At 40.2% G+C, this 72089-nt stretch overlaps 2 protein-coding genes across 5 annotated transcripts; one reads left to right on the top strand and one right to left on the bottom strand.

The window, feature by feature from the left end:
- The first annotated feature begins 20508 nt into the window (after nt 1-20508).
- Nucleotides 20509-36822, top strand: LOC131223318 (aromatic aminotransferase ISS1). Of its 3 annotated transcripts, none has more exons than XM_058218677.1 (10): nt 20509-20956; nt 21865-21952; nt 22555-22602; nt 23457-23585; nt 29406-29465; nt 32213-32369; nt 33240-33352; nt 33541-33599; nt 34352-34460; nt 36249-36822. In XM_058218677.1, exons 2-10 carry the CDS (start codon nt 21890-21892, stop codon nt 36696-36698), a joined length of 1188 nt encoding a protein of 395 aa, XP_058074660.1. In that variant the 5' UTR covers nt 20509-20956; nt 21865-21889; the 3' UTR covers nt 36699-36822. The 3 variants fall into 3 exon arrangements, with proteins under 3 accessions (XP_058074660.1, XP_058074661.1, XP_058074659.1); XM_058218678.1 differs by lacking the exon at nt 20509-20956 and adding an exon at nt 21622-21783; XM_058218676.1 differs by lacking the exon at nt 20509-20956 and having other exon boundaries at nt 21797-21952.
- Nucleotides 36823-38319: 1497 nt separating this feature from the next.
- Nucleotides 38320-56509, bottom strand: LOC131223317 (photosynthetic NDH subunit of subcomplex B 3, chloroplastic). Of its 2 annotated transcripts, none has more exons than XR_009160385.1 (6): nt 56151-56509; nt 55915-56028; nt 52266-52319; nt 41768-41884; nt 40874-40936; nt 38320-38520 (listed from the first exon to the last, which is right to left on the bottom strand). XR_009160385.1 is itself a non-coding variant. In XM_058218675.1 (6 exons), the coding sequence occupies exons 1-6, from the start codon at nt 56373-56375 to the stop codon at nt 38485-38487; spliced, it is 555 nt and encodes a 184-aa protein (XP_058074658.1). In that variant the 5' UTR covers nt 56376-56509; the 3' UTR covers nt 38320-38484. The 2 variants fall into 2 exon arrangements, 1 of the variants encoding a protein (XP_058074658.1); XM_058218675.1 differs by having other exon boundaries at nt 41822-41884.
- Between the last annotated feature and the right edge of the window lie 15580 nt (nt 56510-72089).

Raw genomic sequence — 72089 nt, 5'->3', positions numbered from 1 at the left:
TCTCCTAGCTGCACAGTCTAAGTGAGCGTAAGAAACCTCACTATCCGCCTGGCCAATAGTCTGCCAATACCTATCCGGCACGTCGATAGCGGACCCATTCGCGAGCTGGTCAAACTCAGCCTAGTATTGCCCCTACCCTCGGGCGAGTAAGGCCACACCCCTTTCCAACCGACCACGACACAGTGGGAGACGCGGCCTCCTGGTATTCGGCCCTCGTGCGCTCATATATCCACTCGGTCTCGACATTGGAGTCATCCTCTGGTACCATCGGGTTTAGGGATTTTCACCCAGGGACATCTATGGTGCCCGTATGCTAGAACCAAATGTTTCCTGTCCAATCCCGCCATCCACGATGTATCTGTGGAGGCTATGGCCCCGATGTCGCTAGGGCATACAAGAACTATAATCACACAAATGCAAGTGCATGAATCATACTTATCAATCATGCAACAGTACTGTATATACCATGCACTTATATGAGGCAACTCCGCCTATCGGGGAGTCCCTAAACAGGCTATCCAAAGGTATATGCTATGATCGGTCATTCCTCACATTAGGCATACATATGGTGTGAATGATCATGAATCATGCATCTATACTAAACATGTAATAAGAGATGGGTTCTAGGTATAATGGAGATGGGCCTAGACGGCCTACTTACCACAAGTTTGGGCCTATCAGTGGGCCTTAGGGAGAGCTATAATGCGGACATTTAACCAACATTATCAATGTGGACGTCAAACCAACATCGCTCCCAAGGAATGGCCTTCCATGAATCACATATTGTAATGGACCTATTTACATCTTATTGGGCCTCGTCCCAACGGCCTTAGGTTCATTAAGTGGGCTGCCTCATATGGGCCTTATATAAGTCAAGTGGGCCGCATCAATGGCCTCATGTACATTGCAATGGGTCATACTCCATGGGCCTTTGAAAACATCACAATGGGTCTCGTAACATGGGCCTCGACAACGGGCCACCAATACGTCGAATGGGCCTAATCTCATGGGCCTTATATATATATCAAGGTGGGCCTCCCCAACGGCCAGAAATACATTAATATGGCTCCATCACATGGGCCTAGGGCCCACCATAATATTTATTTGAAATCCAACCTATTCATAAGGTCACTTGGACCTTGGATAAGGCCCACTGAAATGTTCATTTGAAATCCAACTTATTCATAAGGTCACGGGACCAGGGGGCCCACCAGGATGTTTATTTGCCATGCAGCCCGTGGATAGGGTCACGTGGGCCTAGCCCACGGTAATATTTATTTGCCAGCCAACCTGTTTGTAAGGTCACGTGGACCTGGGGGTCCACTGTAATGTGATTTGCAAATCCAGTCCACCCATCATGTGTGTCCCACCTGGTTGACCATCCAAACCAAGTTTCAACCGTATCCAAATTTCAGGTCGGCCCCACCAATTAATTTTATATGTTTTAGGCATATATTCACATGATTTTTGGATGGTGTGGCCCACTTGAGATCAGTATACGGCCGATTTTTTTGGGGACAGACCATAATCAAAGGGGACCCATCGAATTCTCGGTGTTGATGATCGAGAGTCATCACCGTGGGGGCCCACAGCTGGAGCCGTGAGGGTCGCTGCAGCAGCAGCAGTGCTGCCACTTTAAAATTTTTTTATTATTATATATATATATTTTTGTTTTGGGGCCCACCGAATGTGGTTCCCAAATCCAGCCCACCCATTATGTGTGTCCCACTTGAATGAGGGTTCAGACCAAGTTTCAGCCGTAGCTAAGTTTCAGGTAGGCCCCACCAAGGGTTTTTATATGTTTAGACATGTCTTCACATGATTTTAGATGGTATGGCCCGCCTGAGTTCTGTTTACGGCTGATTTTTGAGATGGATGGGTGGTACGTGGGGACCCACCGAATGCATGGCCTTGATGTTCGAAACACATCACGTGGGGCCCACAGCTGGGGCCGTGAGCCCCAGCCCGGTCGTCCGTCAACAGGCAGCGTGCTGCTGCTCGTTGACGTTAGCTCTTTTTTTTTTTTGATTTTATGATTTTGTACGGTTTTTAGTAGATGGGGCCCGCATCAGAAAGATCCACTCCATCCAGTGGTCCCTGTGGCTCGATACAAACCCATAGAGTCCAATATTGAGCTTTTTCAGATATACAGGAGCATCAGGGAGTTAATCAAAGGTAGGAACACTGTTTCCTATACCATGGCCCGCTAGGAAACCAAATCAATCTCATTTTTTGGTTCAACGCCTAGAATGATCTGAGGAAGAGGATGGACGGCTTGGATCTAACTTATACATCAAGGTGGGGCCTACTTGAATGGCCTACCTCAAAAACTTCTCTTTTGCAAGCTCGTTGGTACACTCCATGTTAATTTTTACTGCACTATTTGCCAACGTCCAGCGTCCAGGGACGCTGGACGGCATACATAATCACATCAATTGGTGGGTCCCACGCAAATGTGGCCCACCAACATTTATACATATAATATATATATTATATTATATTATATATATAATACATATTATATAATATAATATATAATACATATTATATTATATATATTATATATATTATATAAAATATAACATATATTTATATATATAAAGCATTTGGCCCACTTAAACGGTGGATGGTGTGGATCATCACCTACAATAAGATGGGCCACACCGTCTAATGTAGATGGACGGGTAGATGTAACACATATTGGTGGGATCTACACCATTACAAAGGGAGAGAGATAGAGAGAGAGATATTCGGTGAGGTAGAGGAACCCCGCCACTATGGGCCCTCTAGATTAAATCACATACATCCAAATGGGTCCCACCAACAAGTGGGCCCTAAAGTTTAAAATAATGGCAAATCACCCACCTTATCTTCCTTCTCCTTGCTCCCTTGAACTCCTTAGCACCTTAGCTTCAACTTTGATGGAGGTTGATGGACTCTTGATGGTGGGGATGAGAGATGGGAGGGTGTAGATGGATGATGGAAGGTGGACCACACTTGAGAGGGAGATGGGAGCTTGGACGTATGAGGCTTGGTTGCTTGAAGAGATTTGAGAAAATGAGAGAGAAAATGAGAGGATGGGAGTGATATGAGGTGATGGAGTGATGGGTGTAATTAATGAAGCATGGGTTTGTTTGAAAAGTGTGTAAAAGAGGGATGGGTGAAGAGAGAGAGAGTTGACTTTGGAGAAAGAGGGATGGGTTGTTGTACTTGAGATAAGGTTGTATTTAATGGTTGATTGATGGGACTTATTGCGTAGAGATTCCCTCGAAATCCGCAATGCGCGGTGTTTCTTCGGAATAAACGCTGATCGGCATCTTCTTGCCTGGGTATCGGTTCGGTGCGCAAGTCACGGCGTTGGAACGCGTTGGACGCGGTCGCTATGATACAACTTTCGGATCAAGCCGACGTCGGTGCGTGGGACCTGGCTTAGGATCGTGTGCAAACACCGGATACGGTGCGAAGGTTGCCGGAATTTGACCGGAAGGACCGCGGAAGCACTGGAACACGCAACCCGTGTTTCATCTCTTCCAAAAAAGCTCCAAGTAAGAATACCCTTCTCAACATCTCATATAAACCACAAAACTTTTCTCTATATTTTCGATGTGGGACAAAGCACACACACCACACTTTTTAATTTAAAAAATTCAAAAAGGTACTTTGGCGGGAAAATCCTGAAATTTTGAAAATTTTGAATTTTCATTTTTTAAACCACAAAAAAGCAACAAAATGATCTGAAAAAATGATGAAAGGAGGGGATGAAACGCATACATCATGCTGGGGTGCACAGAGCATTCTTTAGTAGCTCTTGGAGAACTGTTCAGTAGCCAGTGGCTACTGACAGGCAATCCTCGTCCCAGCGGTTCAGACGTAATAAACAAGGGCGGGGAGCCGATTAGGCGTGACAGGGTAACATCTCAGTGGGCGTTTTCCTGACCGTGGGGTCTACCTTGATATATGTGTTGTATATCTACGCCGTCCATCCTTTTTTCTAGCTCATTTTTAGGGAACAATGTAAAAAATTAAAGCAGATTCAACTCCTAAATGGACCACACCACGTCTGTCCAGATGCATGATCCCCAGCATGTGTTGCCCATGGGGCCCACACGATGCAATGGTCCAACTATCTGAACCATCCATATTCTAGATTTATTGTAATAGGGCGATAAAAGGCAGCTTACACCTAATGGATGATTTTGACCTTTAATATGGATAGATGAATTTAGAACATTATAAAAATAAATAAATTTGAATAGCACGTATTAAGCTTCATAAATCAACTACATGAATTAGTGAATACAGAGCCATTAGGCGATAGTGATTTTTTATGACATCACCAAGTAAATGGACGGTTAAAATCATCATATCATCTTAGCATGTGGGCCGAATCGGTCCCCACCTGCTGCTGGTCCTGAGTTGTGACGGAGGCAATTGGAACGAATTCACGTGGCAGCCCGTAGCAACTGTCCTACGTTGCTCTGGGCCTCACCATAATATATGTGTTTTATCCATGCTGTTCATCTATTTTTTCAGCTCATCTTAGGGCATGAAAATATAAAAGAGGCAGATTTAAATCTCAAGTGTATCACATCACATGAAACAGTGGTTATTAAACGCCAACCTCATCTTTTGGCTTATGCCCTAAAATATTATCTGGGTTTCCCTCCATGTATCTGCGATCCAATCAACAGGTTTGAAGGAAAATAAACATTACATGGACTGTGGGAAGTTTTTAATGGAAGGCCTTCAAATCCTGCTATTTTGTGTGGCATGGTATACTGAAATTCTCTCGTTGTTTTATTTATGCCCAAAAATGAGCGTAAAAAAAATAGATGGATAACATGGATAAAACAAATACACCATTGTAACACCCACGTATCACTGCCCAATAATGAAATGTCCGCATGCAATTTGTGTCTAATGTGCCCTTTGGTAAATTGAAAAATAAGGCCAAGAATTAAAATAAGTTCTAAAATATTAAAATATTGAATTTTAGTATTTACAAATACTCTTGAAGGTACACAGGAGAAAAACATTACCATGGTCACTACAAAGTTTTCAATGGTGGGTGTTCAATGACTACTTTTTCTTTTTTCTTTTTTTTCTTTTTTTAACACACGCACACACACCACCACACACTCACGCCGTAGTGGGATTTCACCACCTATGGCTACTCGAACCCTTGACCAGGTGTTCAATGACTACTTTTTCAGTGGTCCACTCGAGATTTAGATCTACTTCAGGGTGGATAGCAATTAAACATTAAAGCTGGCATTAGTAAGTTTTTAATTGTGGGTGTTCAATAATCACTTTCAGTATAATGTAGTCTACTTGAGATTTGATCTGCTTCATTCGTGGGACAATTGAGATTTGATCTGCTTCATTCGTGGGACAATTGCTTAAAATGAGTTGTAAAAAATGATGGATAACACATACATCAAGGTGGGCCCACGTTTACCCACTCTAAAAGTAGGTAATACCTAATCCGTTCTCTTTTAGCGCGCCGATTGGGATTGCTTAGAGTGGATCACCACACTCAAGTTTGTTGGCCAGGCAAAGTTATGGCCCCATCATAATATATTTGTTATATCCACACAGTTCATTCATGTTTTCAGATCATTTTAGGGAATGAGCCAAAAAAATGAGGTAGATTAAAGGCTCAGGTAGGCCACATCATAGAAAACAATGTGGATTAAACACCTATCATTGAAAACTTCTTGTGGGCCACGGAAGGTCGGTAAGATCTTATGAACAAACTGGATGGAAAATAAATATCATGGTGGGCCCTATGAAGGTTTCCAAAGGTGGGTGTCACTATCTCCACTGCTTTCCATGGCGTGACCCACTTGAGATTTGGGTGTACCTATTTTTTTACTCATGCCATAAAATAATATATAAGTAATGGACCGACGATTTGTATCATGGTGGGGCCATAGAACTTTAGGACTTCAACGTGCAAGTCATTTTAACGTGCAAATGGAGTCACTTGCTAAAAGGGTGAACTTGCCATTTATAAAAGACTTTTAAAGATATTTTACTATGTAGTGATAAAATATGTTAAAACAAAATACTTACCGCATTCCTGCCTAAGTACCATTAAGCAAGACTTTTAAGGATATTTTTACTATATAGTGTTAAAAGATTTTAAAACAAAATACTTCCCGTATTCTTATGAAAGTATTAAGCAAGGTAGAGAAGTTCAAAAAAAAATAAAAAAATTGTTATTATTATTTTTTTTTTCCGGTGAAATTTCAGATTAAGCACTTAATTTTGAGATTTATCATACCACCAATATCAGAAAAAAAAATATTGAAAATAGCTCAATTTAACAATAAGCATTGAAAATAAGTTTTACCAAACATACCCCAAGATGAACTCAAAAGGAAGCTGCTTCATAAAGTTCACGGGCAGAAAACTAGGTGGGGTCCTCCATGATGCCATTGAAAAATCCATCTGGTCCACCTGTTTTCCAACCCATGCTTAGGACGTAGGCCCAAAATTAGGTCAGATCCAATGCTAAGAGCCATTCAACAGGAAACAGTGGAATTGAACCCTGTCGTTGAAACATTCCTCACACAATTATATTTGTGCTATCTAGTGAGAATGACTTGACGAATGGTTTGGTGGGATATAAATATCACGGTGGACCTTATGAAGCTTTCAATGGTAGGTATTTTTCCATCCACTTTTTTCTTACCTTGTATCTCGCTTTAGTTTGAAAAGGGTATTCTTCAACTGGGCCATTTTTGTCCTAGCAACATTTTAAAACCTTTAAAAGGCTATAAAGATTACAAGATGAGAAGTAAGGCCAAACATAGGCAAACCCACCCATCATTTTAGTAAAAGTCAATTTGGGAGATGATTAGGTGAGACTAGAAAGATGCAACCCTTACAGTGAGGCTCACCTTGATATATGTAATCTATATCATGCTGTCCATCTATTTTTTCAAATCATTTTAGGGCATTATCTAAAAAATAAAGAGGATCTAATCATTGAGTAGATCATATTATTTGAAACAATGGTGATTAACTATTATTAGTAGATCATATTATTTGAAACAATGGTGATTAACTATTATTAATAGGCTACAAAAGTTCTTAATCAAGTTGATAGTTGTTTTTCCCTTTTATCCAGGTTTATGTGACCTTATCAACATACCTGATGGGAAATGAACACTCTGGAAATGTTAAGGTGGGCCGTTAGATGTTTTTAATGGTGGGGCTTTTAATCACCACTATTTCCTATGGCATATCTAGCTGATAATTGGATTTGCTTTCCTTTTAAGAATAATGTCCTAAAATGATATGAAAAAGTTAATTGAGTGTGGATACAAAATATAGAGCGCGGTTTAAATAGAGGTGGATCCCTAAGAGGTCATTTGGCACTATCGATTTGGGGGATTTCCAATCCTCAGGTTGTTTGGCACCATAAAGTAATTGAGGGTTTGAAATCCAGGCAGGTTCAAATCAAATCCCCTTAAACAGGGGTTTGAAATCCGCATTGAGATCTTGGATTACATCTAAAATCATTTCAAGAGTTGCACGCGTAGCATGTGTGTCCCCATACTATTATTCTATTGGGCACATGGCTCACTAATGATATTCTAAAATAATTAGATTATCAATTGTATTACTATAATTACTTTAATATGATTATCAACAATGTCCAGACACTATCCAAGTAAATCAATGGTTAAAAATTGTTGGTTAGTCACTCAAACATGATCTTGTGTTTGTAGCTCATCCGAGGACTTGGAATTTCATCATTTTTGGGCAAAACATATATTTCAGTGGGCTTATTACAACTATTGTGTCAAATATTACATATATCACTAATTAGAGATATTGAAGTTGATTTAGTAATTAAATTCAAACCTCTATAAATATACCATGCATATCTACTTTTGGATTAAAGTTAACTCCCGACCTGAGGTGCCAAACACAATGGGAGGATTTCAAATCCTCCTGGGGGTTCCAAATCCATGCTCCGAAATAAGCCCTAAGGGCCATTTGGCACCATGGATTGGGGGGGGGATTTGAGGGGATTTCTAATCCCCTTCTTATCTGTCCACATAAATTAAATGGGGGTTTCAAATCCCCCAAAAAGAGGGGGTTTCAAATCCATGCGAGATCTTGGATTACATTTAAAATCATTCCAAGAGTTGCATGTGTAACATGTGTGTCAGCAAACTATTCTTCTATTGGGCACATGGCCAACTAATGATATCCCAAAAAAAATAGATTATCAATTGCATCACTATAATTACTTTAATATGATGATCAACACCATCCAAGCATTATCCATGTAAATCAACGGTTAAAAATTCTTAGTTAGTCACTTGGACATGATCTTGTACTTGTGGTCCATTTGAGACTTGGAATTTAAATATATTTCAGCGAGCTTATTATAACCATTATGTCAAACATTACGTATGTCACTAACGAGAGATATTAAAGTCGATTTAGTAATTAAATTCAAACCCCTATAAATATATCAGGCATTGTTACTTTTCGATTAAAGTTTATTCCCAATTCAGGGCGCCAGACATAACAGGAGGATTTCAAATCCTAGGGTTTCGAATCCACTCCCAAACGGGTCCTAACTGTTAAGGCCAGACCTGAAGAATCAGAATTTTGAATAGGGCAGCATAATGGCCCAACCCAAACAGTTCAAAATCTGGCCGAGACCTACTCTAGACCTGGCCCATTGACAGGCCTACTAACTGTGCGGGCGTTCTTTGATGTATGTGCTTTACATTCACACTGTCTATTTATTTTGACCGCTCATTTTATGGCATGATCCAAAAAATGTGGCAGATCCAAATCGTAGGTGGATCATACTATAGAAAACAATCGTGATTAAATCCCCACTATTAAAGACTTCACGGGGCCACCCAAAATGCTTATTTGCCATCTAACCTATTGATATAGTCACATAGACCTAACTAAAAGACCACACAAATATCAGCTTGATTTAAAACTTTTGTTGCCATGACAAGCTTTTAACAGTTGATTACTAGTGTGTTATGGTCCACCTAAGATTTAGACTTCATTTTTTGGATCATGCTTTAAAATGAGTTTTCAAAATAGATGGACAACATGATCTGATCTAAGGCACATACATCACGTTGTGCCCACCTCGGATCCACCGAAACCTCACCCTAGGGTACATATATCAAGGTGGGCCACACGGTAAAAGCAGCACTGTCCTGGGTGAGTCCAGGGTCTCACCTACTGCTCTTTTATTTTTAGGCTCACATGTTAACATGAACTTCGTGAACTTAGAAAACGGATGCACGTGTTGGATTTCTCACACACTGCGGGGTCTTGTCGCTTCCTGCGGCAGGTGGTTATAAGGAATCGGCGGGCATACTTTCTGGAGAAATTTACTACTGTACGACCCACTTATGGCCAATAACCTTTTTAAGCACTTATTTTTAGCATCCAAGAATAAACCACAGCTGTAGGGACCCTTTATCAATTTCACTCCATTCACTCCCTTAACACTCAAATACAGGCCCAAACTCGTCTCTATCATCCCTATCATCCCTATTCCTTCTTTTCACCTATTTTCTTCGTTAAATTTCTATAGAATTTTCATCCTACTATCACATTACATCTTTCATGTTTTATTATACTTAAAGGCTACTTACACTCGTTTTCTAAAAGGACGTAAATGCATTGATAAACTTAAAATTTTGTAGGCTTTTCTCTGAAGAACGTATTTCACATCAATGCACTCTTATTTTTTTTCTCGAACAAGTATTTCACTAATACAGTGGCTATGGGAGGTAAGGACATTTAAATTCTTAAGAAATTAGCTAGAAGTTTGTGATCAATTTCACACATTGCAAAGTCAACTTTACATGGTTATCCAATAAACTTCAAGAAGTTCGTGGTCAATTTGACGAAGTTTCGCGGTCAATTTCACTTAGTTCTCGGTCGATTTACTAAATTGATCGGTCAACTTCATGCACTACTTGGTCAATTTCATGCATTTTACCGTCAAATTGTAGTGCATTTTTGTAATACGACTGTGAATTTGTAGTGCATTTTTTATAATACAACTGTGAATGTTATATATTGAATACATTTGTTGCTTTCTTTGAAATTGTGAATTTTTTACTACTACGATTCAATTTTTCAATAAGACATTTATTTCACGGTCAATTCCATGCATTTCACAGTTAATTCCCTTCACTTCATGGTCAATTCCATGCGATTCCTCTTCACTTTACGGTCAATTCAATTCATTTCACGGTTAATCCCCTTCACTTCATGGTCAATTCCATACATTTCATGGTCAATTCCCTTCACTTCACGGTCGATTCAATTCATTTCACGGTCAATCCCCTTCACTTCACGGTCAATTCCATGCATTTCACGGTCAATTCCCTTCACTTCACGGTCAATTCAATTCATTTCACGGTCAATCCCTTTCACTTTACGATCAATTCCATGCATTTCACGATCAATTCCCTTCACTTCACAGTTAATTCCCTTCATTTCACGGTCAATCCCCTTCACTTCACGGTCAATTCCCCCTTCACTTCACGGTCAATTCCATGCATTTCATGGTCAATTCCGTTGTTTCCCCTTCAGTTCACGGTCAATTCAATTCCCTTAAGTTCACTCACTTTGCGGTCATTTTCAATCACTTCAAGACCGAGAAGTGAGTGAAATTCATCGCAAAGTGAGTGAACCTGCCCTATAAGTGAGTGAAATTGACCGTGAAGTGAGTGAAAATCATTGCGAACTGAGTGACATACATCCCTGCAATTGAGAACTTTGAAAATTTGACCGATAAGTCGGTCATATTCGAGCTAGTACAATGGTGGATTTCCTACTACTTGGTCAAATCCACCTTATACATGTGAATGCCAAACGAGTTATATCATTATATTTGTTTTCAGGAAATGGCTTCGATAATCATCCTATGCTCATATGGTGAGGAGTTAGTAAGCGAAAATAATCGATACACGTACAAGGGTGGAGACTCGAAAACTACTGTTGTGGGCGTTGACACTACATATGATGAGCTTCTATAAAAAATGTACAGGATTGCGAAGAGTAGACCTTAAGATTACGATATTAGGTTGAAAGCATTGTATCCTTGTGCAAACGAATCAGTCCCTCCAACTCTAATTGAAGATGACGAAGATGTGAGAATGTTTTTGGCAACACAGTTGAAGCATTCAGATCACTACATTCCTTTATTCATCGAGACAATGCAGCGTGTTAATGAGGCAATACTCGAAGACCAGGTAGCTTCCAATGGTTTCGAACATGACGCCCCAGCAGTAGGAAGTTTGGGTGAAGAACATGTCTTGAAATATGAATATATGACATCACCTTCACAAGTTCCTCTAAGCAACACTCCAGTACCCGAGCCGGCTCAGACATCAAACTTCATGACAAGTCAAGTGAGGGCGTCGGTTGACGTGAAGCTTAAAAGTGAATATACGACATCACATTCATTTACAAGAGTAGATTTGCCCTCAATATCCAATGCAAGAAACGTAAGTGGAAGCGACATTTCATTGCCTGAGCAGGCTCAAACATCGGACTTCACCACCGGCCTTCCTATTGTGCCTCTCGAGAATGCTGGTTTCATCAATGCAGACTTGTCATTATATTCATATTCACTTGATGACCTGATTGATATAGCCATTGGCCAAACGTTTAAGGACAAGAGCCGGTGTAAGTATGTTCTAAGCCAATTTGCAATTCGCAACAACTTTCAATACAAGGTCCTGTATTTCACATCTAAGAAATTCACCGTGACTTGTATGGAAGATAAGTGTGATTCGAGGGTACACACATCTAGGGTGAATGATGCAGAGATATTCAAGATTAAGACTTACACGTCCATACATACATGTGGAATGTCATGGATGAAGAGTGATCATCGGCAAGTAAACAGTATGCTAGCCAGTGAACTGGCTATCAATCGCATTGAGCAACGACTGGGATTAAGGTTGAAGGACATTATATTGGCAATACAAAAGAAGTATAATATTTTTATTAGCTATAAGAAGGCAGGACGCGCTAAAGAAATTGCAATCAATCACGTAATGGGGTCTTATGAAGACTCTTACAAAGAACTCCCAATGTACTTGCATGGGTTGAGGATGACGAACTTGGAGATAGTGACTGCCCTGCTTGTGGATCCACAAACGAGGAGGTTCGAGAGATGTTTTGTTGCGCTCGGATAGTGCGTCAGAAGTTTTTGAACATGTCTGCGAAAGATCTTGGCCATTGATGGGACGCATCTAAAAGATAAGTATAAGGGTGTTTTGTTCATTGCAACGGCTTTGGATGGCGACAATCATATCTTTCCAGTTGCTTTTGGTATCAGAGAATCAAAAAACAACAGTAGTTGGAACTGGTTTCTTACCTACCTCAATGGTTTGTTAGGGGATCTACTTGGTCTTGTGATCATATCAGACCACAATAAAGGTCGAATGAAAGAAGTTCCCCAGGTCTTTCAAGCAGCAATCCATGGCTACTGCACCTACCATATATACCGAAACTTTGTGGACACATTTAAAGACAAGTTATTAGAAATCTACTATTGGCAAGCTGTAAAGACTTGTAGGAGGGCTGAATTTGAAAAGTTAATGCATGATATCGAACTTGCCAACCCCCCGGTACATGCATAGCTGAGGAAAATATGGCATGAAAAGTGGGCATCATCGCACTTCTTAGGAAAAAGATTCAATTTAGTCACTACAAACATAACTGAGTGTGTTAATGCTCTATTAAAAAAAGCATGAGAATATCTCGTGAATATGTTAATAGAGACGGTTAGAATGAAAATTCAAGAGATGTTTTATAAGAAAAGAGAATCAGCATCATCATTCGTTGGACCGTTGACACTGTGAGCCGAAAAATAATTAAAGGATCTTATACCGAAGGCACGAGATGTTCGTTGTCATGCAAATTCTGGATAAATACTATATTGTGGGGGAGTACAATGATACTGTCAAGCTAAGTGAGCTTTCATGTACATGTTGCGAGTTTGAAGTAAAGGGATTTACTTGTTTTCATGTTCTTTCAATATGTATAAACTATAACCTTCCTCATTATTCATACTGCTCCCCGTTGTACATGACGAGAAATTATCAGATCACGTATGAAGATTCCGTGTACCCAGTACAGACAAGAGCTAATAAAAAATTTCATTAGGATTCAAGGAGTATTGTGCGAGTATGAAGCCCCCGCTACAAAGGAGGGCAGCTGGAATATAGAAAAAGGCACGAATCCTTTCCCGTGGAGAGGAACAAACAACAAAAAAATACGGACGTTGCAAACAAACAGGGCATAATCATCGGAGTTGCAAATTTCTAATACCTTTGGAATAATGTAATTTGTAGTGCATTTTTTGTAATACAACTGTGAATGTTATAAATTTTTTGTAATACATATGTTGCTTTCTTTGAAGTTGAGAATTTCTTACCACTACGATTCAAATTTCCAATAAGACATTCATTTCACGGTCATGTCGAAGCATTTCATGGTCAATTTCGGTCACTTCACGGTCAGTTCCCTTCACTTCACGGTCAATTCCCTTCACTTCACGGTTAATTCCATGCATTTCACGGTCAATTTTGGCGATTCCCCTTCACTTCATGGTTATTTCCATGCATTTCACGGTTAATTCCGACGATTCTACTTCACTTCACGGTCAATTCCATGTATTTCACGGTCAATTCCCTTCACTTCACGGTCAATTCCATGCATTTCATGGTCAATTCCCTTCACTTCATGGTCAATTCCATGCATTTCAAGGATATTTCCCTTCACTTCATGGTCAATTCCATGCATTTCACAGTCAATTCCGCCGATTCCCCTTCACTTCACGATCAATTCCATGCATTTCACGGTCAATTCCGGCTATTCCCCTTCACTTCACGGTCAATTCCATGCATTTCACGGTCAATTCCCCGATCAATTCAATGCATTTCACGGTCAATTCCCTTCACTTCACGGTCAATACCATGCATTTCATGGTCAATTCCCTTCACTTCATGGTCAATTCCATGCATTTCACGGTCATTTCCCTTCACTTCACGGTCAATTCCATGCATTTCACAGTCAATTCTGGTGATTCCCCTTCACTTCACGGTCAATTCCATGCATTTCACTGTCAATTCCGGCAATTCCCCTTCACTTCATGGTCAATTCCATGCATTTCACGGTCAATTCCATTCACTTCGCAGTCAATTTCCTTCACTTCACGGTCAATTCAATGCATTTCACGGTCAATTCCCTTCACTTCACGGTCAATTCCATGCACTTCACAGTCAATTCAAAATAGGCAATACAAGCGACGCCTATAATTTACATAGTTGAAAATATTGGTGATCACATTAGTAATATTAATACATTGGCGATACTTAGCGATGCATTGCTAATACCTAAAATTTTCGATACTACCAATGTTATCGATATTGTTGCCAGTGTTATCGTTATTGCTGAGCTGGAGATGAAGATATCGGAGATATTTCGATTATAAAGATACGACAGAAGTTGATAAAATAAACTAAACACAAGTGTTGAGGTTATTGCAGCTGCTATTATAAAGGTAAGTACAAAAGGATGTGTATGTGAAGGCATTTGCAAATTCAACATAAAGCTATGCTCTCTTCATAAGTTACAGCTGAAGACATTCAACACTTTAGAATGATTTTAACACTTTGGTTGGTGGCTTCCAAATAGAAATTATAGAAAGAAAAGAAAAGAAAACATTGATGCAATTGCAGGATTGAGAGGTTCTGGAAACTAAAACATACTCCTAAAAACTGATGCATATAAACATTAAGTCTAATGCTATCCAGAGCGGGATTCAACCCTCGGCAGAGACATCATACTCCTATAGAATTCACAACCCTTAACCAACATTTGCATCCAAATGCATGTTCAACGAGATGAAAGTGAATGGAGAACGCTTGTAGACAGACGACTTCACCACCCTCTTAGTTATCCTCTTATATACTGGAATGGAATGCAGTGATTTCTCACATATATCAACGTCTAACGCATCTGAGTGTTGAACCTCCACCTCTCCGTTCCCCTGGTCCCTACCTTCCAATCCTCATCCTCCTCAAACTATTCATTCTCCTTCTCTAACTCCTCCTTCCAAAATCGTGTCTTTTCTATAAGAAACGCCTTTATTTGCTTCTTCAACTCCACCTTACTCTCCTCCAACTCTTTCTTCTCTTTCTTCAATACCTCATTTTTTTATCCTCAGTTCTTCATTCTCCCTTATTAGCATTTCCCTCTCCTTCTCTAAAGCCGCTCTCTCATTCAACTCTTCCTTCTCTAACTTCAAGACTTCTTTCTCTTTTAGCATTAGTTCCAACTCTTTGAGTACTACTCTCTCCATCTCCATCGATTCTTCTCTCTCTTTTAGCTTGCGTTCCCTCTCATCGATTTGTTTTTTTTCTAGCTTCAACTCTTCCCTATCTCTCTCCAACTGAATCATCTCCGCCTCTATTTCCTCCTTATCCCCCCTCGACTCCTCAGTCAATTGCAATCTCGCTCCCTCTCCCTCATCACCACCCTTTTCCTCTCCCCCTTCTTCTCCCTCTCCCTATCCCTCTCTCTCTTCCATATCTTCATCATTTTCATCTTTAATGCCCTACAAAATGAAGCAATGTATGTATCAATTATATAACATATCAAAGTAAATATAAAATATCAACATAAATGAAGACTTTTATGACATCTTACGTCAAATCTATCACGGACTAAACAAATGACTTCTGTCTCCAGCTCCTCAATGGTAGACTCTAATATAAGAATTATCTCAGTTTGCAAGAGAACATCTTCATGTTCATGTACAGAAACATATATATAGTTTAATGAGTGACCACTTAGCATCATAGAAATTGACTTACATCTTCACTCTCCAGTATTTTATGAATCTTCTTATACCTCCAACCAATCTTCTTATACCTCCAACCATTCCATCCCCAATATTGTATGAATCTTGAAAGTTGGGAGGGAACGTATGAAATGATACATTCTTGGAGAGCCGGTACTCTCTCAAGGGCCTAAATCTGTTACAATGAAATGACAAGATGATCTTAAATAAATATAATTTCGTATAAACTATAAATTAAAATATGCAAGGAAATAATCCTTACTGGTAGGGGAAATATGCAACCGGTAACATTTTACTGAAGCTCATGTGATGCCATCAAGGTACTCTCGATCCCTTTAGTCATCGTATGGAAGGCCAAACTACTCCAAGGGTAGATATTAAAGTCTTCTAACAAGTCCACAAGGTCGATAAAGTCTGTACAATACATAATATTCATGTCAGTTCCCCTAACAAACCACTCTACACATGATATTAGGGCTACCTTCATGACATCTTCGTGCTTATATGTATCAACTATCCTATTGAACATCTCTTGTACATGTTTCTTTAGGATATGATATTCATTGAAGTATTTCTCTCTTATTGACTTCTTCGAACGATGGATATTGGGTATGGAGAGGTCACCAGTCTTCAACCCTGTTATTAGGGTGAAGTCTATCTCGTAAAATTTTACACAGTTCCTTTGTATCTCGAATACAAGATTGCCTATATCTCTCTTAATAAGTGAGTGAAACAATGCTCTTATAAACCTAAATGATGGAATGTGCAATAAAAATGAGAATGAGTCTGCCTAAATATATTTAATCTACTATTATTCTTCTTCAAACTACTCTTCACGCTATCAAACTACTATGTCAAAGAACATCTGCATGATGGGGGGGGCGACTTGCCAAATCTCTTATGCAAGGGTTTGTCATCTGCAAGGATGAATTCAAAATTATACCAACAATAATATTCAATATTTAACGAAATATAATGTGAAAGTTGACTTGTTGTGGTGAAAAATCATAAGGTATGATGTGAGTTTGCCAAGTCGGCGGTTAGTTTTTGGCGAATTTCAAATGAAAGTACAAGACTTATAATACTTATATGTCAACATCAAGTAGTTATTGGTCATTTCGACGAATTTCATGTCAAAGTGGTCAACTCATATATGACATTCAATAAGTCTGCGGCCAATTTCACTTAGTTATCAGTCAATTTTTTGAGTTATATGTTGCATTTTGGCTTGAGAACGTCGTGAAATTGACCGTGAGTGAATTTGACTGAGGATTGAAAATGACCGTGAAGTGAAGGGAATTGACCGTGAAATGCATGAAATTGACTGTGAAGTGAAGGGAATTGTGCGTGAAATGAGCGGAATTGATCGTGAAGTGAAGGGGATTGTCTGTGAAATGCATGGAATTGACCGTGAAGTGAAGGGGAATTGCCAGAAATGACTATGAAATGCATCGAATTGACTGTGAAGTGAATGGAAATGATCGTGAAATGAATGAAAATGACCGTGAAGTGAAGCAAAGCGAATTGATCGTCAAATGCATGGAAATGACCGTGAAGTGAAGGGGATTGACCGTGAAATGCATGGAATTGACCGTGAAGTGAAGGGGAATCGCCGGAATTGACCATGAAATGCATGGAATTAACCGTGAAGTGAAGGGAATTGATTGTAAAATGAATGGAAATGACTGTAAAGTGAAGGGAATTGACCATGAAATGCATGGAATTGACTGTGAAATGAAGGGAATTGATCGTGAAATGAATGAAAATGACTGTGAAGTGAAGGGAATTGACCGTGAAGTGAGTTATATGTTTCTTGCAGTTGTGAGTCGAATTTCACTTAGTCTTTTGTCAATTCCATTCACTTTGTGGTCATTTTAAGTCAGTTCACAGTCATTTTAAGTCAGTTCACGGTCAATTTAACTTAATTTACGGTCATTTTAACTCAGTTCACAGTTATTTTAGCTCAGTTTACAGTCATTTTAGCTCAGTTCACGGTCATTTTAGCTCAGTTCACGGTCATTTTAACTCAGTTCACGGTCCTCATCAATAACTCAGTGGGTCCTCGGTCTATTAACTCAGTCGGTGCTCGGTCTCTTTCACTCGGTCTTCGTTTAGTTTCACATCTCATTTCGTTATTTGTTTCAAAAACCCTCAATGTGGGCCATTTAAGCAGTGAATTTGCTCATTTATCAGGACATGCCATATCATTCAGTATTTTAAAAAAAATGGATTATGGACTGTGCGCATATATAGTATAATATATAGTGAGGTCCACAAAAGAAAGCAGGGATTTGAATATACTTGCCGTTCAAAGTTTCTTAGATGGGGGGACCATTTTCGTCCTATCTTAGGTTCACAAAAGTTGAAAATGACGCGTGTGGGGTGTGTATTCTCGACTCGATAAATGTATAACGAAAATGGGGCTTTTACTCTTAGGGTGGACAGTCAAAAAAGAGGAAAGAAGAAAGTAGTTAAGGGAGGATTTTACTGCTACGGTGGACAGTCATAGAAGGAGAGAAGTAATTAGAAAATGAGATTTTTTGGCTAGGATGAAGGATCAGGGAGAGGAAAGAAGAAAAAACCAAAATTTAGAAGGAGATGCGACTGGTAGCGTTTGAAGGTACGTCTAGTAAAAGCAGGGGCATTTTCAACCTGTGAAAAGCTGTCCGTACAGCTGGGGCTTATTCTCGGAAGCTAAAAATAAGTGGGCTTAAAAAGGTTCGTGGGCCATAAGTGGGTCATACAGTAGGAAAAAACACGTTTGGATCCTTTCTTTTTGTCTGCACTCTGCATTAGGGCTGTACATCGAGCCGAGTCGAGTCGAGGTGGGCCAAGCTCGGCTTGGCTCGTCCATGCCATACTCGAGTTCGAGCTCGAGCTTGAGCTCGCCCTCGAGCTCAACATTGAAGCTTGGCTTGTTTGCCAAAGCTTTCGAGTCGAGTTCGAGTTGAGCTAGTGGTTCGAGTCGAGTCGAGTTTATCTTGAGTCAGTAGGGTAGAGAAAGAAAAAGAGAGAATGGGGAGGGGTAGGATCGGGTAGGGTTTTTTAGTAAAAACTTTTAAGTTTTAACATCTTTTTCTTAACTTAAATATATATATTATATATATTTAATATTAATATAATACATATAATATATATTATTAAAATATATTACTCGAGCCGAGTCGAGCTCGAGCTCGAGCTTCGAGTCGAGTTGAGTTCGAGTCAAGTCGAGTTGAAATACACCATGGTCGAACTTGGCTTGAACTCAACTCGAGCTTTAGTAAATAAGCTTGACTCGCCTTGAGTTGGCCTTTCAAGTCGAGTCAATCCGAGCTGAATCGAGCTGAGTTGAGCAAGCTTTTCAAGCTAGCTTGACTCGTGTACAGCCCTACTCTGCACTCTTGTATTAAGGCTTGTTTGGGAGTGTGAATTTGCAATCATACCCGCGTGTTTGGGATCCTAGAGTGTGAATCAACTTTAATCCAAAGGCACCTATCCATGGTATATTTACATGGGTTTGAATTTAATTACTAATTCAACTTTAATATCTCTAATTAGCCAGCTATGTAATTTTTGACATAATGGTTGTGATAAGCTCGCTGAAATATATGCTTTGCTCGAAAATGATGAAATTCCAAGTCTCGGATGGGCCACAAGCACAAGATCATATCTGAGTGACTAACCAACAATTTAAAAATCGTTGATTTACATGGACAATGTTTGGACGATGCTAGACAATGTTTGGACGTTGCTGATTTACATGGATAATGTTTGGACAGTGCTGATCATCATTAATGGGCCATGTGCCCAATAAAATAATAGTGTATAGTAACACACGTTACACTTGCAATTATTGAAATGAGTATAAGTGTAATCCAAGCTCTCACTGTCTATTACAAACCCCCCTCAAAGAAGGGATTGGAAACCGAATTTGATATCCCCCCTTACTTCAATCCACAGTGCCAAAGGACCCCTTGGAACTTGGGAAGAGAGTTAGGAAAAAGGGCGCGGATCAGGTACTAACCCCACTGGCACCAAGCTAGAGACGGACGTTCCCAACCTTGATTTATATGTTTTATTCACATTCTCTGTCCACTATGAAAAGATACTTTTAAACCATAGCCTAAAAAGTAAGTAGATTAAGCAGGGGTGATTCATATTGTTGAAAACTTCGTAGGACTCGCTGTGAGTATGATTTGCCATCCAAACTATTCATAAGGCTATATAGACCTGTATGAAGTGAAAAATAAATATAGTTTAGGGTTTAGGGTCTTGATCCAAAATTTCTGTGATCCCACATACCTAAAAAGTTTCCAACCGTAAACTTTCAATCCCCATTTCTATGGTGTGGTTCACTTGAGCCTACAATTTGATTATGTTCATGTCTTAAAATTATTTTTAAAAATGAATTGATGACACGGATAAAACATAAACATCAATTTGGGCGAACGGCTGACAGGAACGTCCGTCCCCAAGGGGAATCTGCGACCAAAGAAGTCAGATTCTCAGGCACGAGTGGTAGCCATTTGATGGCATATCAAATCGCGAGCCGAATAAAAATCGTTTTTCAACCTTCTCCACTGAACCACCAGAGTCCGACTCATTCCACCGCTGAAAGATAAAACCCAGGAAAAGAAATTTCCATTCATTTTCTTCTCCACGGACTCTCAAAGTCCCTTCAACTTGCAATCCAAAACAACTCCATTTCTCTCTCCCGCCAAAAAGAAAAAGAAGAAAAAAGAGAGAAAATCCAATGCCAGATCTCTCGTTTTGAAATTGATTCCGTTCTCTTTTACTAACTAGTTGAATTTCGCTGATTCAAGAGAAAGATCGTAGATCCGATTAAATTCAACGACCGATCGTATTTTCACGAAGGCTAGTTGTTGAAAATCGGAAATCGGATGCGAGAAACCGTTTATGGGCTGCTAGATGATCTGATGCGAAATCCTCTGCAAACGCCCTAAAACAGCATATCTTATGTAAAAATCGCTCTTAACTTGCGAATTCTTGCTCGATCTTAGCCATAAATCGACCAAATCAGCTGCAAATGCTTCAAAACAAGTTGCTGAAAATCTGAAATCGCAGGTGAGAAACCTTTTCTCTGCTGCTAGATCTAAGATCTGAATTGAAACCCTCTGCAAAACGCCATAAAACAGCAATCTTCTGCAAAAATGGCCCTTGCGAAATCTTGCTCGATTTCGGCGATAAATTGGCCAAAATTAGCTGCAAATGCATCAAAACAAGTTGCTGAAAATCTGAAGTCGCAAGTGACAAACCGTTTCTCTGCTGGTGGATCTAAGATCTGATGCGAAATCCTCTGCAGAACGCCCGAAAACAGCTAATCTTCCGCAAATTCGCCCTTAACTTACAAAATCTTGCTCGATTTCGGCCATAAATCGGTCAAATCAGCTGCAATGCATTCAAACAGTTTTTCTAGCCAGAGTCTTTCAAAAACATTCGAAGATTCCTGTTTTAAATCTCATTTATTTCAGTTTCTGAAGAAGAAAAGTCATTTTCCTTTTCTCTCCGAGCCTTTAAGAAAATGATTTTTTAAATCCGGAAGAAAAAGACAAAAGATGATAAGATTCTCCCGGTAAAAAAAAAAAAACCCCCGCAAAAAAGGCTATAAACCAGTGCTTACAATAATAAATTACGAGATTATTTTACTGAATCTTCTCTCTCTCTCCTTCGATCTTATCTGGTCTTGTTTTCTAGGAAAAGGGTTTTTTCAACGTTTGAGGGGCTACTGGACGAAAAGGGCCCTTTATCTTTTGGTTCTTTTTGGCATAAATTTCCAAAACCGGTGAATTTATTAAAGAAAGACGTGTGATGTTGGCCGGGGTTGTTGGGAGGGTTCTTGGTAAAAAAGATCAGTAAGTGGGAATTCGTCTTTGGTTTCATTTTATAAAAGGGTAGGTGCTCTCTCTCTCTCTCTCTCTCTCTCTCTCTCTCTCTCTCTCTGTGCATGTGTTTATAAAGGGTTTTTGGGATAGCTGGTGTTGAAGGAAAGGAGGGAAGATGGGGACTTGTCCAAGGCTTGCGAGGCGGGCTTTGGAGACCAATACGCCCGTCATGGTTCAGGTATTGCTATCGTTGTTGGCCTATTGCTTCCATTGTAATATTTTGAGTTGTTATGGAAAATCTAAAATATTTGGGATTGCTTGGATTCGGCATGGAATGGATATTTTCGTGGAACCGATAGTTTCTGTTGCAAATTTCGGTTTTGGCGTCCTGAATAACTAATGGTTTTTCTGCCTTTCAAGCCCCAAATCAATATATGTTATGTTTCACGTCCCCCTAACTGACACATGATGTATATTAATTTGTGCTGAAAGCAGCCATCCCTCCTGTCCTAGCAAGGGGCATCTGAGGGTGCCCTCAATGGCCATGTCTTGTTTCATTATTTGTTTTGGGTCCCAAATTGGGATTTGGGCATGTTCTGTTTTTTCCTTTTCTTTTTCTTTCAAAATTTGAATTTGATGAACAGCGCACCCATTCAAATTTGGAATTAGAAAGGGGGTTTTCTTCACTAAATCATCTGTAGAGGTGAACCATTATTGCTTGAGGTTTGGGGTGGAAAGCAACATACTGCCAAGCAACTGGACGTGGTCTTATATACTAGTTACCTATAGATGCATGGTTTGTGTTATAATTAGTACATATTACTGTGGTTGTTTCTGCAGATACAAGAACTGCTTCGTGGAGAAAAAGATGCGATTTCGCTGGCACAGGTCTGATCACATTACACTTCCCTGTTATCATGCTGTCTTCTTGTTGCTAGAGTTTGCTCCACTTCCTGTTGCTAGAGTTCCTATACCATCCTTAACTCAAGGGACAGAATCAACATTTTCATGCCTAATCTCATTTCACATTAGTCGTGCATCCTTCTGTTTCTTAAGAGATCCAAGCGTCCTCACTGAACCTCACTATTTTGGAATTGCTGGAACTCAGTCTATCTTTCCTGATGCATCCCAAAAAAGTCCATCTTCCATGAATCTGAGGACGAATCAGTTTTCATTCCTTCCTATAGTCGTAAGTCATTGCTATTGTGGCTTTTTTCCCCATTGGTCCTTGGTCGCTATTAGTAAAAAGAACATTCCCTCAACGAATTATCACAAGCTAGTTTCACTATTGGGATTTGCAACTGTTCTGGCTCAGGCCACGTTTGGATTGTTTCATTTTATCTTTCCTTATACTTGCAACCTATATTTGGTTTCTATTAATCATGTCATTTGTGCTGTCACAAAACACATTTTTAGATGGACAAGCCATGATTGGATGGGTCATCAAATAGGTTATTACTTGAAGGCTATTAAGGAGGTCTCATATTCTTATTACAAATTATGACTGAGATTAATGGTTGCATGCGAAGCAGTTCCATATGCTGTGTATTTGTTAGCATAGCCTGCTCTATATTCATGTCTTTGAACACGTTTCTCTGAGCATTTTAACTCCGGCTTGTTTTTTGATAGTGTACTGTGATGTAGGTATGTGTTCCATGGTATTCTTTCCCTTAAAGGGCAGTCTTTCTTGGATTCTACTGTCCATTGAATGCATTTCATTTGTTCATGGTGCGGTGATGTAGGGTGTTGTTTACTGGCAACCACCTGAAAAGGCTCTGGACAAGGTCAAGGAATCTGTATGGCAGCCTTCAACCAGTCGTTATGGTGCTGATGAAGGTCTTCCAGAGCTTCGGGAGGCTTTGATTGAAAAGGTAATCTTCCCCAATTGTAGGACTTTGTTGGGATGAATATTGTAATAAATCTGTCAGCTTTCGATACTTGCGAACATTTTATGATGAATGGACTTAAGATGTTGCATGGAAGGAGCTCCAGAAAGTCCCACTCTTCAGAACTTGTCAAGAAACTATATACTACACCAGACTGCAAGGGTATTTGGTTATTTTCTTGAAGTGTCTTTACTGTAGTTTGTGCTTTACCTTTTCCTTCCTTTTTTGAATGGCATCCTCTTGTGTTTTTGTACATGTTTTGCAATCCCTTATCCATATCAACTGTCTTGATGTGGTGAAAAATCCATACACCACTAGGCCCCATGGGATGGTTGGAAGTCTACTCTCTCCATAATTATAGATGGTGAAGAATCTCCATCTCTAAAATTCTTTGATCACTCTTCCTAATATCCATAAACAGCCATGGGGTGAATTCTCCAGAGGAGACCCCCCCTCATAGGGGAGGGTTCCAATAAATAGGTTCTTAGTAACTTCATTGAACAACAATCATCATTCCCCCAAGGACATAGTAGAGAGAATTCTAGACACCTCCATAGAAGGAGCAATGAAACATGTATGATTTGCCACATTGTAATTATAATCACAAATAGATTCAAGACAGCTGAGCCAACTTGGTTTTAGATGTCATGGATGTCCTCTTTTTTCTCATAGGAGTAGCCTTGATAGGTAATAAGATGAGGGAAAGCATATGTATTGAATGCCAAGAACTGCAATGGTCAGGAGTGTGTTGGCTCAAGTTGAAGGCTATAAAAGGGGCAAGTGAAAGCCCAAAATGATGTGGGTGGAGGTGGTAAGAAAAAGATTGGATGACCTATGGTTCAACTAAAGATATGTGACGGGATGGATGAGAAAGAAAATAAGAAGAGAAGAAGAACCGGTTTTTGCACAGACCACACATTCAAAGGGGTTGAATTTATAGAGTTTTCTCCCTTTGCAAGAGAATGCTTTCTCCCTAAACTCATACTTTTTTTCTTAATTATTATTTAAGCTTCCTTGCTCGATGGGATTTATAAACACACAAACACAAACTTAAACGTTCTAAATTAAGAAAAGAATCTAAGCATACCACACATTTTTGGACCTCTATCCTTTCTTTTTCTTTTTCTTTTTGGTAAAATAACTCAAATTTTATTAAAAAAAGAAGGCAACACGTATATACGTTAAGATAAATGGATAAGCATTCCCAACACAAAGCTCGGATGTTCGAAACATTGTAACATTGTGATGCAAGACAACTAGCCACTTGCTCTAAAAGCTCAAATTGATAGAGCATGGCGAATCAATCCATTTATCTCATAGTCTAGGCCCCACATCCCATGGGTTAGGACCTCGGCCGAACCCCCTTCGTGGGCCCCACTTCACATGGGTTCTGCCTTACACTAGCCACCTGGGTCACACGCGTGGGGCTTGTCTCACACTAGCCACCCATCTCACACGAGCTGCCCACCCCGAGTGTGCCTCTGCATCCCACATGCCACTTACTCGAGCTCGGTGTGAAAATGCTCCTGCATTAATCACCCTCTGTGGGGAGTCTCGAACACGAGACCTCTTGGTCTAATACCACTTTGATGTAAGACAACTAGCCACTTGCTCTAAAAGCTTGGACTGATAGAGCATGGAGAATCAATCCTTTTATCTCATATCCCAAGTGCCACATCCCATGGGTTAGGACCTCAGCTGAACCCCCTAATGGGCCTCACTTTATATGGGTTCCGCCTTACATGAGCCACCCGCTTCACGGGTGGGGCCCGCCTCACATAGGCCGCCCACCCCAAGTGTATCCCTGCATCCCACAAGCCACCCCACTCGTGCCTAGTGTGAAAATGCCCCTGCATTGGCTATGACATTGATGTCTAGTAATATGGCTAAAAGGGACACTGGTCCGATGGAGCAAAACCCTAATTGTATTGACAGAAAAGCACCAAATAGAGCTAGACAATGAAACAATAATGTTAAAAGAGCGTCCTTCTAAATATCTTTGAAAGATAATGAAAGTTCATTAGAAAAAAAAAAAAGAAAAAAGCCAAAGAAGATATAAGGCTAGATTACACGAATGAAGACCGATGCAAAGAGGAAAGGTCACACTCAAGGTATTCCAAAACAGTTACATAATGGTCGTAATGGCATTTTTGTAACAGTAATGGTGGTAACCATTATGCATTATGGGGTCATGAAGCCATTACGGAAAAATTGACCTGTAGCGGTGCTGTAGTGGTTGTAAGTTGTAATAGTCTGTTATGACTTATGAGGCTGAAATAGTTTTTTTTCTTTTAAAAAATAACAATAAAAATAAAGAGATTTGTAATGGTTGTTACTAGGGCTGTAAAGGCCATTACAATCTGTATTGTAATGGTAACACCTATAGTTGTTACAGCCACTGTTATCGTTATGGAATACCTTGGGTACACTCGTTAAGGGCTTTTATGCTCGAGGCCTCGTCCAATACATATAACTTTGACCTTCCATAAACCTCTAACACCGACCCACTTTGATTCTGGAAGCATTGATTATTCCCCTCTCCTTCCATATCACCCTTTCCTTTTTTTCAACCCCACCACCAGGCCCCATGCCAAGCTAGAAATAGGTGTTCAATGGACCTTGACAGCATCCACAACACTTTGGAAGCTTTAAAGAATCTCACCCGCACCTCTTTAGCAAAGGAGCAAAATGGATAAATAGACGATTAATCAACTCTATACTCTACATGCACATTGCACAAATATGGGGTATCACCATCTTCCTCTTGAAGGTTATCTATAGTGAGCACCTTATTCCTACTCACCAACCAAGGAAAAGCCACAATGTTATGAGGGGCGCTATAATACCAAACTTGAGAAGTCTGACCAATGCTCTCCTCAGAGAAAGACCGTTGAATAAACTTGAAGAAAGACCGATCTGAAGACTGAACCGACTTTTCTTTGGTTCACACCAACGCGTCCCTCTCATTTAAAGAAGGACAATGATGTTGAAGGTGCACCAAGAGCTGAATGAACTCGTCCGCTTCCTCATCTATCAATTTCCTCTGGCATGGAGGAGACCAAACCACTGCATCCTCAGAAAGCAAGAATCAATGAGTAATTGAAAATTTGCTTTTTAGGATAATCTTGCTAGCCTCAGAAACTCTTCATGGAGCGTCTTTTCTTCAATCCACAAGTCCTCCCAAAAACGAATCATCTTCATGTCACCTAATGAAAACCCGATCCACTCCTTAAACTTGGTTGCCAACCTAGCAACCACCTTCCACACCACTGAAGCCCTATATAAGGATGATTGTTTTGTCCACCACCCTTCCTTAATCCCATATTTCCTAGTGATCACTTTTCTCATTAAGCTATCTTCTTCTACTAAACCTCCGGAACCACTTGCCCAACAATGCAAAATTCATGCGTTATCACTTCTCTCCATAAGCTATCTTCTTCTATTGAATCCCCACAACCACTTGTCCAACAATGCAAGATTCATTTACTAAAACTTCCTTATACCTTCTCCCCCTTCTTCTTATGGTTTAAACATCTCTTCCCACTTAATCAAGTGAATTTTATTTATCCTTTGCGTGTTGCCACAAAAAATCTCGTCTCAATTTCTCCAACCTTTCTAAAATAGCTTTTGGATGCCTCAAAAGAGAAAAAGTAAAGAGGCAAATTTGATGTGACTGCTTTGATTAGCATTAATCCATCTCTCAATGAAAGATGCGACTATTCCACCTTGACAATTTCTTTTCAACCCATTCGATAACCTTATCCCACAAATGCTTCATAGGTTTGCCAATGTATAAAGGAAGGCTTGGTTAAGATGATGGAAATGACTCAATGTGACACCCAAACACATCCAATTAGAGGTGTACACGAGTTGGACCGAGTTGAGCTTGGCACAACTCGACTCGGCTCGGCCACTAGCTGACCCCAGCTCGAACTCGGCTCGGTTCTCGAGCCTGACTGGCCAGCTCGACTTGGTTCAGTCAGCAGCTCAGGCCAGTTCGAGCCAAGTTCGAGCCCCCGCGGCATTTTCTCAAACACATGGAGTGCACCTTCAATTTCTCACGGAATGTAAAACAGCAACATCGGTTCACAGGTATTTCATCAAACATTTAGTAGGCAACATAAAAATCAAGATGCAAAGGTATTTGTTTCATATTCATACCTTCCTCGCCACCGGCGGACATTTCGTTGAGTCATTTCATCAAACACTTGCTGAGCAACATCAATATCAAAATAACCGAGTCACCGAACTAGTTTGATCCGAGTTCGATTTGAGTTGGGGTTCGATTCGAGTCGAGTCGAGCTCGGGCAAGCTCGAACTCAACTCAAAATTTTTTCAAGCTTAAAAAATCAGCTCGACTCGGCTCGAAGTCAGTTTCGAACCAAGGCAAATCAAGCTTTTTCAAGTCAAGTTGAGCCAGCTAACCGAGCTAACTCGGTTCGTGTACAACTCTACATCCAATAACCTTGCCACATCCTCCTTGGACATGCGAACCGCCAACATCTCACTTTTTAGGATATTAACCTTCTATCCCGAAACCATTTCAAAATATATCATGGTTTTCCTCAAATTATTCACCTTCTCTTCTACTCCATAACAGAAAGGATGGTATCATTGGCGAACTTGAGGTGAGAGATCTGCAACTTTGCATTCTCCACCATGAACCTGCTAATAAGACCAACAGAAAGACCTTTATCCAAGAACTTGCTGAGCGCTTCTTCTGCTACGACCACAAATAAGAAGGGCCAAATCAGGTCCCTTAGCCGGAGACAGCTCGTGGCCTTGAAGAAACCTTTTGGAGACCCATTAACCAATACTGAAAATTTGATTGACCGAATACATTCTAGATTCCACTTCCTCCATCTCCGCCTGTATCCCAAATGGTCCAGTATATAATTGAGAAAATCCCAATCGACATGGTCGTATGCTTTTTCAAATGTCAAGGTTGCTTGTGATGTGAATTGATGCATTCATGGGCTATTAATGCACTATCCAAGATGTCTTCTGGCAACAATCACACCTTGAACATTAGAAATTACTTTGCTTAGAACTAAAACAAATCTGGACGCTAAGATTTTAGCTAGGATTTTGTAAGGTCCTCTGATAAGGGCTGATAAGCAGGCCACTGACTGAATATTGGAACAGTTCTGGTCTATATGATTGAAATGTAGTTTTCCTACCATTTGCCTCTCAAATCAACCAACAAAGACTAAGGCATGATGTGTCTGCTTCCTTGCCTAATAAATTAACCATTTACCTGTGGTTCCCAGTTATTGCTAGAAAATGAATTTGAGAATCTTTGACTTAAAGGGGATTTCCACCAGCCCCTGCCCATCTCAGATTTATTACCTAAGAGAACATAACTAAAAACAGACCATTGTTGAATTGTTGTGAAAGTAGTTCCTTTACTTTCCATGCTAAAACCTTTGACAAAACCTTCTTCTATTGTTCTGCCCATCGATCTGCTCAATTCCTCAGAGAATAGTGGAAGGAAAATGAAACAGGTCTCCTCATCCCAGATACACACACAACAAAGAAACAAACAGACATCTGAACAAGCTTTTTGCATGACTGCATCCATTCATTTTGGGATTTGCAAAATTGACTATAGCATAATATTAGTCAGAGAAATATTATGGAATTGAGATGTTAGTCATGTTTATATCCTTTTACAGGAATCGTTGCATCAGAATTTCTGGAACATGCATTAGCAAAGTGAAAATTAAGAACTTTCTGAAAATCAGCATTTTAGATTATATGAGATATTTCTCCTTTTATTTCTAATTAATCCGTTTGATTTTGCAGTTACGTCGGGAGAATAATCTGCACAAATCTTCAGTCATGGTCACTGCTGGTGCAAATCAGGTGACTGACCCTGTGCTGTCATAAAAACTTGCATTATGAACTCTTTACATACACTCTGGAAAGGTTAAGAGTTGATTGAAAACGCACCTTGCATTGACCTGCTAATTTTAAAGATGGTTTCCTTCTTGTTTTTCCATTGTTATCCATTGATGCAACAAATGCATAATATTCTTGTCCAAAGTTCTGGATACAGTTACTATGAGAAAGGTTCCTCCTGCAGCATTCACTTTCACGCAGAATGCCCAAAACATCTATTAAAAAAGTCAAATCAAAGTGTGAGCTCTGGTTTAGAACATGATAGCTTCATCATCAAATGGAATGAGGTTCTCAAAAGCAGTAAGGTGGGAAATGAGGCATAGCTTCAAGGTTTTGAGGGGTAAACCTTTAAATTCAATAGTTGAAGGTCTGCTGACAGATAGAAGTGGTGTAAATTATGACAATAAAAATTTGGGAATTTCTAAAAAATATTGAGAATTAAACAATTAATCTCATTCACTCAGTTACTACTTAATCTGCATTTTTTTTTTTTCTCGATCTATCTCCTTCAATTGTGTCTGTGATTTTAGTTTTTGGATAGGTATTTGCATAGGTAATATTGAAGTGAAAAGCTTGAAATTATTTTCCATTCGGGAGTAAGATTTCTCTTCATCATATTGGTAGTGTGAAGTAGATCGGCCAACCCACTGTATAATCATAGGCATAATAAATGATAGGGTTGCCACTGGCCGGATTTTGAGATTTAAAAACTCATAGATGGCTAGAGAAACCATTAAGTCATTTTTCAAGTGGAAATGGTTGAAGATTGAATAATTTTAACCCCCCAAAAATGCTCTTCCCCAAGAGCTGGATAAGGGTCTCGGTGAGGGAGAAGGAATGGATTAGGGTAGGTTCTTTGCCTACATGTACAAGCAGTCTCTATTTATCCTTGAAATTGGATTTTCAGCAATGTGCAAAGAAACAAAAGAAACAAAAATATTGGGAGCTTTTGAGCTAAGGGACACATTACACATTCAATATGGTTATATATATATTGGGGGCAGAGTGGGGACTGTCCTCCCAGTGGATTACTTCCAACATGTCAAGTGTTTGTGACATCCAATCCTCCTAATAGGTTGGCCCCACCATGTAGATCATCTAGTGCAAAAATCAGCCCTATCCAATCATCAAGTGAGCCACACCATAGAAAACAGTGTATAGCCATTGATGAATGGAAAAATACAAGTTTGGTCCACTTGGTCAGTGGATGGGGCTGATTTTTGCAAGAAGTGTTCCTCATGGTGGGGTCAGTCTATTGAACGGATTGGATGCCCCATGCACTTATCGGGTTAGAAGTTATCCGCTGGGTGAACCATAACCTATTGTCCAACCGGTTGGACTTGAGACCTTGTGTGTGTGCGCGCGTGTGTGTGTACATACAAACATATGTATGTGTATGTGTGTATGTATGTATATATACTATACATACATACGTGTGTGTGTGTGTGTGTGTGTGTAATTTGTGGACGGGCGTGGAAATTGGATTTCTGTGTTGTAAGGGAAACCCCAAAGAGCACCTTGTGGTGCATAAATTCAATTTTCGTGCTCCTGAGGTTGCAAAACTGAAAAGGGGTGTATGCCCATCTGTGGCAGCTGGGTTCTACACCTTTCATGTTTTTATTGTGTAGGCTAGTACAGATCCTAGGGGAGTTTCGGGCTCGAAAATTGGGTCTTGGGTGAGGGTTTAGACTATGATTCGATGTTATGCAAGGGGTGCTTTGATTTGAAATTAATCCCTGCAAGTAAGAGTTTCAATTTTCAAGTTAAAACCCTCACAGCTTAGCCTGTTGGATTAGATGATTTGGAATGCCTGTGCTTATGTGCAGTGTTACAGGTAATTGAGTTAATAACTTTGAGAAATGCTCCAGTGCTCTCAGAGCACTATATGCTATAGTGCCCGTGGTTGCATTGGGACACTTGGACAGTCCAATCCATTGATCTAGACTACAGGTTAGGTCCAGTGCACATTTCATGGGCTACCATGAAAACAACATGCCAATTTGACAACTATTAACCATTTGATCAATGTTCTTTAATGTGGACTGTCAAGATCATTTACACAAAGATATGTCCAATCAACAATTTGATCTAGACTACAGGTTAGGTCCAGTGCACATTTCATGGACTACCATGAAAACAACACCCCAATTTGACAACTATTAACCATTTGATCAATGTTCTTTGCTATGGACGGTCAAGATCATTTACACAAAGATATGTCCAATCAACAATTTGATCCATCTATTTGTTAGGGCCTATCATGGATTGCTTATGATTCTAAAAAATCACTTTTGTTAGGTAAATGTAACCATCCCCATCCATGGCTTGGAAAAAAAGGATGGCTGTAGAAAATAAGGCCAAATCAAGGACGGTTGGATAATCCAAGCAGAGTGATTTTTGTGTGGTAGCCTGTGAAATGTGGTCTGTACTTTATCGACAGATCAAGTTGATCGATTGGGTTTAGGGTTCCATTGCAACCAGGAGCACTGTAACTTATAGTGCTCTGAGAGCACTGGAGCATATCTCAATAACTTTTAACTATTGAACATAAAAGTTCCAACAGAAAAGAAAACTAAGAACCAATGCTATTTCATGGGTCATTGGTTAGTGTAATGGCAAGTACTTTAATGTTTGATATTTCTGGAATTCAATACGCCAATACTTGTTTGATATTTCTGGAATTTAAACAGGCTCTTTGATCTGACTTACAGGCATTTGTGAATCTTGCTCTTACACTATGTGACCCTGGGGATTCGGTTGTTATGTTTGCACCATACTACTTCAATTCATACATGTCCTTCCAGATGACAGGCATCACTAACATATTGGTGGGTCCTGCCAATCCCAAGACACTTCAGCCAGATGCTGGTGAGAAGCTTCTTATGCTACCATTTAATTTGCATTTGAGGCATAGTTAACAATCTGTTTCCCCTGTCAAATATTTATGTTTCTCGCTTCCCATTTCATGCACATGTTTCACAGTTCTAGCTAACTATCAATAAAAACAATTGTGAAATGAGACATCTCAAGCATCTGTTTCTCACATTCTTCCCCACATCCATTTCTCAGTCTGGTAAGTATGGTTTGAGGTACTAAGATATCTGAACTACGCTGACCAGTGTCTATATTTTCCTGACTTCTTTAATGGTCATGCTGAACAGTTTCCATGGCTAAAGTTAGCCATATAAGTCTTCCTGAGTCCTGACTTTGAGATTATCTATTGTTTTAGAGCTTTCTTCCTTCTTGCAGCTGTCGATTATTCTCGTATAGATTCCATGAATTTTTGGCCAGTACACGTACTTCTTATGAAAGTTGTTATGTTTCTTGGTCTAAGCAACTATTGTCCTTTTTCACCCGTCTGTCAACACATGGATGCTTGAAATGGTTCAACTATTAGGACTTAGCATGATCTTCCTTCTGCAGAATGCAACTGCTGTTATCTCTGTTTCCTTGGACATGCAGTGCTGTGGATACATGCATGTCCCACTTGATGTGAATGCTGCTGAAACTGAAACAATGAATTGAAACTCTCTGTTTCCTTGGACATGGTGGTTTGCTTATTGCTTGTTAACTCTTTTACGTTTTTCATTCCCTAATTCTAGTTTTTCTTCTTTCTTTTCACAAAACATTGAATTCAGTAAGCTGGAAAAAGGCGGATTTGGGTGGATAAACCCTAGTTTCATCCATTTTCGATCCAAAACACCCATCTTTTATGGATTTCTTTTTCCAATTTTGCAGATTGGTTAGAAAAGACTCTATCAGAGAATGAGGAAAAGTCAGTCCCAAAGGTTGTTAGTGTTGTAAATCCAGGCAACCCATCGGGGACCTACATTCCAGAGCCTCTTCTCAAGGTCTCTCTCACACACCCAAACACACACACAAACACAATCTACCTGTTGGCAGTTGCTAGGAAATCACACTCTTCTCTCAATTTGTACTAAGACTAGTGCACGAGTCTGGAAAGAAATGTGGTATGTTGATTCTCAAACCTGTTATGTGTTCTGACTTGTTATGCTTTTTCTTTTTTCCTTTTTTCTAGAGAATTTCAGATCTGTGCAAAAGGGCTGGCTCTTGGCTTATTGTAGATAATACGTACGAGTGAGTGTATGCTGCCCCTATCACTGTAATTTCAAGAACATAAAGAGGCCAGATACAATTCAAAGCTTTGTATGTTAAGCTTAAACTACAAAGTGCATCTAACTTCAGTGCAAGTCAGTGTGCCTATGTTTATCCAAGTCTGATGCACTTTTTTTTTCTAGGTTTTTGATGAACAATCAAAAGGAGATTATTATTATAAAAAAAAACAAAAAAACAACAACAACAACAACAACAACAAAAACAAAAGAAAAGAAAAACAGACTCCAAATAGCTGAAGCCACTCCCACTATCAAAAACAGAAAAAAGCAGAATACAAAAAAGGAGAAAACATAGCGAGAGGCTATGCACTTAGAGGCACTCAACGTGAACTTAGATGAAGTTAGATGCACTTAGACACAATCGCATTTTGTACATTAAGCTTGACATAAAAAAGTTTTGTATCAGATCTGGCCTTGTGTGAATAATGAGAAGGTCATTGCTAATGGGAAGTGTTTGGGACATGGATAGCACCTAAGTGGAGAGACTCTTCTCATTTTCCAGATCTTACAAGTTATAGGTTGTCATTATATTGGTCATCCCTTTTACCTTGAGCTGTTTTTTTTTTTTTTTTCTTTTCCCCTCTCGGGTGGTTCTTATAATTATTGCATGGTAGTCAGTGTGAATGCTGATTTCTTGCAGTGTAGGGTCTTTTGTGCCATTAATCCTTTTTATTTGACAAAATGTAAACTGTTTTATTTCTTTTGCATTTGCAGATACTTTATGTTTGATGGATTGAAGCATTCGTGTATAGAGGGCAATCACATAGTCAATATCTTCTCCTTCTCCAAAGCCTATGGGATGATGGGATGGCGAGTAGGATACGTACGTATATCTCCGCACTCTTTATTTGTAAATTGTAATGAGTAGACTGATGCTTCTTTTAAAAGCAAAGCACCTTTAGCATGCTTGTGATGAGTTAAGAATTCTTTCATTTCTAGGACCCAAGACATTTTTTTTTTCCAAAAAAAAAAAAAAAAAAAGGAAAAAGGAAAAGAAAAGAAAAAGAGCAACTGGCTCGGTCACCAACAAATCGACCTCTCTTTTGGGTACCTAACTGGGTTTTTCTACCTATAATTTGCCTGGATTCTTGCGTGAGCCTTTCGAATTCCTGATTGAGTTTTTGAGCCACATGAGCCTGGCCAAATAGACGAACCAGTGCCCTTTCTGCATCAGGTAGAGAAGTTAAAAAATTCGTTCCAAGTCAGGAAAAGCTTATCAAGTTTCCCAATAAAGATTTTCTTGGGTATCAGATACTGAGTTGAACCTAAAACTAGACTTGAATTTGAACTGATTATTCTTGTGGCTCCCAATCAAGATTTTAAAACTTCCAAATCAATTTTATCTTTGGCCTTCTCCCAGAAAAGAAAAAGTAATATGTTTGGCACTCTAGCTTCAGTTCCTTATATTGAAGCCAAGGTTCCTTGTTAGTCAGATTAACAAACTTAAAGACTCATTTGAGTCGAGAAGAACTAGTTGAGTAAAAAAATTCAGTGAGTATCTTCATTACAATATTGAGTCATTTAACTTCTAAAGTATTGAGTTTTACCTAAAATTACGCATGTACTTCAATTTTCAACCTAGTTCTTTGAGTACTTGAACCCTGTTTACAGTGATCACCCAATTTACTTTCCACGAGTTTCAAAAATATAATGCTACACGAGAATATCTCGACCGGGATATTAAGTACCTTCATTAATATTTAAACCTTGTGAAGGAATGTTCTGTTTGGCTCCTTTATATAGGGACAGCATGTTTGGTTCGCTCTTTACGAGTACTCACTCATGTAATGGCGTATGGCTGTCAATGGCCTGGGCTGGGCCTGGGCTGAGAAAAATTGTAATTTTTTATAGGGCCAGCCCAACAGGCCTAACCCAACCAATTCAAAATCTGGGAATAAAGCAATTAAGGCATGGTCCATTGACAGCCGTAAACAAGGACTGCTTATTTTTTGAGCACTGGACTTACCTGCCCATATTTATTGTCTTTTCTATATTGTCATATGTAATGGGTACTGATCTGGTGTATAGCCTGTGTGCTGCACATCAGGGTACAAGCCATTCACCAACCTGAATCGCAGTCAATTGTCATGAGTGGGGTCCATTGCCTTCTAGGAAGGCGTGCGGGCCATGTAGGCAGGTCTGCCCTTTGAGCAGGTGATGGTCCCTGCACTTTACAATCCCCTATGAGGATCGGATGGTGGTAAATAGTGTATGGCACATTTTTGGTGTACACATTATCCATGGATCAGATGAGGATCAGACGGTGTTAAAGAGCATACACACATTTGTGGTGTATACATCATCCTCAAATCATTCTTCTTGTTTAAGTCCACATCTTGCTCCATCATGATTCACCATGTTCTTCTAAGGGTGAGTTTTGATGTAACCCACTTCACAATCTGAATGGATTCTGTTTACCTGTTTGTGGAAACTAAATTATGCTGGACATTATTTTAACTTGCCTTTTGGCTCAAATCAACATCCATTGTTCTTCCTTTCTTGGGACTTTCAAACATATCATCTAATGGATTGCTTACAGTTTGTGCTAGAAATTGAAACACAGATACAGTGCTTAAACTCATGCATGATCTAGTGTATTGCATTCATGCAGATAGCATTCCCGTCAGAGGCAGAGGGTCTTGCAGCTCAGCTCCTCAAAGTCCAAGATAACATTCCCATCTGTGCCTCCATAATTGGGCAGCGTTTGGCACTCTACTCACTAGAAGAGGGACTCGATTGGATCAAAGACCGAGTGAAGAACCTTGTCAAGAGCAGAGACCTTCTGCGGGAGGCACTTTCGCCCCTTGGAGAGGATGCGGCGAAAGGTGGCGAGGGTGCTATTTACCTCTGGGCAAAGCTCCCTGAGAAATACCCTGATGATTTCGAGGTCGTCCGCTGGCTGGTGCGGAGGCATGGAGTGGTCGTGATCCCCGGGTGTGCGAGCGGCGGGCCCGGGTATATTCGGATCTCGTTCGGGGGATTGAAAGAGGCTGATTGTGAGGTTGCCGCAGGGAGGCTGAAAAGAGGATTAGAGGAGCTGGTGAGAGATGGGATGGTGTGATAATCCGCAGCTCTGATTGGTCGTTTAACTTGGAATTTTCAGTTCCTGCTGGCTGATTTCTTCCTTAATAAATAGGCTATTTTGATAGACAAATACACGAGTCCAGAAATACCCTTTCTCATAATTTATTATTATTATTGTTTTTTTTTTTTTTAAAAGGTGGGGAAAATATCAGCAGAGTTTCGGCGAAATGCCGATATGGATATTTAAAGATTATTTCATTGGAAAACTGTAAAAGATGCATTCCAACAAGCATAGTTTTGAAAGCATCCCCACATCCAAAGATTGGAGCCAATTTATAGTCAGGTATTATAACCATGTTTGGTCGAAATTTACATATTTTTAATTGTTTCATCCAGAATAAGGTACAGGTGGGTCCCATTGTCTATTGATCCAACGGATTCATTTGGTGACCCTGCCATGGATGGGCCATCAACCCAAGATCTCGTGCCCTCAGCAGTACACGAGCCCTCTCAAGTGAGTGGTGGATTTCATAGAGTTGCATGTTGGCAATGGTTTTTAGACTTGGATCCACTTGTTTGGTCTTTAGTCGAGTTTGCAACTCGCCCAAGTTGGGTTGGGGCGGGTGAGTGTAGGGGTGACTTGTGGCATCAAACTGGATTGGCTAGTACTGAATCCGAGTTGACTAGGACGAGTTGTATCAGACCCATCTGAGTCTTAAAACTATGATATGCACCGTCAGCCTATGTTTTTGTTTCAATCATCCATTTGGGGCTGACAGTTAGATGAATAAAATCTTCTAGTTTGGAAGATTGCTCGCATCTGCCCGTGGTGGAACACATCAGGATCACCGAGGCATGGGCCCAGATGTACAGAGCCATAGGTGACAGGCTCTTCTAATTTTTCTTTACAGTAACTTGAGCTGAGGATAGGATTAACTGCTGCAAATAACTTACAATAGTCTGTGCGGTAAAAAAGTGGTGATCAGTTCACCAACGGAAGGATGCATTTGACAATTTCTTGTAGTGGGGCATGTGGGTCCTGTCCAAAATGTTGATGTGAGGGTCACGCACCATGCATGGCCCAAGCAGGAAAAAAACAAAGATCCTCCAAATTGGAAGATCCTACTGACAGAATAGTTTCATCCGTTTGATTGGGAACCATTGCAGTATTTTCTTTGCCAACTGTTTCTTTGTTGGCCGCCTAGTGAAATGTTTAGGATTTCCCCACCTGCGAGGTGCACGAACCATTCTTAATGGGGCCCAAAACCTCAACATGGAGGATTGCTGAAAAATGGGCCCTACGTGTACAAACTAAAAGCTTGAATTGGGACCTATCATTGTATGATACTTTGTTTAATATCGGAGTTCTCAGGTTCTTATCACATTCTGCACGAAGCATACCCCCCATTGCATGACCGAAATTTCTTTGGAATTAAAGGGTTCTAGCCTCCAATAGAGGTTTAGTCATAACAATGAGATCTTAAGACACTGCATTAATTCTAGGGCTTAGATGATGTTGATAACTGCATAATACTCTTTAATTTTCATAAAATGAATTTTCAAATATTAACATCCAAATAACACTATATATATATATATATATATATATATATATATATATATATATATATATATATATATAAACAGAAAAAAGTCACTGTCTAGAAAAAATACATAAATTCTAGAAATTGCAGCGCTTTCATAATGGAGCAATTTACGATCAAGAAATCCGATGTTGTTTTTTTTACAGGAGATTACACAAATCTGTCTTCATTGACCATTGAACCTCAGCTTCACAATCAGTGTCTCAGCGATCTAAACGATCACTTCTTCCATTGGGGCAACCGCTGAACAACAACCTGAGCCAATGAAGATGAGAGAATATGTTGATGTTGGAAATTGGAAGGAAATGGAGAATTGATTTATGATCAAGCTAGAGGAGTTACTAGAGCTTAACCCGAGGATATGCATGGCATCCTAGGAATCACAGTTTGTACAAGTGGGCCCATGGTTATTGGGTGATCCAGGCCATTGATCTTGATCATACAACAAAATTAATTACGCTAGTCAGCTAGCCGGAAAGAGAGCAAGGAAGCAAAGCTGATGGCTTGATTCTGAGGTTGCAATTTTTGTTGTAGTTGGGGGTTTGGTAATAGGTTGGGTCAGCCTGTTGGCCAACCAACCCAACCTGCTTAAAAGCTCAGCTTTGGTCTGGTTCAGGTTAGAAAACACGGCTCGTTTTAGTAAATGGGGCTTGGGTTTACCTTGGCCTGATTCAACCAACCCACACATACTTAATCTTATATAAATATGTAGTGTTCAACAGATAACTGTGCTACAGTGGTAGAGATGGCTGGAACTAGGCAAAAGGTCGTGTTTGTGGCCTTCTGTAATACAATCTTCTTTAAGTGGGTTGGGTTGGGCCAAGCCTAAGCTCAGGAATCTGCTCACGGGTTTGGACCTAGTCATCTTATATCAGGTCAGGGTTCAGGCTTGGGCTGACCCTGACCCGATCCAAACCTCACCCATTGCCACCCCTAATTACAGTAGCTAAGAGTAACACAACAACAGACATTATTGTATTCTAAACAACATAAAGATAAATGCACCCTTTGTCATCATTAGGGATCGGATAATAGAGGCAATGTACCCTTATTGGCTGAAAATAATAGCAAACCTCAATTGAAGACAACGAAAAAATGCAGTTTAATATTCATAATAGTCCCACAAGAAGGGCATTGCCATTAGTAAAGTTGAAGAGATACCGGGCATGTATCACGAGACAGCCCTTTGGTCATTATACTAACATGAGCATTTCATGATACATGAAATGAGATTCTTCAGCCAAGATCTCTTTTATTTTATTTGATGCAGTGATGCTAGACTCTGATATACAAGATTTTGATGCCGTGTGTAAAGCTTTCACATAACACTATACCATGGGGCATGCAGCTTTCTCTGTGTAGATAATCAAGAAAGAGGTCTCAAGTCCGACAAGTTGGATCACAAGTTACAGTCCACCCATCGGATAACTTCCAACTTATTTGAGGGCATGTGATATCCAACCCTTCAGGATCGCCTGATGCAAAAATCAGACTCATCTACCCATCAGGTGGGCCACACAATATAAAACAATGTCTAGCCATTGATAAATAACAAAATTCAAGTGTGGTCTAGACGATGACTGGATGTGGCTGATTTTTGCACAAAGTGATCCTTGTGATGAAGCCGGCTTCTTGAACAGGTTAGATGTCACACATATATACAAGGTTGGAAGTTATCTGTTGGGCGGATCGTAATCATGGTCCAACCAGTGGGACTTGAGACCTTGTTGAGAATATTGTTTGAGCCATGTCATTTCTCAAAATCCCATGAAAAGAATTTCAATACCCAAACAGCAAGAGCATAACACTGAATTCCTGCCTTTATTCCCCTTGTGCAGAGAACTCCATTTACCATCCCTTGATTATATATAGGGATTCTCTTAACAGCTCTGGGGTAACTTCTTTGTGGCTTATAAATGTAGTGAAAAGACACTTGATTGACAATATATGTGATTCATTATTGCAGGTGTTGGAATGAGCCAACACTACTTTATAGCAAGGATCTTTCAGATGATATCCATTGAATTGAAATGCAGTACGTAGTTGCATTAGGCTGTGTGTGGATGCACCACCATTGAATTGAAATGCAGTAATTGGTTGCATCATGTAGATTTGACCCAATTGCATTTGCATTTCTCTATATTCAAATTGAGGGACTAAGCTCCATGTTGCAATGACATTACTTCCAAGTTGGACTTTTAAAAATAACGCAGCTGCAATTATGAATGTAAAGCAAATACAATCTGGTCATATGTCCACTTCATTTAACTAGTTATTACAATTCAATTCAATAGCGCATTCAAACACAGCCTGTGTTTTCTGTTTAATTTTGAAAGCAGAGTAGAAAATGGTGTCGTGGGTATTGATGTGGTATTTTGTTCTGTGAAAATGCAGTAAAAGCCAGTCTAGACATACCATAGACGCTTGATACTAAGTGGCAATGAAGATATGTATGAGTCAGTACGACTATTTACGACAGTGGATCCAAAAAAATAAGAGTATATCATAATATGGATCATAAGAAATGCAAGTGGGAATTTCATTGCGAAAGTAAAACAACCATCACAATACGTTTGTCATTAGAAATAGAGATTTTTTTTAAGCATACCTTGCCGGAATTTTCCTTGTTCCCAACAATAGTTTGACATGCAAGCCTCCAAGAATCAGGTTTCTGTATTTTAAATCAATGACAAGGGATCAGATGAAAGGAACTCCACAAGAGGAAGGAATGGGCAAAGTATTAAATTAACCATTTATTCTGGAAACTTGAGGGAAAATATTATTAGACGTATTCGACTGGCTATGCTGTATGAAGCAATGTTGGGAACTTAGAGAGCAACCTGAGCAAAGGATGAGCATTGCAGATGAAAAAGATGGATGAGCAAGGGAAAAATAAGGAGTTCGTAATCATTATTTAATGATTATTTTCCAAGGTAGCATTGAGAAATGGATTCCGCCGGTAGATTCGGCTTTTAGTGGCATGTTTGATTTGCAAGTGGAAGTCTCCAATTCATCTCACAATTCTTCAATCTTGTGCTTGAGATTGCGTAAGTAGAGGTGTAATGATTACATCATGGAACACATCGTTTCCTTTGCAAATCAAATAGGGAGAAGTCTTGTCAAAGGAAATCATTTTCTTTTCCTTCCCATTCCTCTCTTTTCCCGCTTATCAAACAGGCCTTAAGAGTTGCCCTAACAGGAGAAATGATAGAAAGCCAATTGAGATGGTTCATCATGTGCTATGGTCCTATGGAAGCTGGAGATAGCCTTGATATGGAGGGGAGCTTTGATGAGGGGGCCAAGGAGGAGGGTGGGGGGATGACCTAGAATGACTTGCCTCAAGGTGGTGAGAAGGGATATGGTGGCCTTTTCAGTTAACCAGGATATGGCCTTAGATAGGAATGACTGGTAAAATGGATTCAGAAAGTGGATCCCAAATAGCTGGGTCAAGACTATGATGACGATATAATTTTTTCATTACTCATATTGCCATTTCAAATACCGTTTGAATAGAGCAAAACAACTTGAAGCACAGATGCGTTTAAACTTGGCATGCCTTTTTCAGATACCGCAGTTCTGTGTTTGTTCTTTCATTTAATAGATCTTTGCCATCGAGAATCTGCACACAGAAAATCATTATGTTGAAAACACTCTGCAAGGTCTATTCAACTAGAGATTGTGAACTCTAAGAAATAAAAGAAAGATCATGAATGCTATTGTGTAACAAAGACTCCATTTTTTAGAACAATCATGAATGCGCTCTGTGTAGTATCTATTCTTTGCTTGATACTTGACTTTTGTATATGGTTATCGATGAGTTTTCACAACTTGAACACACACAGTATCTTTCTAGACTTCTAACCAAGGAAGCCCCTTCACTATAGATTTATCAGTCAAAACTTTCAGCCTATTGCAACCCACATGTGATGCAGGACATGAAATTTTAAACATGATATGCGAGATTCCAGGCTTTAGATCATACTAGTTCAAAACAATCATACAAAATTCTACATCCCATATAAAGTCAAGCACTCAATCAAGGGGAATCTATGCAGGTCCAGGCCTACACATGCTAGGACTGAATCAATTAAAATTATAGACCAAACAATACTCAAAGGAGAGTAGATTCAGCCACATATGCACAAGAATAACTTCCCCAATCCAAGGAATTCACAAGTTTCAATTCGGAAAACCCTAGGGTTAAAGAAAATGGTATTAAAATTGGGAATTTAGGACAATATAGGATTAGGGTTAGGGAAATCAGATAAGGGAGGAGTGAAAGAGAGGAGAGAGTGAAATTGAAGCACGCCTGCGCGTGTGGACAGCAGGCCAAGCCTGACGCATGTGCGCTGAGGGCCGTCTGCACGTGCGTGGGGCCTACGAACCCAAAAACCCCCTCCTTGTGGCTGGTTGGCCAGGGCTGGGCTACAAACCCCCCAAGTTTCGGCCCGATTTGTCTTACGGTCTGTGTGTGGTGCTTCGCAGAAGTTTTAGCCCTCCTGCAAGGCCATATTCCAGAAATCTGCTGTAGAGAAGGAATGGCTGCAAAATAATGATGGATTTGCAGGTGGAATGATTGTAGGAGGAGGAATATGAATGGCAGAAGGTAAGGGCGAATCAGTATGCGTGTGGCTTCGCACCACGGTAGTTAGCCTTTCAAAGAAGGGAGGGTTTCGCACCCAATTAAGCTTTCATAATTCAGAAAGAAGCAGGAAAACGCAGAAATTTTATTCAATCTTCCATAAGAAAAAGACTACAAGGGGTGTCTATTTATAATAAAATCCTATACCCCAAAACTCGCGCCATGTGCAGAACCTATCACTTAAAGATGAAGTAATCACAAATAACAACTAATCAAAGCAATCTAAACCATCTATGATGTTCCTAATAACAAAAATAACAAAAAATCAAAGTACCAGATTGTTTAGAATAGTGGGCCACGATCATGAGAACCCATGGTGGGATTCACATGATGATCGGGTCCACTCCAAGGGAAAAAAACGCAATCCTCTAGTTAGGGAGCCCTCCCTAGATGTCATCATCGATCCAGATCGATGGTGGGGCCCTCCTCCTCCTTGTGTACATGCATAGGAGGGCGTGCATGTGCGCGTGATGTCCCCATCAACTCTCCCCGGTTGCGAAGATTTCGCCACTGGTAAAACAAAACTCCTGAATCGCTCTGGAATGTCAGAATCAAGTCTCTGAAGCTCCTCCTCAGTAAGCCACATACTGTCTGAAGCTGGGAGTGACTTCCACTTGACCAGGAACTTTTGAAATCCGCCATCCGACGTTGATCTATCTGATGGTCCATGATATCTTCTATCTCCTCTCTGGGTGTGAGAAAGGTAGGTATGAGAAGTAGAAGCTGAGAAGATGGGTCGGGACAGGTAAGTATAGGAGGTAGAGGCTGGAAAAATGGGTCAGGAAGGGTAGTTATGGGAGGTAAAAGCTGGGAAGATAGGTCGGGACGGGTAGGTATGGGAAGTAGAGGCTGGGAAAATGAGTCAGGAAAGGTAGGTATGAGAGGTAGAAGCTAGGAAAATGGGTCGGTATGGGAGGTAGAGGCTGAAAAAATGGGTCGGGAGGGGTAGGTATGGGAGATAGAGGCTGGAAATATGGGTCGGAAAACGGCCATGGATCAAGAGAAAAGTCTATGGAATCAAGGTGGTTAGGCGAAAGGCTAAACAATGCATCAGTGGCCCCCTGAAATGCAACCAGATCCTCCACATTGAATGTGAAACTAATTCCGATGGATGGTGAAAGATCTACCTCATATGTATTAAGACCGTTTCATTTTATAATTTTGAATGGTCCAACGCTACTCGCATGTAATTTATGAACGACTCCCTGAGGGTACTGCTCTGGTCTGATGCGGACCATCAAAGAGTCCCTTTCATTGAATTCCTTGAAACGTTTATGTTGGTCTACAGGAAGTGTGTAATGTTCATTACTAATAGTGATTTTCTGCCTGATTTCTTGGTACAATGAATGAATGTGATGCACAAAGGACTCTGCACTTTGATGGCCTATGGGATAGTGACATAGGGACAAGATCAATAGGCTTTCTAGGAACAACATCACACCAAAGTGTCGCTTTATATGGCCCAAACTGAATAGGAACAAAACAATGGCGCCAATCATCGGTATTATTTGCTTGTGTAAAGGCGCGACGCACAACTGCAATGGTCCTAGACTCTTGCACTCCCTCTTCCTCATCACTAGGGGCTTCTACTGGTTCATACTCTTCCTCCTCACTGTCACTTTCTAGGTGCACTACTTCTACTTGCCCATCAACAAGGAACACCTTGGTGCCCTCTCTCGTGCCATGCTGGTGGGCAAAGTGACCAAACCCCTGACATCTAAAACACCTAGTCGCATCACTTTTGCGCGAGCTCGACCCGACAACTTCTTTACCCTTATCATCCTTGGGCCCAAACTGAACACTACTGGAAGGCTTCTATTAATATCCAGTGCTACGCTTATCCCCATAAGGGTTGTCCTTAGCGCTAGAATCGCGAGGCTCAACCCGCATTTCCACAGGTGTTTTAAGGTATTGTTCGACCTCCAACACTACTTGATACATCTGTTCAAGAGTGTCTATGTATTTGGCGAGCAACTCTCTCCCAATGTCAGAACGGAGGCTCGTCTTAAATCGAGCAAGGGTGAGTACGGGGTCCTCGTCAACTTCACAACGGGTCAAGTACTCTTCGAACTTCTTAATGTATTCAGCAACACTCATGGAACCCTGTCGAAGAGACTACCATTCCTCAACCAACCTCAAGTGGTAAGAAAAATGGAGGTATTTTTCCTTAAGTATTTCTTTTATTTCTCCCCAATGGACTATTGGGAGCTCTCTCGCCCTTTCTTTCTTTCGTTCTACAGTAGCCCAAAACCTCTTTGCTTGGCCCACAAGCTTCATCTTGGCGAATCGGACTCGATGAGTATCCGACATGTCATACCACTCAAAATAGTGGTCCATATACGCCAACCAATCTAGAAAATTTTTAGAGTCTAAGTGGCCATCAAACGTGAGGACATCTACTCTAACTCTCTTGAGGAGTTGCGCATCGGGGTCATAATGCTCTTGATGTCTCTCACGAGGTCGGTGCACGGGTGTGTAAACAAACTAAAAATAATGAAGGCTTTGGGGAGAATGATTCTCCTTTTCTTTTCTGTGTTTGAGACAACCCTAAAGGTTGAATATATAGAGTTTTACAACGACTATACAAGGTAAGATGATAAATACAAAATCTTCTATACAAAGAATGTGACCTGTCTAACATCCCCCCTCAAACTAATGCTTGTCATCAACAAGTAATAGTTTGCTAACTAGAAATGAGTGTCGTGCAGAAGTGAGGGACTTCGTGAGAATGTCGGCAATCTGATAATGGGATGCGACATGTGATAGTGAAATGATCCGAGACTGAAACTTCTCGCGGATGAAGTGACATTCAACTTCAATATGCTAAATCCATTTACTGCCAATTAATTGTTGGTCAGCAGGTCGAGTAATAATGTCCCACGTATGGTTATCATCCAATGCTGCAAGTTCTTCTGTCATAGCCTTCTTCCAACAATCATGACTGGCTGCCTGATGGTATGAAGTAGGAATAGATACAGTATCTAGGGTAGTATTCATGGCAAACATAGAGTATATCAAGCGATTAGGCTATCGATGTACACGAGTGGAACGACGTACCAAGATAGGATCTGAATCGGTTACAAGTACAGTAGGGAGAGTAGTAGGTGATGGATCTGTACGTGGTCGTCGTGAATAAACCTGCAATGGACAAGGAGGGGTACTTGAGGCAATCGGAATGTCAGGAAAAATAATAAAACCAGGAGAGTGGTGTGGGCGAAGGAGGAACAGATGAATGAAATGCAATATGCTCAAGAAAAACAACATGTCGTGATACCCGTACAGGACGAGAGACCGGATCATAGCAACGAAAACCCTTCTGAGTTTCTCTAAATCCCAAGTACATACATTTGAGTGATTTTAGAGAAAGTTTGTTACGTTCACGTGATGCCAGATGAACATAACATACACAACCAAAAAAACGAAATGTGGAATATGTAGGAAGAAAACCGGTGAGAACAAAGTAGGGAGATTTACTATTTAGGACTGTGGTTGACAACCGATTAATCAAGTAGATTGAATGCATCATAGCTTTCACCCAAAAGGAACGAGGAACACTCATAGCTGTCATTAAGGTATTGACAGTTTCAACAATATGGCAATTTTTTCATTCAGCCACCCCATTCTGTTGTGGAGTATCAGAACAGGTGGTCTGATGAGTAATCTCATGACCCTGAAGATATGTTCGAAAAGTTGTGGAGAGATACTCTCCCCCTGAGTTAGAGCGGAGAGTTTGAATTTTTACTTGAAATTATGTGTCCACCATAGAATGAAATATTTTGAAATTTTCAAACACCTGTGACTTAGAGTGCAGAAAGTAAATCCAAGTGTAACGGGTGAAATCATCAATGAATATAACATAATATCGCAGTCCGGAGAGAGACATAATTGAGGAAGGGCCCTAGACATCCGTATGCACCAGTTCAAACATAGATGATGATTTTGTAGTACTTAGAGGAAAGGGAATCACTTACTTTTTGAAAGGCAATAAGAAGAACAAGAATAATCCAAATCACTTTTATTAAGAGAAATATTCCCTAACATGCCAGAAGAAGAGAGTTGAATCAACATTTTATTTGTCGAACAAATATCCGAGGAAGAGGGAGAGAAGAAACAATAAACTAGAGTAATGGATGGGTGAAAGTCTAGTACGTACAAACATTCATGCCGCATACCCTTCCCAAGTACCTTTCCCGTTGCCAGATCCTGCACAAAACAACAATTTGGAAGAAATATGACTAAGCAATTATTAGATGTAAGTTGACCAACAGAAATTAAATTTAAGGAGAGTTTAGGGACATGAAACACATCACAAAGGGTAAACTGGCAATGGTCAGAAGGAGAGAAAGTTAAGGAACCAACAGACTGAATTGGTAGTTTAATGCCATCTGCAGTAGAAATAACTTGATTACCAGTGTAGGGACGAATATTCTGAAGATGAGATACATCACCAGTTATACGATTTGAAGCACCAGAATTGAAGAACTATGGAGAAGATGCGGTTATACCTGACAAACCGGCCGCAGAAAGAGCCTGTATGATCTGCTGGAGCATCGCAGGAGTTAAAGGTGAGGAAAGACCTTCAACAGAACCGATGAATGCAGTATCACTAAAAGAAGGCTCGAAAGACGTAGTCACAGAAATAGCAGAAAGAGCATGACCACGGCCATGACCTCGATCACCACGTCCACGGCCGAATGAGGATGCGTAGGCATGCGAACAATAGTCTTGAAGACCATGACCAGTCCTTCGACAATGCGCGCACCAATCTTTGTACTGAGCAACGACATGTCCCACTTTGTTACAGCTGCGACAAGTTAAAGGAGTGGAACTACGGTTTGGTGCAGAGGTGGATACAGTAAGTGCTAAGTCAGATGGTCCCTGAGATGTCCCTTGAGAGAGGACCTGCAGTCGTTGTTTCTCGGCTAATAAATCATTAATAACCGAATTCATTGAAGGAGTTAGGCTACGGTTTAGGAGAGCAGCCTTGCAATGCTCAAATTCCGGACGCAGTTTCATAAGAAACTGTCTAGCTTGTGCACTTTCGCGCATTGTGTGGAATATTTTAAAGTCATTTGGAAAGTCGGGATCCATCATAGCTATCCCTATCCAAATTGTAACCATTGAAGAGTAGAAAGATTGAATACTTTTGCCACCCTGAGTAAGGTAAACCAGATCTTGTTCCAGGCGGTATAACCTAGCCGCATTACTCTGTTGATATATTGTCTGGAGATGCTCCCACATACCCTTAGTAGTGCGATGTGGCGTGAGGTCAGCAGCTATTGATCGATCGACGGAATCAAGAATCCAGGTAATAATCCGTCCATTTTTCATTTCCCAATTAGCCATTCTATCGGCATCGATGGAAGCGGGGACAGTAACAGATCCATCAGTCCCCACAAACCACGACCCTTGAGAAAACTTTAAAAGTGGATGGCCCATAGATTGTAGTTGGTGTCATTGAAACTACATCGTGGGGCCTCTGTACGAGAGTCTTTATCCATAGATAGGACAAGATAAAAAAATGATGCTGAAGAAGAAAGTACCTTGTAGCCGAAGATCAGAACAACCACCAGCAAAAGAACAAAAAGGATCAGATGTAGCAAAAGAGCAACAGATCAACAAAGCAGGACGTGCAACAGTAGGTGTAGCAGTGGATGCTGCAGTAGAGATCGAATGGAGCAGGAGACAATGCAGCAGGGATCGGCTGTAGCAGGAGATAATGCAGCAGGGATCGGAAGCAGCGGGGATCGGATGCAGCAGGGATCGGAAGCAGCAGGGATCGTACGTGCGCAGGGACGTGCGCAGTTGTAGTAGGGACCTGCGGACAGGCTTTGGGAAGACCGAACGAGCGTGGGGAGGGCTGGATCTGACAGGGGAGGAGCTGGATCGAATAGGGGAGGGCCGGATCTAACAGACGGTGGGGCCGGTGATGAAGAGATGCCGGATCAGGATCGATATTGCTCCGATACCATGTAAACAAACCAAAAACAATGAATGCTTTGGGGAGAATGATTCTCCTTTTCTTTTCTGTGTTTGAGACAACCCTAAAGGGTTGAATATATAGAGTTTTACAACGACTATACAAGGTAAGATGATAAATACAAAATCTTCTATACAAGGAATGTGGCCTGTTTAACAGGGTGCGCGCCCATAACCGATTCCTTGGTCACCTCTATTCCTTGGTCTATCCTCTTGACCACCTGCCTGAGATTGGGCATCTTCCCTAATGGTGGGATTTGCCTGGATGGAGGTCTCTAATTGGGTAACGTGCACATTAATTTGTTTAAGGCAATGGTTAATATGTTGTTCCAGCACTTATCCAAAGACTCAAACTGCCGGGTTAGGTTGTCCATTAATTCTTGCAATTGCTCCATGTTTAGCGTAAGGTGCAAACCAAAACCGCGACCAGTACGTGTGGGCATACAATTACCCCTCAACTCAAAGACCCTCTAACACAACTATATGTGATTAAATGAGACTAAATGATCTTATAGGACTCTATATGAGGGAAACTACACAATGTCACTAAAATTCCAGCAACCTAGCTGCCAAAATAGCCTATTAACAGAAAATTCAGCCAAGAAATTTGGGGATTTTCTAACAACAGAAAATTCACCAGGCCCTATTGTGGATTATAGGTCCTAAACAACCCTATAGGATGAGACTTGGTGCAAATTAGACATAACCCTAAACATGCAATGCATTCCCCTATGAAAACCCTAAGCTCTGATACCAAATTTGATGCAGGACATGAAATTTTAAACATAATATGCGAGATTCCAGGCTTTAGATTATACTAGTTCAAAACAATCATACAAAATTTCACATCCCACATAAAGTCAAGCACTCGATCAAGGGGAATCTATGCGGGTCCAGGCCTACACATGCTAGGGATGGATCAATTAAATTTATATACCAAACAATACTTAAAGGAGAGTAGATTCAACCACACATGCATAGGAATAACTTCCCCAATCCAACAGATTCACAAGTTTCAATTCGGGAAACCTTAGGGTTGAAGAAAATGGCATAAAAATTGAGAATTTAAGACAATCTAGGATAAGGGTTAGGGAAATCAGATAAGGGAGGAGTGAAAGAGAGGAGAGAGTGAACCTGAAGCATGCCCGGGCGTGTGGACAGCAGGCCAGGCCTGACGCACGTGCGCTGAGGGTCATCCGCACTTGCGTAGGGCCCACGAACCCAAACCCCCCTGGGTCTGGTCGGCCAAGGCTGGGCTACAAACCCCCAAAGTTTCAGCCCGATCTGACGTACGGTCCGTACGTGGTGCTCCGCCGAAGTTTCAGCCCTCCTGCAGGGCCAGATTCTCGAAATTTGCTCTAGAGAAGGAATGACCACAAAATAACAATGGATTGGGTGTGATTTCGCACCACGGTAGTTAGCCCTTCGAAGAAGGGAAAGTTTCGCACCCAATTAGGCTTTCACAACTTATAAAAGAGCAGGAAAACGCAGAAATTCTATTCAATCTTACATAAAAAAACAAAAACTACAAAGGGTATCTATTTATAATATCCTATAGCCCAAAACTCGGGTCATGTGCGCAACCTATTACTTAGAGATGAAGTAACCACAAATAACAACTAATCAAAGCAATCTAAACCGTCCATGATATTCCTAATAACAAAAATTATCAAAGCTCAAAGTACTAGATCGTTTAGAATAGTGGGCCATGATCATGAGAACCCATGGTGGGATTCACATGACGATCGGGTCCACTCCAAGGGACCAAAACGCAGTCCTCTAGTTAGGGGCCCCTCCCTGGATGTCGTCATCGATCCAGATCAATGGTGGGGCCCTCCTTGTGTACGTGTGTAGGGGAACGTGCGTGTGCGCATGATGTCCCTATCAACATGCCCTAGTCGAGCATACCATGAATCGACCATCTCAATTTGACGAGTCTTGTGTACATAAGGTGATTCGGCTGACATAATGTAGAGAGAGTTCAATCTGTGTCCCGTCATGATTGGCTCATTAGACGGCTTCACACTTCTATAGACTTTGACATCATCAGGGCCAAATATAACATAATTACCAGATGATGTTAATTGAGACACGAATAATAAATTCTTTTCCATACTTGGTATGTGGAATACACACTTACATCCTTTGAAAATGATATAATAACAACTTGAAGCTGTGAGTGTCAAAGTCCCATGGAAATAATAAAACCTCCATCATCGTCATCATCTTATTGACAAAGTTCTATAATTGGCTGCCTACCAGACATCAACCTTCCTCTTTCACCCAAACTCTTGGAATCGTCCATGGCAGAGGCTTCCTTTTAGAAGGGATATGAACAAACCCTCACTTGCATAGTTCCAAGGGACCTAGCGCTAGCCGTGTTTTCTTGCTCTTGCTGAGTAAGAGGTGGTCGCTAATATGGAAACAACATTTGGTGGCAATGCCACTGGTGGCCCCAAGCCCAGTTGGGGAAGGTTATCGTCAGGTGCAGAGCGGGATGTAGAATTTTTGTTAAGCAATCATGAGAATTCCTGTTTTGAACACGATTAGCAAAACAGGATTCTTGAAGCTGACCCCAAAGAGTTAGCTATGACGACATCGACGATTACACTAGAGATGGTGATGTTGTCCTCGAGTTCTTTAATTATCATATGTTCATCCTAAGTTGTGAACTATGAATGTCCATGATAGTTTGTTAAAGAAAGTGATAGTGAATCTTACCAGATGTCCGTCATAGGGCGTATGCATTCAGTTTACATTGATGAGGGAACCCACACATGCATGTCATATCACAAGCTGTTGGTGGGTCTTACTCATCACTGCAATTTGGTGATAATCAAATGACAGTGAATATCATATGCATTGAATGTTTGGCGTATAATCTATTGATCACATCATTTCTTTTATAGTTACACGTAATTAACAAATGGAAAATCCATATAAAGCATCGTAACTCTGATCCAGATGCGCGCATTGCTTCCACACACAATGACCCCTGAAAACACGACATGCTAACACTACCATACAATTACATCATAACCATACAATTACATCATAATGTTGAAGTGGTATTTTTGTAGGAACAGATTAATTTCATGTAAATAGGGAAAAGATAAAACATATATAAACGAACAGTTAAAAAAAACAAAAACAAAAGCTACATAAATAATAGTGAAGTGTAAATTATAACAATTTTCTTAATGGTAGTTGATAGATGGGTTTTTTACGCGTATATGGTATTTCCTTTAGTGGGTACAAAATCATTGCTTTCTAGAGCTAGAGTGGAGCTAGAAAGACGTGGTGCAACCTGCCTTTCAACACCCTATTTACCATAGATTTTAACTCATTTAAATGAGAATCTGAACAAAAGTGACAATACCTCCACAATGCATGTGCCACAGCTTCCACCACCACCGCAATTCATCACTTTTCCCTATCAAAAGCAAAGTTTCTCTTAGAGCTCTTTAAAAGACACCAGATATACGTGTACAGCATGCGACACACATATACAATAAATTCTGCATATACACCATTCACAAGTCTCATGGTGATGAACCATGAGATGGTGGTGATGAGAGGGTTCCACTTCATATGATATGTGGGACACACTTGAAGATGTGCCCGATCATGATGCAACCCAGATACACAAGCATACATCGAGAAACACATCACAGGTGAGCACATGAATCTCATGCAGCAGTATTACGCTAATGTGCGCCAGCCTGCATTTTACATGCATGGGAGCGCACACGCTCCCAGTTAGGAGTGTCAATGGGCCCAATGCACCCAATGGGTACTAGAGCCCGGCCCAGCATGGACCAGATATAGATGTAGTTAAATGGGTGTGGGATTTTTCAGAGCCTGATTAATAAATGGGCTGGGTGTGGGTATTCCCCATTCCATACCCAAACCCCACTTGAAATCAATTATATATAAATAAATAATAAAAATGTATAAATATTCCATGGACCATGTAGATCATCAAACCTACCATCTATTTTGACATAGGCATGTGACCCACCCGAGGTGTAAAATGGTCTATGGTACAAGTGCGAATGTGTAAGATCTGTGTAGAATTAATATACCAAATCAAAATCTCCATGTAAATTTATTTTTTTTGGGCACTAATCTTTGTGTAGTATTTACATACCAAACGAGTCCTAAAAATAAGCAAGTTATTTGATACTTTGGTTGTGTATGAAGCTTGATATGTAGGCACTTAGAAATTGAAGACGTGGAAAACAATATCTCAAATTAAACCGAGCGGATAGTGGAAATAAATGTCCCTAAGTCAAGGTCCCCCCAAAATTAGATTGGTTGAATAATCCTAACCTCTGATTCACGTCTGCCAATCCAATAAATAGATAATCAAACAAGCTTAACTTTTCTTTCATTCTGCATCAAATCTAGGTTCATAATTTGGATGGTTTATATTTTAGTTACTTGTAGTCCAAGTATGCAATTTCTAACTGCCAGTATATTATCCATCACACTTTACCAAAGTATCAAAGTTTTTCTCAATTGAAATGGTGAAATACACAAAAGATTGTTATAGTTTTTAGCTTTTCATCATTTGATGGATTAAAAACAATCAAAAGAAGGGTTTTTTTTCTTTTAGCTTTTTAAATCTATAATAACATGCTATCATGTTATATTTTTTTGATTTTCTGAAAAAAAAAAATCACTTTTTTTGTTAATTTCTACTATAAATTTTAATTTTTTCAATTAACGGTGTCTTTTAAAAAAAAAATGAAATTTCAAATCATAAATGAGTACCCGATACCCTAATGAGTACAACAACAACTTAATGGGTATGTGATGTAGAGCGGGTCGCGGACACTTTCATGTCCAAGATGGACTAGAGAAGGCTTGATCGGAGGCAGAAGTGATCCGGACCGTCGGAACCTTAAAATAGGCGTATCTCGCAAACTGGAATGAGTTATTTGACGTACCATATGTGATTTTGGGGTAGGAGAAGCTACTTTAGTCACCCAACCCGCCGGGTTGCCCACGCCAAATTTGCGAGATTCCATCAGATCGACAATCGAAAATCCTTTTTATTTTCGTTTTTACTATTTATAGTAAGTTTAGTTTGATTTTAACTCTTCATCCTTTGAGCTTTAGGAGTTGTATCCAATATGAAAAGTGCTTAGAAAAATTAGGAGAATAACATTGTTAAGCCAAATAGGACACTTATTATTTTTTGCCAAAAACTATGAAGTATAGTACGAATCATGACCATTTATAAATGGTAAGTTTACTATTTAAGTTACGAATTTTAGGGAGTTTGAGTGGAGTTTGATTCTGAAACTTCTCCAAGGTTTGGTATCACTATTTAAAGGGTTGTAAATTCGTTTTTATCATCCATCGATCAATTTTCGAATTTCTAGAATTTATTTCTATTTTCTTATTTTTCCTCGTGGATTTGAGGTATCTCCGTGAAGAGTCCAGAGAAGCTCCTCGGATTCGGAGTAGTTATCCCCTTGAGGAAGAAGGTGATCGACGTCATCACATCCATCCCTATGTCAGTATGAGTGTTGATTTGAGGCCTGACATGGGAATGAGTGCAGTACCCATTGGCAGGTATGGTTATGAGTACCCATGTAGCCTGAACCCGGCTTATTGACACCCCGACCCCTGATCCTCTCTTACCCTGTTTGAGGAAGGGGAAAAACTTTGGCTGATTGCGATGGATGATGCACAAGCACATAAAAACTTAAAATTCGTATGTGTCATATGAGTAATCCAAATTAAACTGTCAAAATTATGTGCAGTTGTTTTGATGTACCATGACCATAAAATTATGCTTATTTAACTATCTTACTAACAAATTGGTGTACATTCATTGGACAGTTAATAATGAAAAATATTCAATGGTCTTATTTCAACAAATAAGTTTTCACAAATCAAACATTAGTATTTTGGGATTTTTACCACATAATTCCTTGTTAATTCGGATTTTACTAAATAATGCCTCGAGGAAGTGAATTTCCAGGGTGGTGTTTCTTGATGGTTGAAATTACCAAATTACCACTATTTTTTTATTTTATTTTTTCTGAAAGTGATAAAGTTTAGAATTGTGGGGCTCATGTCGTATGTGTATGACATCCAACCCATCCAAAATATGACCCACTCACTTGAACAAAACATCTGGCTGGTTGAATCATCAGACGGTCTACATGTGAATTTTGATGTTTTTGGGTGGTGTATATTGTTTTTTTTCTTATGGTGGGACCATCTTATGATTGGATCCTACAGATTTTTTGTTCTTCTGATCTTTGTGATGGGATTCATCTGTTAGACGAATTAGATGTCATACACATACAATGTGGCTGCATGATTCTTAACTTTATCACTTTTTTTTTTCAAAAAACAAAAATCAAAAGAATCAGTTTGATATTTCAAAAAACAGAACAAAAAGAAATAAAAGGCAATCCGAAAATTTCATCTACCGAAAAGCACATTCTCCCGGGCATTATTTGGTAAAACTCAAACTCGGGAGGAATCTTCTCGTAAAAATCCCTATTTTTAAAAACCATTTAAACTTTTGAACTGTAACTTAAAAGAGAGAATTCTCCACAATTCAGTCGGCTTAACTTGATTTAGTACATGCATATCAAGCGTCATTTGCATCATGCATATCAAGCGTCATTTGCATCCAGAGTACCAAATAACCCCTTTTGAGGACTGTCAAGCGTGTTCACGGAACACGTGTGAAAGAGCGGATCCGCTCATAGGCGATTCCCACCGATGTGAAAAACCCGGCTGATATCTATTGTACGAATCCGCCATTAAGAGGCTCTGATCTGACACACCCGCCACCCATTTCCACGTGCGAGGTGCACTGCGCATTGTCGGTGCAATTTGCCAACTTCACGCTGGAGAAACTAGCCACGTGTAGGCTTCCAGTCGTTTCATTCCTTCACGAGGTGGGCCCGCCCGCTTCCATCGGGGCCCATAAGGTGTAGTCTAGAATATCCACCTACGTTTATCTATGGGCGCAAGTTAACAGTAAATTTCTAACTTACATAGGTGGCGTAGAGTTCCATCTTGTTGTCGAGCATGATGTTCCTCAGAAGCTTCTCGCCGCTCACAGCCGAAGCTCTCTCAACTGGAAAAGACCCATCTACCCCTGGTTTTGGCTATATTTACATTCCGACAAAATAAAATAAAATAAATAAATAATTCGGATAGAAAAGATAAATACAGAAAGAAAAAAATGAATGGGTAAGGCGAAATGCGAGGTCGAGGAGATGTCACGTGCCCCGAGGAATTCGAGTTCGATTTCGGGCTTCTGGGGCGGTGCTGCTTCGGTGCCAGACGGCGAGGAATTGGAGGAATCGGCAACGGCACGTGAGATGGAGATGGTGCGATGCTTTCTGGAAATAGAAGGGAATGAGAAAGGTTTTCTGGGATTTCGGGCAGAGGCGGAGGAGGGTATCGTTGCGGGCTGTTGAAGGGATGCTAAGGACAGATGTACGGCGGCCATCCTGGATGTTCGTTTTATTGTTGTTTTTTTCCCGCAATCGGGCGGAGGGAAGAACGGTATTTATGCCTAAAGGGTAATTAGGTAATTATATGGGGGCGTTTGCGTGGCTCGTTTTGGGCAGCAGAAACTTTGATACTCTGACAGTGCGGGACGATGATAAGCAGTCGTTCACGAATTATATAAAAATTGAACACGTGGCACATCCAGATGAGTTAACGACAGTAGGTTCCCTAATTTAGTCGGTTTAACTTGAGTCAATATATGCCCGTGTGTGCAATTTCTGAGCGCCGGTATATAACGTGCCACGCTGCCAGAGCATCAATGAGAATTTGTAGACCGTCGATGCCACGTGTGATTCCGTGTCATTTGAGATGGATGAGGGATTCGCAGGATGTGATCGAATGTCACATGCTGTGATAAATATGGCACCTTCGGTTGCCTCTAGCTTTCAAATTCCGCGTGGGACATGCGAGTGCATATAAGAATCGGTCTTACAGCTTGTTCCTAACCGAACAAATTTTAGTTTTAAATGGTCAAGGTAAGTAGATGTGTCAAGCTTGATTGTCTATGATTGAATTCCAAAGATATCCGCCACCTATTTAGCAACTTGTAAGTTGTTTAATATTATTAGATGATTATTAAAGGGTAAGACTCATCATTCAAAAATGGCTTGCACCTTGTCATCGAGAGGAAGGAAATTAGATATGAAAGCAAGGTAAAAAGAAACACGTAGATTCAACCGTAGGGAATAACTGCAAAATAACTTTTTTTTGAAAGAAGAATTATTAGTATTATAATGGAAATCGTTCTGCATACTAGTGTAGACTTAAATTACATCTAAGGATTACAACTATTACATTATTGTTATTCATAATGTAGGATTACACTACTTACAACTATTACGTTATTGTTATTCATAATGTAGGATTACACTACTGGTTTGGATTACCACTAAGGATTACATCTAGTAATCATATTACCGCTGCTCCTAATATAGGATTATGCTACTGCTTACGCTAAGGAATATAAAAGATAAATTATGCTAAGAAACATATAGGATAATTGATAGATTTGATTTGTTTGATTGGGTTGGTATGAAAAACTTTGTTTCGTTGAACTCTTCTGCTATTTATAAACTCCCCAGAGTAATTATCTCAATGCTTCTTCCCATGTCCAATAGCTGCAACAACTACTTTAGCATTACTCTGGCCTTCTGGATTTTTCCTTCTATTCTTAACATCTGTCCCGGTAATCGCTCTTCTTACTTGACCGCGTTCTGCTTCTGATTTCTTAGCCACGTTTCACCCTTAGATGATGTGTATCACCCTACCAACACCAACTGTTATTCTCGCAAAAAGCGCCTCAAATATCTTCAGAGATTTTACGCGTGATGTATATTTCTTGTGCAATGACATATGTCTGTTCCTAGTTAACTCTCCCAGAAATGGTCAAAATTATGGTATAACATTACTACCTACGTTGCTTCACTTTTGGACGAAAAGGTGATAATGACGTTGGTCCGTGTCAACTCCCTATTGACTATGCTCAACCGAGAGGAAAACCAAATGACGGTTGTGCTTTTTCCTATGGATGTCATCATGACACGTAGAAATTCTCTTCGAACTGTCGAATCATACGAGGAGTCATAATTTCCTTGTTATTAATACGCACGTTCCCGATCAATATATACACAATTTCGAATCGATTTTGATTTTTCTATGACTCTTGCTCTCATACCCTTCTTCCTCTTCTTTCCCAAATTTTCTATCGCTGTTATGGTTGCTTCTTTATCTTCTGTTCCTTCAAGCTTTCATTGTGATTATCTCATATAAGAGTTAGACACTCTCTCCTGCGATCATAATGATATCATTTTTGACATATCTATCAATCAGAACAGAACATTTCTTTCATTTAGATCGGCCTTCCACCTCGAAGTTACTCAATATGAAATTTCAACAATGGATCAGTTCTTCCCAGATTGTCCATATAAAATTTATTACTTCAATTTAATTTTTTAGATTATGTGCGTGCCTTCAAAGCTTCAAGATTCTGCCCGAAACCAATGAAAGAATGGGCAGAATGGTATAATTGCGTACTCCAGTAACATGGCAATACATAGAGACAAGCAAACATCTACGAATGCATCAGGCTCTCTCTTTTTTCTTTTTCTTTTTAATATCCAACATATACTTCACTTCTTTCCACAGCTTCGACTTTCTGGAGCCGATTGACCAACACCTCTCATTTTGGATATGGTCTCATGGGCCCAATAGTCACAAATATTTGTGCTTTTACCAATCTTCTTCCTTTTGGTGATACAGTCTACCCAAGTTTCACCCAGGACAATGATCACTAATTCATCTTTTCAGACAAGAATGAAAGAGTTTATTCCAATTTCATGCTCAATCAATGCAAGAAGCACACTCAAGTTAGTGATCATGAACAAATTAACAATGTTCCTATTTATGTGGATTTGTTGTTATTTTCTCTGCGTGAATGCCGTACAAATCATGTAAGAGTATGTTCATCTAACTGGGATGCTAACTCAAGGACGACAACTAACTCTTGCTCTGTTTGTGCCAACCATTTATATTACAGCATGTATGAAGCAACAACCAAAAGTTTTTACCACAATAGAGGACCTTTATAGCTTCTTAAAATGTCATTTTGTGAATATTTTTATTCTTTTACTTGCAACCCTTCTACTTCAAATCTTTATTCATCCTCCTTCGGTCCGCACAATATCCTTTATCCTAGGGTCATTCATACATTTACAAAATGTATGAATTATTTCTTCTCTCTTCACACCGATATGCCTAACCATTCCTTTTGCCAATTCCAAAATAAAAAAAAATTGGCCTAGCCTGGTTTACCAAAAATGACTTTGAAATGGATGATCCTGACACAATTGAGCACAAAAATAAGATGTGGGAAAAGTTACCCCATTTGCATCGACATCTCCTATATATAGTGGCACCGTGGAAACTGGTGTCAATGCTAAGGCATGTGTCGAGTAATACTGTCCCAACCTTCTTGTTCGCCAATTTGGCTTAGTCCAATGCATTCCTTACCTTTTTACTTATAAAACTTCCGACCAACCTCCTCACCAACGCCCACTTATGGAATTAGTTAGCATTTATAACTCTTCACAACAACTTCTAGACAATAAGCACTACTTTTGAGTTACCCGTCTTCTAAAGCCACCCCTACTAAATGATCGCTTTCCGTGATTGGTGGAAATTGGTCACCAAACCTACTCCCCTCATCATTGCCCCACTTTTCTCTTGTGAAATTGGGAAAGATGAACTCATGGACAAGAAAAGGACCAACAATCGACATGACTACAAAGAAAGTTACATCATAGCTGACAACATAGTCTCAGAGAACATCAACTACACTGATCTCCTCTCATTCATCAACAACAATAAGAGTGATCGATCCAGCATCTTGCAAGCACCAAAAAGTCTTGGATGCTAGCCCTTTCAAGCAAGAACAACTAATTCGACCTGCTCCAACTTCTACAACTGCTCAAGTCAATAGGAGAATTTCAGACCTTGGACCTCTTTCAGGTCTCATTCCTACACATTCTATTGCTCCTCCATCGCCAATAAGTTCCTCCGTGACAACTAAGGATGGCTGAGCCATGAGGAAAACTCTAGGTATTTCTCCTATAGCCAATGTTGTTTATGCCTTTGAAAAATATTATAAAACTTACTGGCCAAAAAGCTCACCTTCGAAATATTTATGGGAAATGAATTAAGCTCATAAGAGGCATGCCAAAGCCAGTTTCAATCGAGCATGAAATAAATGGGAAAAAGATAAGAAAAGATTGAATAATCCCAACATTCCTCTAAATCATTACCTCAAACCATACGATCACGATTCACCACCTTTTCCTCTTTATACTTGTCCTTTTGTTGTGGTTATCAGTGATCCAACTAAAATTCAATCAATGATCAACTGATACTCCACAATCATTGTTAACTCTGACTTAGGTGGATATTTTTCCTTTAATTTTTCTATTTATTCACTTTATATTATTTATCCTTCATATTATTTCTCATTTGTTTAGTAACAAGAGAACTTATAGCAATTAAAAAATAAGTCGTTCATGTAGTAGTCACTTCTTTTTAACAAATTGAAGAAACTATCACCCCTACTATTAGGGAAGATTCTGCAAATCAAATGTTAGAACTGAGCGGCTCTGATTCTAAAGCAATTGCAATCAATGCACCTCGACATGATGAAAATATTCTAGGAGACAAAAAAACTACCTAGTCGCTAGAGCCTTTCCATGTTTCTCCTCATATCGGGGCTTCATCGACCGTGCTCGACCAAGAAAATGATGAGCCAACTGCATTGCCACCGCAAAGTATCTAGCAAGACATATCTCCTCATCCCACTCCTACATCAGCCAGCCCTTTTATACCATCATTGGGTCCTATTGAGCAACCTTCTTCTGTCACAACTGCTAGATACATATTGGTTATAGACGAAGAAGAGGAACCAACTCGGCCAGTTGATTTGCTAAAAACCGCTTCCACTGGCCGAGAAATAGCTAGTGAGGCTCCTATGGCGGACTCAACTATCTTCACCATATCCAAAGTCATCACTCCTTTAGAACCACTATCTGCTCCTGTATCTTCGCAGACTGAGATGACAATGATACTTCCTCCAACTCCCAAGAAGGTGTTGCTCATTGAAGTCATACTCTCCTCATCAGGCCAAGCCCTCCACAACGATATCATTGTGGTCGAGTCTCCTTCGCCCTCCTCGGAATTTCAACAAATCAAGGACGAATTGCGAGTTCTCATATGTTTAGGGGTCGTAGAGGTTATTTTGATGGGGTCAGTCGAGAGACTTGCATTTCTCGTCCACCATTACCAAGTGTTTTCTCGCTCGGATGAAACCATCTTAACCAAAGTACATGTACTTTGCAAATTCCTGGACTTTGTGCAAGAATACCAGGAGATCAATGTTACGGTTAGGCATATTCGAGCCAAGCAATTGGCCGAAAACCTCGAAGTAACAGAGGTCAGAGCTGCTAGAGAAAGACTTTTTGCTACATACGTCAAACTAAAAGAATTTGAAGTGGAAAGGGCTGATCTCTCCACTCAAATTACAGCATTATAGGAGCAGTTAGTGGCCTTAAAGAAACGTCGTGAGGAGATAGTACAAGTTTGTGAGGAGCAAGAGGGTGAGATTAACACTGTAGCCAACTTTGTCCAAGACAGAACATCCTTAGTCGGTCGAGTGAGGTGTGTGGCCTTGAAGACTTAAGCAACTTTTGTCAAATAGATGTCTAGGCAAGTAGGGATAATAGATATGACAACTTTTTTCTCTTCTTTTGATTTCTGATCCTCAATCTGTACATAATGACGTGGCATCAAACTGAGCAGTCATGCACCATTTTTCTTGTTGAAATAAATGTCATCACGGTTGCACATCCCAACTTCTCGGAGGATGGTACAACGCCTTACATGCCAGTATTGCATATCGCTTGTGCCATGATGCATCGAATGCGGGAACGATCCTTCCTCTAGGAAATCTATATAAATGTCACATATCTTCCCATTAGAGGTGTGCACGAGTCAAGTGAGCCGAGCTTTGCCCAGCTCGTGCTCGGCTTGGACAGCTTGAGTCTCAGCTCGTGCTCGTGCTCGGCTCGGCTCGGCCAACAGCTCGATCCAGTTTAAACCGAGTTCGAGCTGAAAATGATGCAAGGATATAGAATACATACTTCATGGTGAGGTGTATCAAGGTGAGCCACACATATATCATTATCAATCGTAAGAAGAAGAAGAGAGAGAGAGAGAGAGAGAGAGAGAGAGAGAGAGAGAGAGAGAGAGAGAGAGAGAGAGGGTCACCTGAGGCAGAAGGGAGAAGAGAGAAGAAGAGAGGGTCACTTGAGGCAGAAGGGTCACCTCAGGTGACTGTCCGTCTAGCGACAAAACTACCCTGACGATCCCATTTGCCATCTCGTCTCTCTCTTCTCAGTGTTTTTGGAGAAGAAGAGATTTCTGGATCGACTGACACTGGACACTAGAGAGAGAGAGAGAGAGAGAGAGGGTCACCTGAGGCAGAAGGGAGAGAAGAGAGAAGAAGAGAGGGTCACTTGAGGCAGAAGGGTCACCTCAGGTGACTGTTCGTCCAGCGACGAAACTGCCCCGACGATCCCATTTGCCATCTCCTCTCTCTCTTCTCAATATTTTTGGAGAAGAAGAGATTTCTGGATCGACTGACGCTGGACACTAGAGAGAGAGAGAGAGAGAGAGAGAGAGAGGGGGGGTCGAACGCTGGACGAATTTGGGGATTTAATATTTTTTTAAAAAGAGTAAGTATTTTTATATATAATATATTATATTATTAATATACCTAGTTTTCAATCCGAGCCGATCCGAGTTGAACCGAGTTAGGTTCGAGCCAATACCAAGTTGAGTTGAGCTAGGGCAAGCTCGAACTCGGCTTGGAACTTTTCCGAGCTTAAAAAATCAGCTCAACTCGACTCGAACTCAGTTTCGAAAGGAGTCGAGTCGAGCTTTTTTGAGTCGAGTCAAGTGAGCTACCGAGCTAAATCTGCTTGTGTACAGCCCTACTTCCCATTTCCTCATGCCTCCAGACTCTCTTTGCTTCTAAATCTTTCTAACTTCTCAACCATCACGTCTTATGCTGGAATCCCTTCTCTCCTCACTCATGCTAAGGCTTTATTGATGGAGATTCTCCCCATTGACCTTAATTACTACAGTCAATCTTCCCTTCTATTCGACACAAACTTTATCATCCGTCGCCTTTCAGAAACTACTTTTCTCAACGAACCTCTGGGAGAAGTCTTAAAAGTTTTGAAGAAACTTTATCGCCTTGGGAATGCCTTTTTTAAGGCCGAGTTTGATGCTCAGTTGGCACTAGCCTAATGAAATAACAGACATTTATTCGTGATGAGGTCTGCACCCTCCTTGAGAACTACGAGGTGGCCTGGAACAATTGTGTTCATTGGACTTGGCAACATCGGTTTAACAAATGGTATTGCATGTGCTCCAAGCACAACGTAAAGAATTAGAGGACAACATCAAGGAGACTGAGTGCCTTTATCCTGGGAGGAATCACTCTAATCCTCTGGAACTCTTGGCCTTCATAAACCCCCAGGTTGGCATTTTCCAATCTCGATCGCAAGAGAGCAGTGTTTGTAAGAGGGAGGCAGAAACCAACACTATCGTCCTCAGTCGTCGTGTGGATGAAGTCCTACACTTCCTTGAGCATGCAGTGATCGAGGAAGAGCCCTAAAAGAACAAGAAACACTAAGCAATCAAGGCAACGCATGCTTAAAGTGCCTTTTTGGTCGGGCCACTTTTTTTTTCTTTTCTTTTCTTCTTTTTGTAGTTGGCCAAAGGCCCTCCTATGTTTCATTTTTCCACATCAATAAAATACTTTTTTTAACTCTTTTCTTAACCGCGTTAAATTCCGGTCTATTATTAGCGGTAATGAGTTATTATTACTAATACTCTTACTTAGGCTTACCTTGCACTACTTCCCACATAGTAGGGTAATAGGTCTTTAAGAATCGCCCATTAATTGGAGCCTTTGCAACCTTCCCCTACATATCATGAAGTATATAAGCTCCACCTTAGAGAACTTTAATGACCATGAATGGTTCATCCTGGGTGGGCAACCATTCACAAAAAGCAACATCTTTAGATCCCAATGGTTATGCTGTCTTCCAGATCATATCTCCTTTCCCAAAGGCTTTCCCTTTCACCCTTTTGTTATAAGGTCAAGCGACGTTGGCCTTGTTGGATATTATATAATTCAAAGCTCTCAATTGCATCTCGTCTAACCCCTCCAGTTCGACTAACATGGCCTTTGTAAACTCAGCTAGAGTTAAGTTAGCCTAATACGCAACCCTCAAGGATGGCACAGTGACCTCTAAAGGTATCACTGCATCATGTCCATAGGTACTTTGGTACTAGTTCAAGGTGAATTTCGATAAGCTCAAAAGGCTTCGAATATCTTACTATGCCATTCGTGGGTATTATTCTCGATCATGTTTCTCAAAATGTTCTTTATGACTTTGTTGTTAGCCTCAACTTGACTATTAGCTTGTGCATAATAAGGCGTCAAATGCGGTAGCTTGATCTTATACTGCTCGACCATCCCCTTTACTTCTTTGGATGAGAATGTTGCACCTCAATCCAAAGTAATGGACTCGAGAATTCCAAATTTATTAATAATATGAGTCTTGATAAACTCAATAATTTCTTAGTGGCTGACCCCCTTATGGGCTTTGCTTCTACCTACTTACTAAAATAATTAGTAGCCATTATGATAAAATTATCCAGTTTTGACGAAGGCGGATGAATTTGACTCAATTAAATAAATGGCTCATCCTTGAAAAAGCCAAGGCTTCACGATATGATGTAATTCGATCACAGGCACGTGTTGTATCCGCCCATGTTTCTGACTTGCATCACATCCCTTAGCATATTGAATGCAATTGGCCACAATTTTTTACCAAAATACTCATAGCACCTAATGTGAGTCTCATCTTTCTTCTAACTTAGTGGGTTTTACATATCCCCTCATGTACTTCGGCCATAGCCAACATGGCCTCCTTTTCGCCTAAGCATTATAATAACACGGCATTGACCCCCTTTCTATATAGCTCACTGTCGACCATGACATAATTATGAGCCGTTCTTTTGATATCACAGCTAGTCTTGGCCCGAGGACATTGAAGATAACTTATGATTAAAATTCTCCAATCATTTTCACTTATCTCGGCCTAACATATTTTCAGGCTCGGTTCCCTTTGAAAGACTGACTGTGAAGATCTCTTTTGCACAACAATCATTCTCTCATTGAACCCTTGAGTGATTTGGAGTCCAACTAGCAGTTTTGTCATTTCATTGGTGTCAACATTATGTTTTTGTGTTACATGCTTCAATTCTACCTCATCGAAATTATCCATTAGCTGGGTTGGCAGGGCATAATATGGCAATAGTGCAATGCTGGTGCACTTAAACAAATATGTCATTTGGTACTTGCACCCAATTCCATTAACGGTTCTATGCCAATCACTAGAGTCTCATATTCGACTTGATTATTGGTGTGCTCAAGCTCTAATTAGAACACAAACTCCTGCTTCTTTTCTCTAGGGCAATTAAAATAATTCTTGTTCCTGATGATTTGTTGGTTCTCAAATTGTCAAAAATCAATTTCCAAGGAATCAGATGTACTAGATACAAGTCTAACACTTCTGGAGGAAGTTGACTCTCTATGTCAGATGGGTGATCGGCTAGAAAATTTGTTATGGCTCGTCTTTTTACTACTCTTTGTAGCACATATTTGAGATCAAATTCAAATAAAGCTAACGCCCATTTACTAATTTGACTATTCGAAATTGGCCAATTCAATATATATTTCACTAAATTAGTGATTGCAATTACATTAATTGACTTGGCTAGTAAACAATGTCATAGTTTAGTGGCCACAAAGTATAATGACAAATACAACTTCTTTATCACAAAATATCATCTCCCAATATCTAACAATGTTCGGGTGAGGTAGTAGACTGCACGCTCCTCCCAATCATCATCATCTTGTGCTAGTAGGGCTTTAATTGATTCTAAAGAAGTCGTTACATACAACTTGAGAGATCGACCTTTGATTGACGACATCAACACTAGTGGCTTCATCAAGTACTCATTGATTTTGTTAAAAGTCAATTGATGTTGTACTTCCCATCTGAACTCATCTCCTTATTTCAACTTCATTACTGGAGAACACACATTAGTTTTTCCTGCATAATTAGAGATGAATCTGTGCATGAAGTTAACATGACCGAGAAAGCGTTGCAACTCTGCTTTGTTCCTCGGTGGCTGAGCATCCATAATTGTCAAAGCCTTATTTTGATCTATCTCAATCCCTCACTGATGCACAAGGAATCTTAAAAAGTTTCGGCCGAAACACAAAAAGTGCATTTAAGAGAGTTTATTTTCAGCTTGTGGACCCTCATTCGCTCAAATGATTTACATAAATGGGAAAAATGCTCTACAACGTCGGTCGATTTAAGCACCATGTCATTGATCTATACTTTCATGAAGTAGCCAATCATGTCATGAAAGATAACATCCATTGCCCTTTGATAAGTAACCCTTACATTTTTGGCCCAAATGGCATAACCACCCAACAAATGGTCCCTAAAGGTCCAAGCCATTTGAACACCATTTTCGGCACGTCATCAGGCATTATGCTTATTTGATTGTATCCTGAATGGTCGTCCATAAATGGAACCATTTAATGTCCAGTTGCTCGGTTGATCAATTGATTCACCATTGGTATTGGATGCTCATTCTTAGGCGTGACTTGATTTATATTTGTAAAGTCGACACATACTCGGAGCTTACCATTTTTCTTGATGACCAAAACCACATTGGCAATTCATTTGGTATATTTGATAGGCTTAATGAATCCCGTCTTCAACAACCTCTCGATCTCCTCTTTATTTTGTGAGTAACTTCTGTTGTCATTCGCCTAGGTAGCTGTTTGTGCGGTTGATACTCCTTCCTCATCGGTAACCCGTGCTCGACCAGGTTTCGGTCTAACCCATGCATTTCAAGGTAATCCCATTAGAAACAGTTAGCAAACTCCCTAAGCAAGTCAGTGAGCTTGGCTTGAATTTATGGTTCTAACAAACCGCTGATGAAGGTCGGCTTGGGATTCTGCTCTATCCCCATATTTACTTTGGCTAGAGGATCTTGGAATTGGGCATGAGAATCATCTAGCTTTTCTGGGGTCCTTTTCAAATTCTTTAGATCTATATCGTCCTTGACTATTTCATCGGCCGATATTATAGTTTTAGCCATATTGACAAAGTTGCCATTGTAATATTCTCTCAAGCTCTCATCGAGTTTCTTTATTCTCGCCGTGAACTCCGCCGTCCTCCCCTCAACTAATGGTACACTTGTCATGGGATCTTTTTTATAATACAATGCAAAACTACCCTGTAGCCTTCGGCAGTTCGTCATCCAGGCGTATCACGATAGCAATGGCTTGCACTATATTGTCCAGATTGCACTATACTATCCAGATTAATTGCAACATATATTCCAGTTGCGCGTTCGTATTTATTTCTCTTTGTGAAATGTATTGACCCAAGTTCATCCCCATAAAAATAGGTCTCGACCACATTAGATATAGCTAAGAATGCCTTATTATCGGCTAACACCAATTCAACCTTATCTTGGTTCCAAAAGATTATGAATTGGTGCAGAGATGATGGGATGCATGAGAAAGGGTGTATCCATTCTCTCCATAGTAGGGCATTGTAATTGGATGAAGTATTGATCGCGAAGAAGGCAATCAACACTTTCATGGTCAATTTCATCAACTCGATAGGTAGGACACCATGTGTTTTTATTACTTCCCTAGCAAAATTGTTGATTGTGATTTCGGTTGCAATTAAGTCGGCTTCAGTTTTCTCTAATTTTGCCTTCATTTTGGTGGAAAAAATGTTCATATTCGCCCCATTGTCGATTAGGACTATGGTAACTAGACATCCCTCTAAATTGACATATATATACAAGATTTCAGGTGCTGGGTTATAGTAATGTTGGGTCTTTCTATGACCACTTTCTCAAAGGACGTACTTGGCTCAACAGTGATGGTCGATACATTTTTAGTCCCGTCATCTGGGTAGAAGGAACTGTGTTGTATTATTATCAGAGGACCAAGCTCCTCCATGTCTCCTACCAACTTGTTAGGCTGAGATGGCTTGGCCTGAAAACTTGATGGGAGTGTGAGCACCATGTTGTAGTCCACCATGACTAGTGGTAATGATCCAAACACTATTTCAAAATTTAGACATTGCTCCCCCAACGTTTCCAAATTTTGTTGCTCTTCAGTATTCTTGACAATGGGTATAATACTTGGGCAATTCACCATCAGAGCCACCCCACCTCTTCAAGACTGGGTGGAATTTCTTCCAACAATTTTATTGTAACAAGAAGCTCTTCGATCAACAGGTCTTCATTCGAGAAGTACTTATTAACAAGATACTCGGTCGAGTCCTTAGAATTTTTGGTATCTTTCCTGTTTTCTATACTAATTTACTGGCTTTCCACAGCTAGATAATCCGGGACATGTTTCACAACCAAATTATTCATATTTACAACCAACTACTCATCCCTTAGTTGGGGAATCCTCGACGTTTAGCGTGGTCGCATGTTCGCTGGTTGAGGCTCATTGCTTATTCTTTATGCATGGCAATTTCCTTCACTTAGCAGCGTGTCGTCTTTACCAACACCACTTTTGAGTGCGAGTCATCCCTTCAGGTATATGTAGGAATTGGGGTGACTCACCCTCCTTTAGACCTCCTCTTGGATAGGGCGAGGTTTGACTATTCTCCACCTCAGCAATGAAGCTGGCTGAGAGTGGTCACTGTGAGGCTTATACGTTCTCCGCTATTAACAGGAGCCCGCTCCTTCGATCCTCTACGAAAACCAGTGTTTGGTTTGACTAGTCGAATGTAACAGCTTGGTCGATTGGACCACCCTCGTGCACCGACTACACATGTGTGGTTCACAGTTGATGTGTGGTGCTACTCTTGACCACACTTTTGCACTTATGGCCGCCTGTTAAGACATATAATGTCTTTTGCCGAGTTGTTGTGCCACAACTTGGTGATCACAAGGCCCTAAGGTCAACCTTCTGTTGCGGTTGAGCGAGTTTCTGAAGATTGACCGTGACCATGTTGATATCCAGGCTAGGTGAAAATGGATCAGTATATAAATGATATTCCTCAAAACTACACAATTGTTAGTGGACTGGGAATGAGTTTCATGCCGCTTACAATACTCAGTCTTTTTAGCTCTTCGACCATGGGTATTTTATGGTTAATGGAAATTTTAATGAACTTCCCGGCCAATATGATATCAAAGATTTCGTCATCCCAGGTAATATCAAATGTATATACCTTATGAGTTTTCTTTGTGGTCAGTGCAGTTGCTTCCGTTCTAACCAATGCTGAACACACAAATGGCTTCTTGATCACTACCTCGACCGCAACCATCTCGTAGTTATGATCACAATAGTATGCCTTACTTGACGAGTTCTTTTGCATTGCTCCTTACCTAAAGAATGGCTTCATATCGTGATACTTTTCTTGTCAAGTCGTATAAATTTAAAATTTGTCCCAATAAGCTTTTTTTATAGAGTTTGTATTCCAAACCATCCTAGTGAGTTGTACGAACTCGGCCTCAGTCATGATTACCTTGCATCAGTCTTTTGCTTCTTGAACTGGGCAATATAGTTTTCGACCGATTCACCAAGCAACTGTCGGAAACGTGTAAGGTCAACCATGAAAATCTCATTGTCCTTATAGAAGAACTAGGCGTGGAATTTCTCCTTAATCTTTTGCGAGGTTTTAATGGAGTTTGGCAACAAATTAGAATGCCAAGTAAAGGCCACTGCGGTTAAGGAACAACCGAATAGTTGCAACTTATGATAATCATTGTTAGCCAATTCATCATATTGCATGGTAAATCGCCCTATGTGCTCTATGTTCGATTGACCAGTGTTACCCGTGAAGAGCGCAAGGTTTGTTTGATAATTCCTAGACAAGGAATACTACTGGTCGATCCATTCAGGATAAGCTTTGTGGTATACTAGAGTTGTGGTGTGGCTGAGAACTTGGCATGCCACTTCTTGGACTAGTTGCATAACTTGATCGTGATCCAGATATCCATAGGGAAAGGGTGCCCCCTAGGCATTCATTGATTTCTAACTTCAAGAATGAAGTTTTTGACCTCCTCGCTCAGGTTGCTTGAATTCAGTAGGCGGAGGCGCATTCCACGTATCCTGTGTCGGAGCAGGATATGTATTCCGTTATGGGGGAGGTACTGGCGGTATTGGCTTCCAGTTTCTAATAGAACTGACATCATCGTTTTGTTGAGGTGTATTGGGTGCCCTCTTGGCAAGGATAACCACCGTCCGATTCAAGTTCTCGGTCTGCCTGACCATCCACCTATTGAATATGTATTAGGTTCCCTCTCGTCAAGGATAACCACCATCTGGTTCAAGTTCTTGGTTTGACTAGCCATTCACCTGTTGGAGGTGTCTGCCTGAATACGCAATTGCTCTGCCCAAGCTCGTGGACGCTCTGCTTAAGCCCTCTCTTGCTCCGCAATATGCTTAATTCCCATCTGCATATCACGCAACCCAACTAATTAATATCACCTCAAGAGGATCGCTCAGAGATGAGGATGCCCCCTTCTGGCTTGGAGGATTGAGCATTGGGTTCGATGGTGAACTCATGAGTTTAGATGCTGGCTGTACCTACATTTCCTCGAGTGGAGGCAATGCAAAAGGTGTTACGGGCTCATTAGCCCCATAAGAGTTTCGGGTAACCATTCAACTCATATTTCTAAAGTTGGATCAAGTAATTAGAATCGAATCACATTGATATGTTTACCAAATCAGGTATGCCACTAGTCCTACAAAAAATTATTGCCTTTCGGTTTCAAATTCGGTCACTTGTGATATGCGTGGGTGTAATAGAACCAACTGTGCGGCTCGATTCCAATTGAGCAACTTTGACCCCAAGTGCTAAAATAAGCAGATACATCAAACTTGACTGTTTATGACCGATATATGAGGAGATCAACCACCTATTTAGCCACTCATAAGTTGTTTAAGATAATCAAACGATTATTGGAGGGTACGGTTTATCATTCGAAAATGGGTTTTACCTTGCCTTCCGTGTGAAAGGACTTTCAAATACAAAAGCAAACAAAAAAGAAACACTTACAATTGATTGCATAGAGTAACTACAAAGCACCTTTCTGAAAGAAGAATTGCTTATATTATAATGAAAATTGTCTGGTGTATAAGCATAGGTTTGGATTACCGCTAAAGGTTACAATTACTAGATTATTGTTACTCTTAATGTAGGATTACAGTATTTGTTACGCTAAGAAATGTAAAAGACAGATTATACTAAGGAACATAAAGGATAATTGATATATTTAATTTATTTAATTGGGTTGGTATAAAATACTTTTGCTATTTATAAACTCCCTTAGAATAATCACTATGCTTCTTACCACATTTAGTAGTTACAACAATGGCTTCGACACTATTCATGCCTTTCATATTCTTCCTTCTCTTCTTGGCCAATGTCTTAAATCCCGATAACCGCTCATCTCACTTCCACATTTTGCTTCTAATTTCTCAGCCACGTTATACCATCACATGACATGTATCACCTAACCAGCTGATAAAAGGAGCTTAGATATTTTCGCAAATCTTATTCATGTTATGTGGTTTGTGTGCAACTACATATTTCCATTTCTAATTAGCTCTCCCATTAATGATCAAAACAAAAGGGTACAACGAGTTCATCGACCAAAAGCCCACTATTAAAATGCATGAGTCCAACAAATTAGGAGATCGACTAAGGGGTCATTTGGCACCGTGGATTGGAGGGGATTGAAGGGGGTTTCAAATCCTTTTGGTTGTTTGGTAGCATAAAGAAACCGAGGGTTTCAAATCCAGGGGGTTTCCAATCCCGGTTTGCAATCCACCCTCAGAGCGTGGATTACACCTAAAATCATTTCAATAGTTGCAGGTGTAACATGTGTGTCACGGTACACTATCATTCTATTGGGCATATGGCCAGAGCACCGTCCAAACATTGTCCAGCACCGTCTAAACATTGTCCAT

The sequence above is a fragment of the Magnolia sinica genome, chromosome 13 (assembly GCF_029962835.1).
Source record: "Magnolia sinica isolate HGM2019 chromosome 13, MsV1, whole genome shotgun sequence".
Classification (NCBI taxonomy): domain Eukaryota; kingdom Viridiplantae; phylum Streptophyta; class Magnoliopsida; order Magnoliales; family Magnoliaceae; genus Magnolia; species Magnolia sinica.
The sequence above is the reverse complement of the archived record's forward strand: the minus strand, read 5'-3'. Positions and strand labels throughout refer to the sequence as shown.

Bases quoted from the DNA above. Each gene is read 5' to 3' on its own strand.
- LOC131223318 (XM_058218677.1), top strand. From the start codon at position 21,890: ATGGGGACTTGTCCAAGGCTTGCGAGGCGGGCTTTGGAGACCAATACG. The intron at 23,586-29,405 runs GTAATCTTCCCC...TTGATTTTGCAG, and splicing joins GGGAGGCTTTGATTGAAAAG to TTACGTCGGGAGAATAATCT. The intron at 32,370-33,239 runs GTGAGAAGCTTC...CCAATTTTGCAG, and splicing joins GACACTTCAGCCAGATGCTG to ATTGGTTAGAAAAGACTCTA.
- LOC131223317 (XM_058218675.1), bottom strand. From the start codon at position 56,375: ATGGCCGCCGTACATCTGTCCTTAGCATCCCTTCAACAGCCCGCAACG. The intron at 56,029-56,150 runs GCACGTGACATC...ATGTAAATATAG, and splicing joins TCGAACTCGAATTCCTCGGG to CCAAAACCAGGGGTAGATGG. The intron at 41,885-52,265 runs GTATTGTCACTT...TTCTGTGTGCAG, and splicing joins GTGGCACATGCATTGTGGAG to ATTCTCGATGGCAAAGATCT.